A 70048-nucleotide genomic window follows, 5' to 3' on the forward strand; every position below is an offset into this window, starting at 1 on the left:
CTCTGTCTTGCTCTCTTCTCCGTTTCCTGAGAATTTTCACCACGAGAAACATTGAAAAACATTGAGTTCTCGAGTTTAGTCAGAACTATTTCTCTTGAAATAGGCAGAAATCCAATTCAGTTAGATAAATAAATCACATTACAATGGGAAGGTGGATTCAGTCACGCATGTAATGGAAAAGTAGAGATAAAGAATGGCTGAACTGAGACCTCAAATAAATTCTTTCTCTGTTTCTCCCTCTCTCTGCTCTTTTCTGTGTTTGACTTCACATTCAGCCATACCCTCCAGCAACTTCAGATTTGTCTTTTCAATTAGCAACTGCAGCAGAGAAAGAGGGCTTCTTTAACCTGAGCTTCTGGTCATGCGCCCATGCTTGAACCCATCACTGGTCTGTGGGAGGTGGCAGGTGCTGAGTGGCAGGCGGGGTGTTACAGACCCAGCCTTGGGACTGGAGGATGAAGACATAGAGGTGGGGGGAAGGGCAGCAGCCTCTTTTAGACGAGGCTACAGTTCTTTGGCCAATACAGTTATCTCCACTTAACTCCCAAGAAAGATTCGTATTGACTATGTTCCTATGTGACCACGACTGCCCTGGGGAGAGTTCCCCATCATGGCACTAAACTGCCATAGGCTCCCACTTAACTAAAGTAGTTCAGTGGTGTGGAGTCCTTCTGTGCTCTAGACACTGGGCTGGGGGTTCTGTATTTTAAAGAAAGGGCTTAGGGTGGACTCACTTTCCAGTTTTCACCTCGATGACCCCCATTCTGACCTCTGCGTTGGGGCAATTTGAATCAGTAAACTGGGGTTGAGGAGGACAAACAGATTGGCCTCTGGATCCAAGGCTGTATCCTAGTGGATAGCTCTTTTAATTAGGGTGACCTGCTTTAGAGCCGTCACTCCAGTGCGATTATTAATAGCACCCCTACTCACTCAAAATTGTCCCATTTTGGATGATAAATTATACAGTTACCCTACTTAAAATGGGGTTAATTCTTCCTTTCCTTAGATAGGAATGGCACAGTAGGAGGAGTCTGCTGTAGACCCTGGAAACAGTCTTTCCATTATCAGTTTTTGTTTGTTTGTTGGGTTGGGTTTGGTTTTTTACTATCATGCCTTGGCTGTCACTCTGGAAAGAGCAGAGGATTTCAGTTTTCCAACCTGGCCTGGCTCCATACATCTGACTTGATCATTTGAGTTTGCTAGCTAGAGGTAGAAAGAGCAATTTTAGCCAGCCTGAAATTCCTTTCTCACTGCTTCTACCCAGGCCACTTTCAACATCAACAGGTCTCTTTCTTTAGAACATTTATAAAAACTGCAAGTAGCCCAAATCTTCTAAAATCCTGATGTGTGTCAACCAAGACTTCTAAAACTCCACCCTAGAAATGCCGCTTGGGTCTGAGACTTTTCACTCAGTTTTTTGTTTGTTTGTTTTGTTTTTGCCTTTTTTTTGGGGGGGGGGGCTGCACCTGATGCATATGGAAGTTCCCAGGCTAGCGGTTGAATTGGGGCTACAGCTGCCAGCCTAGGCCACAGCCACAGCAACCCAGGATCTGAGCTGTGTCTGCTTCCTTCACCACAGTCCACAGCAACGCCAGATCTTAACCCACTGAGTGAGGCCAGGGATGAAACCCGCATCCTCATGGATACTAGTCAGGTTCATTACTTCTGAGCCACAATGGGAACACTTCACTCAGTTTTTTGATCACCACAAGTGTTTCCAATTCTATAGCCTGGTACAGAGGGATCCTTTCTGCTCTCACCCTTCCTCAGCTTAGCCAATCGTACATCTAAGGATCTGCACTGCAATACCCCATGGCCAGCCACATAGAGCTCTCTTGGCTGCAAGAGATAGAACTTAACTCAAAATAATTTAAGCTCAAAGGGAATGTTTTGGCTCATGTAACCATACAACTAAAAAGTCTAGGGGTATCTTGGCCTTTGGGCAAGATCAACAATAGTGTAAGGATTTGCTTGTGATTGTGTGTGTGTCTCTCTCTCTCTCTCACACACACACACACACACACACACACACACAGGCAGGTGTTGATCTTGTACCCACCACAATCTGCCACTCCCTAAACCACAAAGACTAAGTGTTGGGAAGGGAGTTATTTTCCCAAAGATGCTAAGAGGTGAGATGGATGCTTGTGGGGCTAAGAAAACCCCACTTTGTACTTGAAAGCTTAAAAAAGTAGGCAAAGCTATCCAGGCTCCCTTCCTGCTTTGAAAGGTGAGGATGAGAACAGTCATCTATTCTACCTCAAAGTGAAGTTGGGAAAAAAAAAAAAAAAGGGCAAGGGTAAAATATTTGCTTACTTTATTAACATAATAAAACCCAAACCCACAATCTTAAAAGTTTAGACGTTTCTGAAGTTGCTGTGTGCTTTTGGAACCCGTCGTCAAGTTGGAAAACTTGACATCCATCCTCTAACAGCCTGGGAGGCTCCTCTCCCTCCTTTTATCCGCTAGTCTATTACCTTCCCCTGAGGCCGGGGAGGGCGGGAGAGGGCCCATGACCAGGGAGAAAGGAATGTCATTTCTGTCTGGTCTCAGACTCTGCATATCTTTGCTGGGAATGTGCCATTTATTAATTTCAGCCTCCACATCTTCAGCAATGATCTGTAACAGGAATTAGTTAATTCAACAAATATTTGTTGAATGCCTAGTCCTTTATCCTTTCTCTCTCCTCTGTCTTCACCCTAGATCTGCCTCTCTCCTAAATCTGTCTCAGCAGCATTTAAACATCCCCAAGGAGCTCTCATCTTAAAAAAAAAACAAATAAAGCCCCCACCGACAGAGAATTCTCCTTAGACCCCACTTCCTTCCCAGCTACCCCACCCCTCACAACCAAATTTCACACACTGTGTCCCTAATGTATTATCTGCATTTTCTTATCTCCAGTTCCCTCCTCTAGCCACTCGGTCCAAGTTCTGCTCTCACTGGCACAAAAAAAAAGTTTATGGAAAGAGCACCACATTCTGGGAACGCAGACCTCTGCATATGACTTTGTTAAATACTGTGTGGTAACTGTGTGAGGCTCATTGGAGTCTGACCTTCTTGGGGGTAAAACGTAGCTTATAGTTACTCAGGAGGTATCTTACTTTTCAATGTCCACTCCAGGCATAGTGACTACCATGTAGTAAGTGTTAAATAAATCTTTGTTAAAGTAACGAATTAACGTGGTTTGGCAAAATAAAAGGAGGGGCAGGTTTGGTAAGGGATGGAGGTAGTGAATGAAGTTTTAGATGTCCCGAGCTGAAGATAAAAATGGAGGAGGAGGAGGAGAGGGTACCCTGTTAGAAGCAAAGCAGAAAATAGCTTCAGCCAGGGCATAGTAAACAAAATTAAATGCTACGGGTAAGCACATCTTTTTTTTTTTTTTTTTTCTTTTCCCCAAGCAAAACCCTAAGGAAGGTCACTAGATTTGCCAAACAACCATTATCCATTATCTTTTGGAGGGGCACACTTTCACTGGAATGTTGCCGGATTGCAAACCATTACGGAGTAGTCATTGGCAGGGTCTGGAAAAGTGAGGATCACAGCCCAATTCCTTTAGGTAGAGGGTCAACAGAGTGACATGCCACAGGAACCTCTGGGAGGGAGCTGATCCGATCTGCCTGCTCCTCATCAATCCTACCGCTTAGATTAATCCAGCCCATTTTAGGTCCGTGGTTAAGGAGCGCCAAAGAAAGAGAACTACAGCAGAAACGGACAGTGGATATGCTTTTCTTAAATGTAACCGAAACCCTCCCTCAGCCAAATGTTCTGATCCATGTGCCTTTGAAATGTGAGAGGCCAAATGGATATGATAGGTAATTATGACCTTCTCCCTGAGGACTTTTCAAACACATTTTAGAGCATCCTAGAATTCTTCCTTTCCTTTTTCCATTCCCTAGTCTTCGATCGCTCTCCTTGTGAGAGAACACAGCTTTTAGGCATTTAGCCTCGATGTGGCCCTTTCTTGATTTTCCCACGAGCGTCCTGGGAATTGGACAGGAATCTGTGGACCATGTACAGACTTGATAGTCTGGAAGCCCAGTTCCTTTCTTGCGGCCAGTGGGCTCCTTCCCTCACCACACCCCCTAACCCCACCACGCGCTCACTATACAGCGGCCATCACATCTGTTTTGTAGAACCGAGGAAACTGAATCCTAAAGGTGAAAGGGGAAGATAAGCACAAAGTCCAGCACGTTCCTCACTCAGCAGCCCAGGGGTTTTTACATGTCCTATAGTTAATTCGCGTTAATTTGTTCTCAATCTCTTAGTTTAATTACTTTTCTTGAAAAGATGCCTGGGACAAGGCCAACTTCGGAGGATGGAATGTCCCCAAGTCAGGATCTGGAAACAATCAGCTCTTTTGGTTTTAAGGCTAGAGCGCCAAGATCTTATGGAACCTGAATTCCTGGTGAGCAGTCAAGTTCTTTCATCCGCCCCCAGCAGGATTCCGGTGGCTCAAAACAGAAAAAGAAAAAAGAAAAAAAAATCTATTAAAAACAAAAAACAAAACAAAACAACAAAACCCGAGTCAAGCCAAAGCGAAGCCACCCCCAACTTCCTCATTTCTAAAGGAAAGCCCTCGTCCACCGCAGTCCTCCCGCACACTGCGACAGCTCAGAGGCAGCACCGCAGTTAGGGACCCCGGGCGCAGGACTAGCGCCCTCGGGAGCTACTGGCTGGGCGCGCGCCGCGGGGCGGGGCCCAGGGCGCGATCCACCCGCTGCTCGGTTCCCCCGAGCGCTTAGGAAAGGAGCGAGCGCCTCTCTTCCAGGCCCGGGGTCCTAGTCCGGCCGGAGGAACCTCCAGGGCGCCCGCTGCTGTGGTGGCAGGAAGTCTCCGGGAACTACAAATCGAGGCATGCTGGGAACATTCCCCTGCTCCTCCCAGGAAATGTCCTTTGTCCAGCCCTACAGGAAGCCCCAGTGAGGAGCCAGCCGGGCAAGCAGCCAGTCTGCCTGCCAGCCAGCGGCCGCTGCAGCTGCCGCCGCCGCCGCACAAGGGCAGACGCGCCGCGGCGCGGGGCTCGGGCCGGGGCGCGCGGTGCCCTAGCTCCTGGCCGCGCCCGCCGCCGCGCAGGTAGGAGCGTGGCTGCCGCTGGGCTCCCCCGCCGCCTGGGGATCCGGCTGATAGGGACCCGACCGGAACATTGCGGGGATGGGGTGTGCGCCCATGATCGGGTGGCGGAACCGCTGGGCGAACTTGTGCCTCGTAGACTGGACCGTTGTCCGCTTCCCCGGGGCGCAGGGACTCCGGGCGCAGGGGGCTGCTTTTGCGGCCCCCGAGACCGGACAGAGCTCCCTCCGGGGTCTGTGCCGAGGGGTGGGTAGGAAGCGGCTGAGAAGCGAGGGAAGAGGCAGCTCTGCGAGAGGCAGTCGGACCGTCCCGCCGACCACCGAAGGGGGCATCCGAGACCCTCGGAAAAACGTAGCCCAGGGAGGAGCTTGGGAGGCTAGAAGAAGGTGAAGGGCTTTGTGTGCAGCTGCGGACGGGGACCGACTGCGCTCCCTCCCCTCGCCTTCTCTCCGTGCCCGCAGCCCCGGTTGGGGCTGGGAGATTCCGAGGAGGACCAGCGGCTCATCTTGAGTCCTGGTGAAATGTTTTCTCCCTTTTCCTCTCCGCTCCATTCTAGGTTGACTTAAAGCAGCGGCTTGGGCTGCCATAGACTGGGCAAATGGCACAATAAGGATGGGTGGGTGGGGAGATGGGCAGCAGCTCGCCGTCCTAGAGGGGTCGCCGTTTAGCTCCGCTAGGCTTCCCAACCCCAGATGTCCATGTCCGCCGGTGGCTGGGTGGTGGGGCAAAGCTGATACTTTCACCCAGGGAGAATGCCGCGGCTAAGGACTGTGAGTGGAGCCACGGGGTGAAGCGCGTGTTGGGAGGACCGGGAGAGTAAGAGATGGGGGCAGGGGGAGCCAGTGACAACGGGGCCGCTGACTGTACCTTATGGCCAGTGTACGTTAAGGTCAGGCTTCGAGGAGAATCAGATTACCACTTCCTCTGGGACTTTCCACGATTTTCCTTTTTCCTAACCCCCACCCCCCCACCCCCAGTAATGAATCACCCACTCATTGCTAAGTGAGCATGAGGCTGCATTCAGTCGGTGATGTATCCCTGCCCTGATATCTGGCCTATGTGTCCTTTACCTGGAGGGTGACAAGAATACCCCGCATCCCCTAAGGCGTTATCCTCCTCCTTTGGGACTAAGGGATGGTAAAGGCGGTTGGATAATGGCTAGCTAGCAGGTTAATAGCCTTTGAGGAGCCGTGATGGATGAGTGGGCAACTCTGACCACCCTCGGGGTGTTACTGCTGTAACTGAACTCACTCCCCTCAGGGGCCTCTGTTTCTCCTCTCTCCCCTCGCCTGTTTATTTTACAGCTCTACTCAAGTGTCTACCTTCTCTTCAGGAGCCAGCATGGGGACACTATTTAAAGTGCAATACATTTTAAGAGCCAAGTGGACCTTAAAGATGCCACTTGGGTGGTGAGGCAGAAGTACCAGAGGTTCATGATGGTGTGGTAGGCACAGAGCCCTGCATCCTATTTAAATAGCTCGGAGGGGGAAACAAAATATTTCCCACTGCCTTCTCTAGGAGACATGAATCAACTGAAGTGATATAAAAATGGAGTGGGGAAACACCCAGTTGTTGAGGCTGAGGCCATGAAGATGGTGAAATAAGGAGAAAAGGCTCTGAATTTAAAAGGTGATTTCTAGTTGGAACACATTGGCTGTGTGTGTGTGTGTGTGTGTGTGTGCGTGTGTGCGCGCGCGCTGGAGGCGGAGGTTGTCGTCAGGTGGAAATTTGATGTTAGAAGTTTAGCTGGGTGCCAAAGAGAACACAATGGCACCATAGTGAACAAAAGTCATAAACAGGATGGGATGTCAGGCTACTTTTTACTTTACCGAAAAGACAACACAGATAGCCTTCAAAAGCGAGTGGGATGCAAGGGGGGAATGGAAACAAATCAGAGTGAGAAGAAGGGACTGATGTAGCTGAATTGGATGGGAAGAGTGACCTCCTTGGAGGTTGTATGACTAAGGCTGATGGGGTTGCATCACATTTCCTCTCCCTCCCCCTCAAAGCTCTTTGGATTTCCTCTGAATCTGCATGTTTGCCTAACTTCTCATGTCCCCAGTTAAGGCGAGGGGTGAAAACTGGTTAAAGAGGGTAAATCAAGGCAAGAAAGTAGAGTGGGGGCGGGGGTGGGGGAGAAACTGCAATATCATTAAGAGGTCTGGAACCTCAACTGACACTCATGCCAGTGGGGATTTTCCTTTTATCTAAGATCCTACTTATCCTTTCTTTTCCTTCATTTTTTTCCTCCTCTCCTAAGAAGTTTCTTAGTAGTCTTTCTTATGCAGTGTTAATGTAATCAACAGAGGTAACGCCTAAGTTTGGCATTCAAAATCCTTTACAATTCAATGCTTACCAACCTCCATCCTCCACTGCATCTGGTCCACCTCATATTACCTACCCAACCCATTCTTGCAGCCAAGAGCTCCCTATTCTGAGGTGCAACAGACCTTCTTCCACCTGTGTGTCTCTATGCCTATTGGGCATCCCTGATTGTTTTCTTTAAATCCTAGCCCAGCTGATGCGGAAGTCTTAGGAAATCTTCCCAGACCTCTTAGTCAGAATTAATCGCATCCCCATGGTACTTTGCATCCTGTGGTTGACAGCCATCTCTGGTCCACTTTGTGATGGTTAGATGTTCGCTTTCTCCCCTTCAAAATGTAAAACCCTGGAGGGCAATGGCTCTCTCTACCCTGTGCTTTATAGCTAGGCAGGTGCACAAATGATATTACTTGAAAAATATGAAGAAGCAAAGGAATGAGTGAAGAAATGGAAATAATGAACACATCTTAATTGACTTCTTTCCTTTTCTATAAAAAAAGGGGATGAAGCCTTTCTCATAGACTTGTAAGGAGTTATTGCAATTGTGACTCTAAAGCATCTAGAGTTTTTCCTTTTGCTTCTGGATTAGGAGACCCTAAATGGATTTATCCCAATGTCTAATACAAAGACATTCATTAAGAGTTTGTTGAATAGGTTCTTTGCCGGCCTCAATTTTCTAACATTATATAGGCAGGGTATGAAATGGATTAATCCCAAGGGGGTGACCAATGACGTTTGTCATATTCCTGGACTGAAGAAAGTGATGCTGGTTTCTACTCAATTGTGAAGGCTCTGTGTGCTTTCTGGAAAGTAGCCCTGCAAAGGGCATCCTGCTATTTGTAACCAAGCCACTGACTCCCATCCTGTCGCTTTGAGTTTCATAACCCAAGCAGTCTCCTAGGATTAACATGTAGCATATAGAAGTGCAAGACAGATTGGACTTTCAGACACTCAATAAAGACATTGCAGTTTTGTAGTCCCTCATTTATCTCCAACTGGACAACTTTTTACGCTTCTTTTTTTACATGATGCCAACAGTTACTGTTTATTGAACATCTGTAATTTCTAGGCATTGCCTCAATCCCATGATTTACATATTATTATCTCTGTTCTAAAAATGAGGAAACTGGGGCTCAGAGAGAAGTTAAGAATCTTGCTTGGAGTCCCAGATTCTGGAGATAGATTGGAATTTAGTTCCTTTGATTCCCGAGCCTGTTTAGAATGGGTGTGTCTTTCCTTTCCCTGGAGAAAACTGCTAGATCTCTGTTCTTGCTTCCTCTGAGGTCTTTCATTTTCCAGATTTCCTACCAGGTATATTGGGTCCCAAATGCATTGTAATGGATCTCATTCTGAAAGCACTGGGTTTTTCATAAGTTTATTATTTTTTGCCCCTAAAATCCCATGGCCATCAGTTGGAAAGACTAGGTTCAGAATCCCTAAGACCAGCATGCTCCAGTGGCGCAATCGGTTAGCATGCGGTACTTATACAGAATCCCTAAGACCTTTGGGCACAGAACTGTTTACCTGGAATTCTTTCCCCTTTTCTCCCAGCCTATCTGAATTCTTTCTGTTCCTCCCTCCAGCCAAGTCTCACCACTCTTGGTAGCCTTTCTTGTCCACTCCAGGCCACATGCACCCCCTCCTCTAATCTTTTGCATTGTCTGAAATACCTGAGGTTCAGCCTCTTGATGAAAGTAAACTTGAGTGAGCCCCTGGAGCAGTGTGCTGGAATGTTTGGATTTTCTCTGCACGTGGCAGGGACTTCATGTTCAGAACACAAACCAGCATATGGTGGGCTTTCAGAAACCGTGAGTTGATGATGAATTGGTAATGACTCAAAATGCAAAAATGTAGGCACGAAACGTTATTTGCATGTTAGCATGTAGGAGAGGGATCAGAAGATCATTCTCTTAGATAACTTTCATTCTTCACCTGACTGCCCCCAGGAGTGAGAACCTTCTGGAAATATGTGAGAGCAGATCTGTGTATTGCTGAGTTTTATAAGCTTGACCTCCAGCGGTGCTAGATAATTATGGTCCTGTATTGATACTGAGTGGCATGGGCAGGGCCATTGCTGTCATGCACGCCTTATACCATATCTTCCAGAAAGGACCTCTTTGCTGCGCATCTGAGAAAACTGGAGGGGTTTCCCTGCCTTCTGCAGATATGGTGCGGGGCGGGGGCAGGGGGAATGCTGGGATGAGGAAGGAAGATAGTGCCTGCTGTTTTTACCTCTGAAAAGTGTAGCATGATCTGCGTGGGTACGGAATTGGGTTTTACTGCATTGTGTATTAATGACGATGCTGAAAAGATCAGCAGCTTCTCCCCTGAGTGGAAAAGACTTTGAGTTGCCACAGGTGGAACCCACCTCTTGAGGCTAAGCCCTCTTTCCCTGAGTTCAAAGCCCCACAGTGTTTTGGAAGCTGCAGGATAAATGCAGTGTTCCTGTGTTGTCATAAGCGCATTTGTCATTTTATATGAGAACGGGGACATTTCTTGGGGTCCCTGCACTTGTTCAGCAAGTCAGGCACGCTGCATCCAGAGCTTAGCAGTGTTCCAGCCAGGTGTGCAGAGGACTACCTTAGTTCTCCAGGCTCCCCTTCCTGCACAGGGTCAAGTCTGGGTCATGTGCATGCATCTCTAATTTGCTAAAATGGGTGTGGTTATGGGAAAAGGGTCTGCATTCATTCCAAGAGGCACTTTAGATCTATTTTCTTCTGAGTGTTTTGTCAAAATCTTACAAAACTTAAAAACCAGGAACCATCCTTTCTGGATTTCATTAATAAGAAACACATTGCTTTGGGCTCAGTGTCATGCATTTTCGTGTGGTTAGCGCATCTTTGATGTTTGATGACACTTAGAGGGGAACTCTGGGAAGAACACCTTTCCAGTTGTTGACCTTTTATCCCCACACATAGGAACCTTGGTGAAACGAATCACTTAAAAAAAAAAAAATCCCTTAAGCAGGTATTAACAATGATTTCTGGTAACAGAAGGTGGTTTTGAAAGCAATAGATTTTAAAAATTATTTCATTAGAATATAATCCTGGCTCGGTGGTTTAAGGATACAGCATTGTTCCTGATCTATCTTGGGTTACTCCGGTGGCACAGGTTTGCTCCCTGGCCTGGGAACTTCTGCATGCCGCAGGTGCAAAGCACAAAATAAATAAATTAATTAAAAATAAAAAGAATGTAATCTCCATAAGGTAGAACATGAGCATAATAGGCGACACGTAGTGAGTGTTCACAAAATTTTGTTGAATAAATGATTATGTTATATTTTCGGATGTTTCGCTTTGACTCTTTCCTAATATGAGGGGCACTGCCAAATTTTTTATAATAAGGTGTGTCAGAGGAGGTATGCTTCTATGTGGTATAAGGTGGGGAAAGGATTTTTTGTATGTACATATATGATTTTTTAAAAATAGGGTTTTTTTTTAAAGCAGTTTTAGGCTTACAGCAATATGGAACAAGAAGTACAGAGAATTTCCATATGCACCCTGTGGCTCCCCCCCACCCTCATCCCATGCACAGCCTCCCCCACTGTCAGCATCCCCCACCATAGCGGTATGTTTGTTAAAATCAACAAATCTATATTGACACATCATAATCACCCAAAGTCCACAGTTTACTTTAGCATTTACTCTTGGTGTTATACATTCTGTGAGTTTGGACAAACGTATAATGCCATGTATTCTGTAGCATCATACAGCATATTGTCACTGTCCTAAAATTCCTCCATGCTCCACCTAGTCATCCCTCACTTCATTCCTAACCCCTGGCAACTACCAGTCTTTTTACTGTCTTCACAGTTTTGCCTTTTCTTGGACATCCTGTAGTTGGAATCCTACAATTCATAGCCTTTTCAGCTTGTCATCTTTGACTTAGTAATATGCACTCTGGGTTCCTCCATATCTTTTCATGACTCGATAGGTCATTTCTTTTCAGCTCTGAATAATCTTATTTGGATGTACCACAGCTCATCCAGTCACCTACTAAAGGACATCTTGGTTGCTTCCAAGTTTTCCTAATTATGAATAAAGTGCCTCTAAACTTCCCTGTACATGTTCTTGTGTGGAGACATAAGTTTTCAACTCATTTGCCTAAATAACCAGCCATACAATTGCTGGATCTTAGAGTGTGAGTATGCTTCATTTTGTAAGAAACTGCCAAACTATATTTCAGAGTGATTATTCATCTTGCATTCTTATCAGCAGTGAACCAGGGTTCCTGTTCCTCTACATCTTCGCCAGCATTTCGTATTTTGTTTTTTGGATGTTTTGTCATTCTAACAGGTGTGGAGTAATGTCTCACTGTTTTCATTTGTAGTTTCCTAGTGTCATATGATGCTGAGCATCTTCTCCTATTCTTTTTTGTTATCTCGGCGAGGTGTCTGTTTAGATCTTTCGCCCATTTTAAAATCAGATTGTTCATTTTCTCATTATTGAATTTTAAGGGTTCTTTGTATATTTTGAATAACAGTCCTTTATCAGATATGTGCACGGGTTTGTTTGTTTTGTTATTTTATGGCTGTACCTGCAGCATGTGGAAGTTCCTGGGGCCAGGGATTGCATCCCAACCACAACTGTGACCTATGTCACAGTTGCACCAACACCAGGTCCTTCAACCCACTGCACTGGGTTGCGGATCAAACCCATACCTCTGCAGCAACCTGAGTTGTTGTAGTCGTATCTTAGCCCACTGTACCACAGCAGGAACTCCATCAGATACATGTTTTGCAAATATTTTCTCCTGGTCTATGCCATAACTTCTCATTCTCTGGATATATTCTCATATATTTAAATTTTTTCTATCTTTTTCTTTTTGGGATGTGTTAGTGTGCCAGATCTATTTTAATATAAAGCCAGCTTACCCCCAAAAATGAGAAACCAAAGTATGAAATAAACTTGAAGAAACCCTTGCTTACTTAAAAAAAAATAAGGTAAATGTGAATTAAATTTAGCCAGACTATCGGCACAGCCTGAACTAACTTGGGGGCAGTTACAAAGGAACTCCGTTATTTCTGTTTCCCTGGTGGGTACTTGCATTTGTTGACTGAATTAGTGGTTTGGTAAATATTTCTGGTCACCTACTTCGTATATGGCATATACCCTTTTAAAAAGAAGCTCTTTGGAATTCCTATTGTGGCTCAGTGGGTTAATAACCCAACTAGTATCCCTATCTTAGAATTTCCATCATGACTTAGCTGTTAACGAATCTGACTAGCATTCATGAGGACACAGGTTCGATCCCTGGTCTTGTTCAGTGGGTTAAGATCTGGCGTTGCCATGACCTGTGGTGTAGGTTGTAGACACGGCTTGGATCTTGGCATTGCTGTGCCTGTGATGTAGGCCTGCAGCTTCAGCTCTGATTCAGCTCCTAGCCTGAGAACTTCCATATGCCACAGATGTGGCCCTAAAAAAAAAAAGCAAAGTAAAAAAAAAAAATAAATTTTAAAAGGCTCTTTAATCATAAATAAATAAATAAGCTTGAGCTCTTAAAGAGAGCCTACGTATGTCTCACAGGTTAATTATGGGCCCTTAGGAAAAGGGTTTTGTAGGCTGATGATTGTGAGAAGAGAAATCAAGACACGCAGGCCTTTCCTGTCAGAGAAAGAAAACAAACACAAAGCCCTTGGAAACTGCTAGAGAATAAACTCTGGTCTGAGCAGACATGCTAATGAGAAATACAGATTCCTCCTGTGTTTGAGTGTGCTCCCCGCTGCCTCTCCTCCCAAGCAACTTCTTCCTTAGTCTCTAACACTTTGTAAAAGTTGAATGTTGGTCTTTTTTCATCCACATTTGATTTCTGTCGGTTCCAGTCCTGTCTTTGCTCCAGGGGTGGGAGGGCAGCTGCCATCGTGGCCGATTAGGAGAGCCTACTGGCCTTTCCCACTGTGAATCCAAACACAGCTCTGGGCCACCTCTGTTCTCTGCAAATTGAGTTGCGTGTTAAAGGCCTGGAGAGGAGGGAGGACACACCCAGGACTCGCTGAGGCAAAGGAGAGGTGCTGACATTTGGCCATGGGATGAGAATTCTTTTTCGAGAATGTTCTGTCTAGCTTTTGAAGCTAATCACCACTTTCTATCACATCTACCTATTTAGCAGGGTAATTAAGCTTGCTTGGCTCCTGGTGCTGACAGGTTATTGGATCCAGTTAGAAAAGCTAGGTGGTTTCCATGGCTCTGCCTTACCTGATGTGACCTTGGGCACATCAGTAGATTTCCTGGTCTCGTTAGTTGTTCATTTTGAGACGGAGGGAGAGAAATTATTAGCCGTAACTGTATCCATGTAAAGAATTATTTGACAATTAGTTTGGGATTAGCACATGCAAACTATTACATGTAGGATGGATTGGAATTCCCATTGTGGCTCAGTCAGTTAAGAACCCCACTAGCATCCATGAGGATGCAGGATCAATCCCTGGCCTTGCTCAGTGGGTTAAAGATTTGGGATTGCTGTAAGCTAGGTGTAGGTCACAGTTGCGGCTCGGATCCCGTGTTGCTGTGGCTGTGGTATAGGCCAGCAGCTGCAGCTCCAATTCAACCCCTAGCCTGGAAATTTCCATATGCCACAAGTGCAGCCATAAAAAAGAAAAACCAAACCAACCAAACAAACAAACATATAGGATGGATAATCCACAAAGCCCGACTGTATGGCACAGGGACATATAGTCCTGTAGCACGGGGACATGTTATCCTGCAATAAACCGTAATGAAAAGGAATATGGAAAAGAATATATATATTATATATATAACTGAATCACCTTGCTGTACACTAGAAACTGATACGACATTGTAAACCAACTATACTTCAGTAAGATAAAATTAAAAAAAAAAAAAACTATTTGAGGACTTATTTTACAGGGAATCATGAAAGTGCCAGAAAACAGTGTGTTCCTACCAGGAGCTCATAGTTGGGAGGTGGTTGGGAGGGAGCAAACAATAAGATACAAGTTACTATAACCGTAATTATATTTTAAAAACTAATATTGGGCAGAATGAGATAAGGAAAAGTTCCTTAAAGAATCATACAGAGTGAAATAATAATAATTCTTATGGAGCACTTAACACTAATCCTAGGAAGTAGGTCCAGTTGTTTTCTCCATTTTTAAATGAATAAAGCCAGGCTCCCAGAGCTTGAGAAGCTTACAGAGCTGGAGACAGGATTCACACGGGGGTCTGGCTTCAGAATCGGAGCTTTTAACCACCGTGGAGTATTCCTTCCCTCCAGGGAAACAGAGACAGCATCAAGCTGCTTCTTGAGAAGGAATGGCAGGGCAAGAGGGGTGAAACACAGGGTGACTTCTGGGAGGTTTAGAGCATCCCTTTTTGGCTGGGGTTAGGGTCAGAATTAGGTAAAGGTAAGAGAGCCTTGGGCTACGCTGTTGAAGGCTTGGAGTTTGTGCATCTCTAGAGACTATGGGACAGTCAGTTCCAGGTTTCTGAGCAGCAGGATAAGTGGAGTGGCAACTGCGTTTTAAGATTGATCCAGCAGTGACATGTGGGTGCTGTCTAACTGGTAAGAGTGCCGACAGCAGCAATGATAGAAAATAGAGGACAGAAGTAAAAGGAAGGACTTGGCAGCAGATTTGATTGAAAGGGGTGAGGAGAGGGGTCAAAGTTGACTCTAAGGTTTTGAGGCTGATGAATAAGAACAGAGAGACGGGCTGGCAGGAGTTGCTGATTTGTAGCAAAGATTTGGGACGAGAACGTATGTTTTTCAATATGACTGGGGCCAGCTCCATTACAAGTGGAAATTCATTTAGTGTTTACGACCACCTTTCAAGGTAACTTGTTTTGATCAATGAGGAAACTAGGGCTCAAATCAGTGAATAACTGCCCTAGAAGCGTACAGTGTGTCCATGGCAAACTTCTGTTTGAAACCAGGTCTGTTTTTGCCTCCTGCCATGTGTCCCATGTGACATACCGGGCAGCACTTCGGGATGGAAAGGGCATTAAACTCCTCCGTGGCGATGCTTGGTACATCCTTAGAAATGTGGACCTGGAGTGCAGCTTGGGGGTCAGGGGGGGGGAGTGTCATATTTGTGGGGGTCTCCGGACAGAGGAGATGCTTATTGAAAACTAGGAGAGGGGATGGAACGATTGACGGGAGAGGGAGAAGAAAATGGAAACGAACACCTGGAAGGTTGACCTGTTTTAGGAGATAAGAAGAGGAGCGGGGTGATGAGGGACCTAGGGAGGGTCTGGATCGTGCAGCATCTTGGATGCTAAGAAGAACTAGGAAGGACTGGATCTCAGGAGGGTTTCTGTAGTCATTTACTGAGACGCAATTATACGTGCCACGCACTTGACAGTGTTGATGGTGAGATCCAAGAAGAAGAGGCCAACCACCGGATCAGAAGATGGAAAATGATAGCTGATATTGATGTGAGCCGGACTAAATGTTAGCAGTTGCTACCTTCTGCTAAGATGGCTCAAGCCTGGGAAGCCTGTGGTTCACCAGGAAACTAATACAGGTGGTGATGATGTTAGGAATTGATCAGGGCTCCCTGACACCAAGCCCTCCTTTGGCCAATAGCCTGTAAGACCTCGTTGGCCAAAAAGTGGCACTGTGGACAGAAATGTGATATGTTTGATAATTGGCTTTCGGCATTTAAAATGAAAAAGACGAAAAGTTTCTGCAGGAGAAAAAAAAAAATCTCTCCTTTCAATGAGAGCGTCTTTATCATTTGAGTTTTTTTTAAAAAGTCCTTAAAAATTCTTTTAAAATGACACACAAGACTAATTCTTCACGTCGATGCGCTATAGGCTTTCTTTTCTGTCTCTTTTTTATGATGACTTCATTTTCAAATGCCGTACCAAGGACATGGGAATGATTAAATGTGTACCGTAACACTCCATCAAGTCAAAGTGGAGGCTCATTCAAGCGACTGCACTTTTTCTGGCCACGATGTCTGTTTTCTTTACGAAAAACAGTAGATCACCTAAAACCTGTTAGTCATTTCTGAGGGTCAAGTGAAGTGAAGTTTGAAGAACACCTTTTATGTTTTTTAAGAGGAAAAATTATTCAAATCAAAATGGGGGGGGCGGGGAATAGCAGGAGTCGGGAAGAGAACAAGAAAAGCAGGAAGAAGGAAAGTACCATCAGCAAAAGGCTCAGTAAAGCCAGAGCCTTAAGCCCATGCATAGGGCAGTGCTGGCCAGGCGAGTCTGGGGCAGGGAGATTGTACTCCAGAGGAACCGGGCAGCCTGAACGGGGGTCCCAGTTCTGCCTCCAACACACTACCTTTGTGAATTCAAACAAGGCACTTACCTTCTCTGCCCCTTATTATCCGTGGCTGGAGTCCCTTCATCTCGCTTGTGGTCGGCTTGCTCCTGCCACCTGGCCCACCTCGGCAGCCCCTCCCACACACAGGGGGCAAAGCTATTAAAACAGGACCAAAAAGATAGGATAGAAAAGAAGGTGCGTCTGAAACACTGTATTTGTTGTCACAGGTCACGTTGGACAAGTATGGGTGGTGCCCTTCAATCGTCCTTCAGTGTGACCTTGGTACCGGAGAGTTTTGTGCGACTCCCAAAATCCCCTTCTTCACCTGGGTATTTCCATGTTATTACGTATTTGCAGGCAGGATGACTCTGCTAACCCTCTGAAGACTGGTTAGGAAGGAGGTGGCGGCTTTGGTCAGATTTTAATTCTTTTTTCTTTTGAGAAAAGGCGGATTAATTAACAAAGCATTTTGTGTCCTGGTAGGTTACGGCTTGATCAATGTGCTTTGACTCACTGCCCAAAGAAGCTGCCGATGGGAGCCATAAACCCAGGGTCAAACTGGTATAAATTTGCTCCATCCCAGAAAGGCCGTGCGTTAGAGGCTGGAAGAGCAATTTAATATCCTCTCAGTGTACCTGCCACAGAACAAGCGATTTAGGGAGTGAAACCCTGACGGAATACTTACTCTGCTGGGAAGCCCAAGGCACCAGCGTGAGTGTTTCGGCCAAGCACCGTAGGCTATGTTACGTTGAGTCAAAAGGGGGTTGGAACAAGAGTTGAGAGCCAGTGAGTTAGGCCCTTGTCCGTCCTTGACTCATGTGTTCATGGGTAACTCACTTAACCTTTGTGGGTCTCTGTTGCCTGACTATAAAACAAGGTGCTAGACTAAATCAGCAGACTGGATCAGGCAGGTCGCATTGACCAGGTCCTTCGTTCTGCTCCGTCCCCTTTGAGACTTACAGACTTGTTTTTGTCTGTGCTTCTGCCTGAGCTGGGGTACACTATCCTCTCCGCTCCCCTGGCCCATCAAAAGATCTCTTGGCATGTAGTGGTGCCATTGCTCTTGTCCCCCCTTCCGCAGACCCACTCTGGATGATTTCTGAAGCGCTAAGGTGTGTCTTGTGAGTCCTCTGAAGTGGTGGTTTATGGCAGGCATCTTGTTGGGTTTCTGTGCCGTGAATCCTTCCAGAGCCCAAGCGAAAGCTCTGGGCCTTCTCAGCAGAAGAAAGCTTCTGCAGGCACATTCACACAAGGTATCAGGGAGTTCATGACCCCTGAAGGCCCTCGGGCTAAGAGTCCCGGGCTTAAGATAAATACTGTTATTCTGTTTGCAAGCTTGTATAGGACTGCTGCTCTCTCCAGGAAACGCCAGGAACTGGAGGTAAAAGGAGGGAAGGAGCCCAAAGAGCCGGAGCCTGACGACTGACTCAGGGATTGGAATGTTCAAGGCATGAGTGAGCCCTGGACACTCCAGCTTCGCTCTGGAGACCAATGCCTCCCTGCCTGAATGGACGCTGTGTCCTGTGACTGCTTCTGTGCGCCACGGACTTGCCGTGCGCTCTTGGCTAAAATGGAAACTATCTGCCAGCTTTGGGTTTCCAACCTAAAGTGGGAACGTGATCTCTTCTAGCTGTCCTCTTTATAATGTGGCATGAGTATATTTGGATGGCATCTCTAGTATTTCTCTGAGAAGGATGCTAATTTAAGAGTTCTCAGTTTGGGCTAATAAAGTAATTCTGTCCCTGGCAGGGTTCATCTCACAGAGATCACATTTTCATAAATCACTAGTACATGATCTTCCTTTTCCTCTCTGTGTATACATATATATATATATATGTTTTTTTAATCCTCCTAGAAGAGAATTTTAGAGACCAATTATCAGTGTACTTAATCTGGTGGCCCCTCGCATCATTTTGTCAGCTTGGGCTTCCTGGGGATGTCACGACCAGGGCCCCCAGCCAGGTTTATATCCTCTCCCTCTTGAGTGTAGAGTTGCTGAACTAGTGATGGAAATAAACAAGCACTGGTGGTGGCCGCATCCTTCTTTGAGTTCTTGGGAAACATGCAAGTAGATGAGAGCGGAAATAGTTTTCTGATTCTATTTTGTATATAACAGCCGTTCCTCTATCACATAAAAAGAAAAAAAAGAGAGACTTAAAAGCATCAGACTTAAATTTCTTTCATCTTTTTTCCCCACAGCCTCTCTCCCCTCTGCATACCCATGAGCTCTCTTCAATATTAAGCATCATAATCACTCCTGATTCGGCATATTTTGTCAAAAGCAGACTAATCCTCTTGTGGAAGTCACTGACATTTTAGTAGGGTCTGCTCAGAATGTAAACAAATATAATCAACTTTAAATTTCAGAAAACAATTTTATGTTTTCTATTTTTAAACTTTATTAGTAAGTTTTCTAGCAAAGACAAAAGTCAAGCCATATGTACCAGCACCCAGCTTCAACAGTGATCAATACATGCCCATCATGTTTTGTCTGCATCTGTGCCTACTCCCCTTTATCCTGGAATTCCAGACATATCATTTTAAATGAAGCAAATTCCAGACATAGCATTTCACCTGCAAGTTTTTTCCTATGTGTCTCTTAAAAACATAAGACTGATTCCTTAATACCAAATATCTAATCAGCATTCACAATTCTACAACTGTCTTATAATTTGTCTTTGTAGCGTGTTTACTTGGGATTCAGATAAGGTCTCCACCTCAAGGTTGGTTGCTACATCTTAAGTGTTTTGACTTGTACGTTTCCTTCCCTTTTTTTTTCCCCCCTGGCCATTTTTGTTATCATTGTTGAAGAAACTGGATCATGTATTCTTATATTTTCCTATGATCTTGGTTTGGCTGATAATGCTATTTTTAAGGAAATGAGAGTAATACAAGTATGTAATTTTAGAAAAGGTATACTTAAGTGTGTGTAAATGTTTCACTCGCTACTGAAAACAGTCTAGCTACAGAGTTTAAAATCTAATCAGGCAGGAAAATTGAAGCAGCAGGTGATGGCTGTTCAGTTTTGCCCGCTTTCTCTTTGTTGGAAGACACCTTGGCAGATTATATGCAGAGGTGTCACTTACACGCTGCTGAAATGAGCTGGGCTGGAACACGCCAGCCACTCTTCCTCAACGTCGCCAAGTGGTTATTTTAGATGGAGCATTGAAAGGGCGGTTTTTTTCCTGGTGAATTTGCAGTGGGAAACTGGGGCGTTTGAATGTATGCCTCCAACCCTCCGGGCCCAACATCTAGCTCCCTTTTTTCTGTGATGCACATTCTCTTGAGGGCTGTTCATTCCAGTGGAAACATGATCAGAGACTCATCAAGGTTGGAAAAACCTTCCTGAGGTTACCTGACCCCATCTGGTAACCTTAACCAGGGATTCCAGCATCAACTCTCCCAGGATAAAGCTGTTTGTTAACAACTCTCATATCCTACATGCACCCCCTGTGCATTCTAAATCTCTTTTCTCTTTTGTCCTTCAGGGAAATAGACAATTAAATTGCATCTCTTTCTGTTTTTTTTTGGGGGGGGGGGCGGTGCCTATATACACATATGTCTATAGATCTTTAATTAAGATTATTATTTTTGGTTCATTTTTTGTTTCTGTGTTTGTTTTGGCCACACCCACAGCATGTGGAAGTTCCTAGGTCAGGGATTGAAACTGCACCACAGTTGCAGCCTATGCAATAGCGGTGGCAACACGGGATCCTTAACGTGCTGCACCAAGAAAATTTCTAATTAAGATCAATTTTGATTCTTCCCTGCTGTCTTCTACAGTGCATATACCCTGAGACCCTAATCCATACATTCCACCCTCTGTGTATAATGTAATGGTTTTTATGAAAAATAAGGTGTTTTCAAGAGCAAATTTTGAAATAGGATCTGATCATTGCAGACTGTGTTTTTTAGGTGTGTATGATGGTTAATTTTATGCATCAACTTGACTGGGCCTATAGATACACAGCTGTGTGGTCAAACATTATTCTGGTTGTTTCGGTGACAGAGTGTTTGGATGCACATTGGTAGACTTTGAGGAAGGCAGACAGACCTCCATAATGTGGGTGGGCCTCATCCAATCAGTTGAAGGCCCGAAAAGAACACAAAGACTGATCCCCCTGAACAAGGAGGAATTCTCCAGCAAATGACCTTCAGACTGGTGCTGCAGCATCCTCAGTCTCCAGACGGCTGTTCCACCCAGCAGATTTGGGGCTTGCCAGCCTCCAGAATCACATGAGCCAATTATTTTTAACTTTCTTTCTCTATACACATCCTATTGGTTCTGTTCTTCTGGAAAACCCTGGCAAAGAGTATGAAAAAAATCCCTGAGGGGGAAAAAAAAAAAAAAAAGTTAATATATGCCCCCAAGTTTTTCTGGCTGTCTGTTTTTGAGGTGATGAAGTTTCGAAGTGATGTTTTATAAAGTGATGTTTAAAGAGATGGAATACTAGAGAAGCCATCAGAAAGCTGAGATTTTTAGCAAACTGTCATTCTGCTCTGGTTACTTTCCCTCTCTGGACCTCGGTTTCCTGTCTGTAGAAGGGTGTTTCAGAGAAGGGATTCCCAAGTCTGTGATTCTATGAAGTGCAAGTATTGAACATTTGAGCCAGCTGTTGAGGAGGTATCTGAAGATAAATCTTCTAAGGACTGCCTAGGTGCTAGAGAAGACACGAAGCTGAGGCTGCGTGCAGGTAATGGTGATAGACAATGCAAGGTGAGCAAAGAAGAAAAATCTTGAGGCGTTTCCCTCGTGGCGCAGTGGAAATAAATCCTACTTAGGAACCATGAGGTTGTGGGCTCGATCCCTGGCCTCGCTCAGTGGGTTAAGGATCTGGCGTTGCCGTGATGAGCTGTGGTGTGGTTCGCAGACACGGCTGGCATCTGGCGTTGCTGTGACTGGCGTAGGCTGGCAGCTATAGCTCAGATTAGACCCCTAGCCTGGGACCTCCATATGTCGCGGGTGTGGCCCTAAAAGGACAAAAGACAAAAAAAAAAAAAAAAAGAAAAGACAAAAAAAAACGAAAAACAAAAAACAAAAAAACCTTAAGCAGAAGGACTCTCTGTGCATCAGGTAGAATAATACTCTAGGTTAGTTAAATGTAAAATCTGGACGAGGAAGTGCCTACCTGAAAACCTTTAGCTTTTGCGCCTTTTCATTTCATTCTGAAGGCACTTACTTCAAATCTGTCTCTGCATTGCATTAATTCTTATTTTGTGCAGGAGGCGTGGCGTGGTGGTAGGGGCTGGGCAGCTGTGACAAGCTGAGGTCCTCAGGCCAAAATGAGGGGGCTCCAGCCCAACCAATAGACAGGAAATGCCTGACCCCAAGGACATATGTGCTATTCTTGACCATAAATACTGGAAAGGCTCTCAGAGCAGCTCTGACCAATGGGGTTGTAGACTGATTTCTCCGTCTGCTTGGTGTTGAGCCTTTCTTGTTGTTTCAACTCAGGCTTCCCTCTCCAGGTAAAACAGCAGTAACCACAAGGAAGAAACCATATTATTTTAAGCTGCTCCTGTCTGGAGAGCGGTCAATACTTAGCTGCAGTAATCTTTCGGCTCTGTCTGAAATTCGCGCGCACCTTGGGCGCTAGGCTGCCACTTGGGAGGTTGGCATTGGGGGTTGGACGGTCTGGTTCCGCGGAGGCATCCCCCGCAAATGTGATGCGGAGGAGCTCTTTGCCCTTTGCGTTCTTTCTGACCACAGGCTCAACCCACTTGGATGGCCGTGTCTCCTGACAGGCTGGTGAACTGTTTACGCAGTTGGGGCTTGAAGACTAACAAATGATTAACCCTCAGGAATCCCCGGTTAGACCCCAGTTATGGTCATGCGATCAGCCTTTGGAACCACAGTCTTAAATTGTTTTTCCAGCATTCTACCCGGCCGGGCGTCCCTGCCTGGACTCTGCGCTATGGAAACCCTCCCTTGGGAGAGAGGGGTGCGCAGAGGGCGTGGGAAGTGAGGGGAGGAAGGCTCGCAGGGGTGCGGGGGAGGCTGGAGTCTGAACCGCCGAGGTAAGGAAAGGACTCGCAGACTAGAAGGGGACAGGAAAGGAGCTGCCGCCTGGAGGAGGCCGACTGGGAGCCGCTTCTGGCCTGCCGCCTGGCCGCTTCCTTCCCCTGACATGACAGCCCCGCCGGCCTGGCTCCCGGCCACCTGGCAGCGGCGGTGGCACATGACTCCCCGCCCTGCTGGGTGGGGGCGGGGCGAGGGCTGCTCTCCGGCTGACAACACCTAGGAGCCCTGTCACCTGGAGCTCAACTGGCTGAGCCTTAGTTCTCTTCACTTGGAAAGCAGGGCGGGTGACCCTCCGCCCTCACCCTACGCAATTATTAGAGTCCAGTGAGAGGCATCCGTACAAGTTCAGGGTCAGCGGCTTTGGTCTTTCCAAAGGGAGACTCGCACCATCTCCATCCCTCCCAGCCGTGCCAGTAGGTGGCATAACACGAGGGTCCTGTGCAAAGTGCCCCAGAGAAAGGGCCAGGGGTTCATCTGCTCAGAAGGTGGTGGAGAGGGGTGTGCTTGTTGGCCCCAACCTCTGGGCCAGAACTGAGGTTGAATCCATAAAGTGGTGGGGCTTTAGCTGTTGGAAAGGGACTGGGTTTGCCTTTCCATAGGTCCCCAGGGCAGAAACTCAGGCAGGTGAAATTCTAATTCTGGCCCTGCTGCTGGCTGCACATCCCCTTCTCCCACCTCCTTTCCTGCCTCCCTACCTCCTGCCTCCCAGCATACTTGCCCTATTCACTGCCGCTCTTCAAGATGATCGGATTGGTCTTTCACTTGGGGTTGGGTTTGTGTAGAAGGCACTTGAGCATTTCCTAGTGACCTTACAGAGTGTAATAAGCATTACTTCTTTTTAAGTTGGGGGAGGGGGCGTGAGGTAGGAGGAAAGGAACACGAAAACAAGTTCTAAAAACTAGGATTTGAGTAGTCTTGGCAAAGTTGGCTGATCCCACCCTCAAGGGATGGGCATCCTAGAGAAGGGTGTTGTGGTGGTGCTGGGTGGCTGGGTGTTTGGTGGGGTGTGTGTGTGCTGGATGTGGTTAACAGTTTGCTCTTGGTCTCAACTAAACAAGCTAGAGTTGAAAATGATGAAACTGACAACAGTGCCTCCCTGGAGTCACTCTCCTGCTTGTCCTATGACCACGAGAAGAGGACTCAGGCACATTTAAACCTATCATCCTCATTGAACAGCCCAGAGAGGCAAATACTCCAAGTCACAAAGCAGTCTGTGGTGACCTAAAACAGGACTCTTCCTTATTACTGCTAGTTCGGTGATTAGAACCAGATGCAGAATTGATCTTATTTGTCCGACTCCTCCCACCATGACCTCTCTTTGGTACCCCCACCCTTTAACCTGTATCTCCTCTTATTGGGGGACAAGAGCTCCCTTACAGATGGTTTAAGTCAGGCTTTGTTGGACCACACATACTTTAGACTTAAACTTTCTGTATGTAGGATGGATTATCAACATCTTCAAACCAACATGGAACTGAAACTTCTTCTCTTGCCCCAGCTCCCCTAAGCAGCTAGCTCTTCCCTGGTTCTTGTCTCTATGTGGTAGGCTATTCATTATAGAGCCTTTAGTGGCCAGGCCAGAGGGAGTTCTGCTTGTACTTGCCAAAGGCTATTCTCAGTGAATAAAGTTGTGAAAAAATGACACCCCCCCCCCCATTTGAGAAGTGTGGGTGTGATTTTTTTTTTAAATCAAGACATTGCCATATGTTTCATAATATTGTAACAGCCCTCTATTGTGTCTCTGCAAGGTTCTGGCAGCTTTTACAAACATTAATCTTATAGGTGGCAGCATCCTTGTTTTGAATCTGAACTCAGCAAGGTTGAGTCACTTGCACAAGGTGAAACAGCTGACAAAGAGCTGAGGATTTGAACCCAGGTCAGTCTAGCCACAAAGCTGTTACAGTGCCCTGCCACCTACTAATTATCCAATGCTGGCCTTGCCTAAGAAAACATGTTGCTAGTTCTTATTTGGAGAAGGAACGGGAAAGCAGTTGGAACAAAATGTGCCTTTTGATAACTAGTGAATGACACTGCGGTTATACCAGGGTCTAGATAACATTTCTGAAAACTACCTTCTAGATTGAGGTAATCACAATTCCTGTCCTTTTCTTCCTTTTTGTTGCTTCCAGCATAATTACGGGTTTTCCTTTAATGGATTTTTATCACTTTGAAAACAAAGTTGGCTTTGTTGCTGATAAACATACATCTTTATTGTAGAAAATACAGATGTCCACAAAAAGGAAAAGTTGTCCCAAACGACACAGCAGCTTCTGGTCAAGAATGCGGGTCCTGGAGCTGGACTGCAAGCAGTTACTCCCTGCTCTGCCACTTATGGTCTGTGTGACCTTAAGCGAGTCACTTGGGTACCTAGTTTCTCATCTCTGAGACTGAAAATAATACACTGCTTCTTTGGGCTGTTGTTAAGATTAAATGATGTGAAGTCCCTAGAAGTGACCAAGAGATGTTTAACATGTTAATGAATAATCTGGTTTTCCTTTCTGAACCTGTGTAGACATGTGTAATTATATATGCTTGTCTGCATACACAAATAAACAAAATGAGATTATTTTTAAACCGGCTGGTTTTCATCTAATAATATATTGTGACTGCCTTTCCTTACCTCGAAATAGCCTTCTCTGTTACTTGATAGCTGCCTAGAACCCCATGATGCGATGGAGAGGAATCCATATCATGGGGTGTGCCGATTTCCAGTGTTGCATGAAAGCTGTGTTCTTTAACAGATCTGAGAAGATGCTGGGCCATGAATCTGTCTCTCTGGGTGACAGGAGCTTCCCACTCTTTTCACAGCGTACCCGATCCTCCTCCTCTGCTGTGAATTAAGATCTGGACACGCTGCCTCAGGAATGCAGATCCTCCTTAGTTCTGAGGGGGGCAGTGCTGTGAACTTTATACACCAGCCCTAAATGTTTACGTAACAGCTCTGGTATGAACTATCTCTTGGTTCCCAAGAAATCACAAATCAGAAAGTCCTCTTGTTCCATTTTGCTACGAAGGCACTCGCTCTGTTCTCCTTAAAAAGGCTTAGAGGTAAAACCCTAAGCATCCCTGCTTCCCAGGGTGGACTCCTAAACCTTACCTTTGGGCTGTTGTTAAGATTAAATGATGTGAAGTCCCTAGAAGTGACCAAGAGATGTTTAACATGTTAATGAATAATCTGGTGGAGAGCTGTACCATTCTGGGCACCACCACATCCTGCCGTTTTAGTCTTATGAGTTTCTGGTGACACACTTATTTGATTCCTTTACTTTATAGACCCCCCCCCCCCCAAAAAAAAAATCCTGCTGGTCTTAGATTGGCAGAAACCATTGATTAGGTCCCCTTTAAGTTCTCCCCACTTCTCTACTGCTTTTGGCCTCTTGCCAACCAATAGGTCACATGTTTTAAAACCCTACTCTTACCCCCCACACACACTTTCAGAGTGTGTTATATATGCTGATTCAAGGGGTGTGCTTGACTACAGAGCCTGAGCTCCAGGAGATAAGAGCGTGCTGGGTAGAAGTGAGTTGGGGTCAAGAGTCACTTGTGGGGAGTTCCTGTTGTGGCTCGGTGGGTTAGCAACCTGACTAGTATCCATGAGGATGTGGGTTCGATCCCTGACCTCACTCAGTGAGTTAAGGATCTGGTGTTGCCAGGAGCTGCTTCGGCATATGTCACAGATGTAGCTCAGATCTGGCATTGCTGTGGCTGTGGTGTAGACCTGCAGCTACAGCTCCGATTGGATCTCTAGCCTGGGAACTTCCATATGCCGCAAGTACAGCCCTAAAAAGCAAAAAAAAAAAAAAAAAAAAAAATTGTGGGATAGACCCCTTAAAAGGTTTATGGCTTTAAAGAGATCTCCTCCTACAGCCTAATCATGAGTGTTTGAGACCTGGCATTTTATTTACTTATTTTACTTTTTTAGGGCCACACCTGCAGCATATGGAAGTTCCCAGGCTAGGGGTCAAATCAGAGCTACAGCTGCTGGCCTACACCATAGCCAAACCAGATCTGTGCCAGTGTGCGAACTATATCACAGCTCACGGCAATGCCAGATCCCCAACCCACTGAGTGAGGCCAGGGATCAAACCTGCATCCTCATGGATACTAGTCAGATTCATTTCCACTGAGCCACAACAGAAACTCCTGAGACCTGGCATTTTAAAAGGTATACATTCTAAAGGAAACTCAGCTGCCAATGGACCAACCTCACAGCCATTTTTCCTGTGATGTTTAAGGGAAAGCTTGGTTTTTCACTCTAATCTAGGGAGCATATCAACAGCTCTGAGAAAGGAGATAATACACCGTTGAGGGCCACAAGTCTGCCAAAATGAGAGAAGGGCTGGTGTGTCTTTGAGGTGTGCTGGAATGGCATCAGGACTTAGAGGGATCCTGTGAACTCCGCGTTTGGAATACCCCGAGTATCAAGTGAGCGCCACAGCATCTTCCAAAGTGCTCTGGAATGTTTCCCTCTGTCACCCTCCCTGTGAGAAAGGTTAAGGAGCTTTCTCCTCCTTGCCTGATGAGGAGGCTGAAACAATGAGAGGTTAATGGACTTGCCCTGGGCTCTGGAGAAAGGCTGGCCCCACCTGGATGGCCCCACCAGTCTTCTGCTTTCTGCGAGGACTGGCAGGGCAGAGGCTGCCTCTGGGAAGCCCTCACGTGGAGGCAGGCAGCAAAAGCCGAGGTAGGGGCACCTTGCTCAGCTACGTTTTTGCAAGTCCTCTTTGGGGGCTGCCGAGGGCTGAGAGAGAGCTGGATGCTTCCAAGTCAGTCCAAGATGACTTAGAAACCATTTTGCTGCTTTGAGCTGAGCTGTAAGAGGGGTAGATACTAGCTGAAAACAATTACTTGGGGCTCAGCCGCTCAGTCTTGGCAGGGGGCCCTATAAATTTGAAATATAAACCTGACATCTACAAAAGGTTTAGGAACTGGATGTCATTTTCTCCCTACTAGTTGCAAGTTGGCCTGTTCTGGAGAGGGGGGTTACCGATTGTGCCAGGTGCCTGTCCCTGTTGAGGGGTCGCCACAATTAAAGTATGTAAGGCAGGACTTCTGTGGCTCACAGCATAGCTCCTCGGCGTTGTTTCTGCAATGGCTCTGATTCGATCCCTGCCCTGGGAACTTCCATATGCTGCGGGTGTGGCTACATGTTTAAATAAATAAATAGGTAGATAAAATTAAATATAAGGCAACAAATAGATAATATTAAATATAACATAAGGCAAAATATGTAATGAGGCTCTAGAAATGGCTTGTAATAGAGAGGGTCCCCCCATCTCTTACACCACCCCCAACAGACCTTGAATTAGCCGGCTTTCTGCTCCTCTTGTGTCTGGAATGTACTTTTCCTCTGGTTCCTTTGAGGCCTCCTCATAATTTGCTGAAAATTCTCACAAGATATCTGTGGGTTTGAGGAAGGCAAGCTGCCCGTGGTCCCCCCACCCCCCACCCCTTGCACCCTCAGCTTTCCTAAGGTATAATTGACAAATAAAAATAAAAATTGGATATATTTAGAGGAGGGCAAGTTTTAGCAAGAGTAAGGAACACATGGAACGTTGAGGCAGCATGATTGGTTCAATCCCCACTTTACTGTTTAACAGGTTAGCCTTAGGCTAACAGGGTCCTCTTTTTAAGCTTCAGGTCTTCTCAGCTGGAAAGGGGGACTGCCACTGTGACCCCACTGTTGAAGCTATAGAGCTGTGTTCGTGGAATAATGTGCTTCGTAGATCGAAGCAGGTGGAATGGCAGTGCAGTGAGAGTTGGCATGGGGCCACATGAGTTGCCACTGTTCCTCTGCCACCCAGACCAGCTTCCTTTTCACTCAGTCCTATTTACTGCAAAGCACGAGGTGGAGCAAAGCGCTGCCATCCGGGGCTGGGAAGTCCACACGTTGTACTGACTGGGACATGGACTTTCACGGACATCAACACCAGATGCGGTGAGGGGATGAGGCCAGACTCATGTGACCTTTGTGTGTTTTGTCTGCAGCAGGGATCCCTGGTCCCCTCCCTGGTCCTGTGCTTCCTGGATGGAACAAGAAGATAAGCAGGGCGTGTGCGGAGCCCAGGACTCAGGAGACAACGGGATGGGCTCTGATTTTGAGAACTCTGAAGATGGGGAAGGGGACTCGGAAGAAAGAGGAATGGGCTCCAACCCACATGACGCAGCCAAGACAGAAGGCCGCCCAGAGCAGGAGATGGGCTCCAACCCACGGGAGGAAGCTCTAAGAGGGCACTCGGAGGAGAAGGAAGTAGCGCCTGACATCTGCACAGGTGAGGAGAAAGCTGGGGAGTTCCGGTGGAAGTCGCCCCATTCACATGTATTTCTAGTCCCTCCGGAGTGAGAACTGGGGCAGCATTCTTTGTGAGGGAAGCTCCCTAGAGGAGACCATTAAGCAGATTAAGCATCTTAAGCCTACGGAACATCCTTTTCTTCTGTGCGGGCTGAGGTGGCCTGTGCGGGTAAACAGGGCTGAAGAGGACACCTCGCTGGCCTGTACGTTACTGTCTCCAGAACACTGCTGTCATGTAACACTTGTAAGAGCACAGGAGGGAACACGGGTAATACTGGGACCTCCCTCATGGGGCTGATGGAGAGTTAGATGAGTCGCTTAGCACAGTGGTGAGCAAACCGTATCCAGATGTTTGCGGTTCTGGTCATCATCCCCCTTTGCAGATAAATAAACTCGGTGGGAAGGGACCTGTCCAGGTTCCCGTGGCTAATACCCGCAGTGCCCCAGGCCTCTGTCAAATCTCTTGTTATTCCTGATCTGGCAAGAGTAAATGGGCCTCCATCCCCTTCCTTGGTTCCGTCTTTGGGCTTTCATTGCTTTATCCTGCTCTGAGCATGCCCAGGGGACAAAAATGAGCTGAAATACCTTAAGGACAGGGCCATGATCTTACATCCCTTCCCCATGACAGCTTTCAGATCCCCTGCTGCTCTTCCCTGCTGTGCCCAGAGCACATGGTCTTTCATATCTCAGGAACTTTCAGGGGTGTCTTCTGCTTGGGGATAAGCAGCCAGGCAGACAGGTGTGTGTTCTGGATTAGTCTCTAAGCCGGACCTTTTTCCCTCCCCCCCTTCACTCCTCTTCCATAGGAAAGCCCTTAACTCGAGGTGTGTTCGGTTTGTGTTCCACCTTAAGCTATTGCAGACTCACCAATCATAGTTAAAAACTCAGTCCAGCACCTGGTTAGGCCAGGTGGGCTTTTCTTGGGGTTAGCTGGGGAGGCCTTGTCTTTTGAGGCTAGGGCCTTGAAAGGCATTGGTGGCTCTTAGAGGGGGCAAGTCTTTTCCAAGAACCCAGGGAGTCCCACCTGGTCCAGATCTGACCACGGAAAGCAGACTGTCAGGACTTTAGGTGGCTCTGCTGAGCAGAGCCTCGTGTACAGTGGGCGGGGCCTGGGCCCAGAGACAGCTGCCTCAAGAACTAGAGGCCCAAGGGGGCAGGTGAGTGGACTTTTCCCCGGTTTCAGAGCTCACCCTCCTTTAGGCTCCCCAGGAGTCACCAAGCCGGAAGGAGTCTGGAGTTGGTGGAGGGGGGGGCGTACCTTGGAAAGAGAGGTTGAGAGTCCTCAGGATCCTGGGGCCCACACTCTTATTGAGACATTCCTCTGGGTTTGCCTCTTAAGCGCCAAGTCTAGTCACCCCACTGCTGCCTTTTCTGTTGCAGCAGGGCTGCTGAGTGAGGAAGAAGGGGTTGCTCTCCGGGAGGAAGAAGATGACCCTTCTGGAGTAGCTGAGATGGCGATGTTCCCGGGACTGTCTGAATCAGACAGCATTTCCCGGAGCTTCCGGGAAGAGGAGGAGGAGGAGGAGAGTGCAGGGGAGAACCGGCTGGAGGACGAAGAGGAGCAGCCGACCCCTCCCGTGCTTCCCTGGAGGCGGCACCTCTCCCTGGGGAGTCGGCACCGGGGCGACAAGCCTGCCCACCGTCGCTTCCGCCGGCTCCACCACCCCATGGCCATGGACCTCGGAGAGCTCGACAGCCTGATGGCCAGCATCATGGACGCGCCCACCATCTGCCCCGACTGCGGGGAGAGCTTCAGCCCCGGCGCCGCCTTCCTGCAGCACCAGCGCATTCACCGCCTGGCGGAGGCCGCCGCGGCCGCCAGCCTGGAACCTTTCGGCTTTGCGGGCGAGTGCGGCGCGGTGGTGGGGATGATGGGCGTGGGCGTGGCCGGGGGCTTCGGGGCGGGGCCCGCGCTGGCCCGGCCCCCCCGCGAGAAGCCCTTCCGCTGCGGGGAGTGTGGCAAGGGTTTCAGCCGCAACACCTACCTGACCAACCACCTGCGGCTGCACACGGGCGAGCGGCCCAACCTCTGCGCCGACTGCGGCAAGAGCTTCAGCTGGCGCGCCGACCTGCTCAAGCACCGGCGCCTGCACACGGGCGAGAAGCCCTACCCGTGCCCCGAGTGCGGCGAGGCCTTCAGCCTCAGCTCGCACCTGCTGAGCCACCGACGCGCGCACGCGGCGGCCAGCGGCGCGGGGCCGGCGGCGCTTCGGCCCTTCGCCTGCGGCGAGTGCGGCAAGGGCTTCGTGCGCCGTTCGCACCTGGCCAACCACCAGCGCATCCACACGGGCGAGAAGCCGCACGGCTGTGGCGAGTGCGGCAAGCGCTTCAGCTGGCGCTCGGACCTGGTGAAGCATCAGCGCGTGCACACGGGCGAGAAGCCGTACATGTGCTCCGAGTGCGGGGAGACCTTCAGCGTCAGCTCGCACCTCTTCACGCACAAGCGCACGCACTCGGGCGAGCGGCCTTACGTGTGCCGCGAATGTGGCAAGGGCTTCGGGCGCAACTCGCACCTGGTGAACCACCTGCGCGTGCACACGGGCGAGAAGCCCTTCCGCTGCGGCCAGTGCGAGAAGCGCTTCAGCGACTTCTCCACGCTCACGCAGCACCAGCGCACGCACACGGGTGAGAAGCCCTACACCTGCATCGAGTGCGGCAAGAGCTTCATCCAGAGCTCGCACCTGATCCGCCACCGCCGCATCCACACCGGCAACAAGCCGCACAAGTGCGCGGGCTGTGGCAAGGGCTTCCGCTACAAAACGCACCTCGCGCAGCACCAGAAGCTGCACCTGTGCTAGGGCTGCGCCCCTGGGGAGGCTGCCTCTGGGGAGTACGTGGGGACTAGATGTCCTGGGACAGACTCTGTAGAAAAAGATGGGGAAGGGGAGGGAGGGACAATCTGAGAATGACTGGGGAGCTTTTAAGGGTTAGGGCCCGGAAGGGGAGGGCTGCGTAAGGGTTGTTCTTTTTGGAGTGCTGTATTTTACCTGCTTCCCCCAGACGAAGAAAAGTTTGGAAGATGTGCCTGAGCGTGGTGACGTCATCAAATAAATACCCGATGTAGGGGGTGCAGGGCGAGGAGGAGCAGGCGCCTGAGGATCTTGAGGAAGGGGAGTTAGCGGGGAGGGGGAGGGTACGGGGTGGTTGACAATAGAGTAGGTTGGGCTGTAATGGCCCATGGGAAGCGGGGAGAGCGTGTGGTTGGTGTGAGGTTTATGGGGTAAAATAAAAGGGGGGCATGAGTAATCCTATCCTGGTTTCACCAGGTGTTAAGCCACTGTTTGCCCTGTCTCTCCACATCAGCTAGAGTCCCAGGAAGCGGAGGAACTTGGTTAGTCCTGTAGGAGTGGATAGTTTGTGTACCTTTCCCTTCCTTTCTCTGAGCCACAGTGAGCTGCTATTTTGAGGCATCCAGGGGAAACTGGGCAGAAAAGCTACACACCCTCACTTCAAGTGTGGAATCTCTGACATAGAAGTTCATTCAGAGCTGGTTTTCTGATCTGGGAAATCATGGTCCTGCTCCTGGTTCTTTACTACTTCCTTTAACATGGTCATGCTTCACGCTGGGTCAGGGTGGTCTCTGTGGATGACCAGGCCTCTGCCCCTGTGTGTCAGGTGTGTTCCAGGCCCAGCATGTCTTTCGGATCTCACCTGTGATCTCTTAAGTGCTGGGAACTGGAACAATCCCAGCTATGTGTGACTTTTCCCTTCTCAGATCAGCTTGATGCTTGTTTCGGGTGAACCTCAGGCCATCAACAGTTGCTCTGGTGACCTGCTACAAAAGTCAACTGGCTCAGAACTTTGCAGGTCCTGTGGGAGAAATCAGGGAAGCAAATGTTCTCATGCCGGGGTGTAAGGCTTCTTCCTCTCACTTGCCTTCACTTCGTATCTGTGTACCCCTCCCCCTCTGCAGTAAGGGGGGTGATAGTCCAACTGCCACCTCCATGCGTATTGATATGGGCTCTGGTCTAAGTAGAAATGTCTATTTCCTACACAGTGAGGCACAGTTGAAGCTCAAGACTCTATACAAGGAGGGCGCAGGCAGGGAGAGGTATCGATGTATAGTTGCCAAATAGCACAAGCAATGAATGTTTTCTGGTGGTTATATAGATGCCAAAATAGCACTTTTGTCTTTGTAAAGTGCTTTATGCTTTTTGATGATTGTTAGTTGTTTCTCATGTCTTTGTGAGGTAGAACAGTATTAAGTCCCCTGTCTTAGGGAAGACGTGGGGACAGGAGTGCGACAGACGTTTCTCTCTTTAGAGGCCAATGACCGTGTGGATAGGTGTGGTCTGACCTTTTGTGCTCTCCAACGCAGCTGCTAGGAAGACTTACCCTGTCGTGATTTATATAATAAGGACACTGAAAATTCTTACACTTGGCGGACAACGTTAAGGCTAGCCTAGTAGGGCCAAAGATGTCCTTGTTGACAAAGCTGGTCTTTGTCATGTAATTAGAGTGTCCTAGATATGTCCCATTTCTAGTCGGGGCTATAGTTAGATGACTCTTGTATAGACTTCAGTTACCCATGCTGAAAATCCCTTCCGTAGGTTAGCCTTTAGAAGGTAGAATTGTGGAAAGCAGTTTTGTTTTCCTTACTAGCGACTGTTCCCCTGTTTTTCATGGAAGAATCTTCATGAACTGTTGGACACGCTTGAAGGAGAAAAAAAAAAAAAAAAACCCACAAGGTTGTTTTTACAGTTTTCTGGAGTTTTTATGGATACTGGCAATGTATACTTGATCCGTTGTGTTCTAGCAAAGAACCTTTTTGGGGGACTGTAGGAAAGCATGTTTTTGCCATTATGAAAACACTTTAAAAAATCCTGAGACTTCTGGGCTTGTGTAAAGCCTGTTGATCTTGCCCTCCTAATCAGTTTCTTGTTATTTGCAAACGCAAATAGATTTTCAAAATATAGATAGTTTTGGGAGAGACTAATTCCTTTTGAATTTAGTCGAGAGTAATCTGAGCAAAGCAAGTGTCCATTATTAATTCTGACTCCTGTGATCTGAATACTAAGTATATAAGACTCACATGAAAATAACATAGCCCATTGGTAGGTAATCATTCCTTTGCATGTGTGGTTTTTTTTTTGTTTTTTTTTTTTCATGCACATCTACCTCTTCCAGCTGTTTTGAGTTCTCTTGAGTCTGTGCCTGTGAAATCTCATCCAACTTTTGATTATTCATGAATTGATGATCCACTGAATGGGTCACTCGGTCTTTTGCTGACATTTTCATCCTGGTGCACAGTCTCGTCTGCATCCACTGTGTTCCCCAGCAGTAGCTTTTGAGAATGGGTTCGGTGGGGAGAGGAGACTGAAGTTAGGGTAAAGTAATTTACTGGCAGTGGGAATCTTTGAGTTTCATTGATTTCCTCTGTTCTTTCTGTTGCCATAGAGAAGAAAGCCAGCTACTCCTTCAGTGTCCCTTCTGTGAGTATCTCCCTTAGCAGAAGAAAACAACCCAACCAGCAACACCCCACTCTCATGGTGCATCTGAAATGTGATTCCATTGTTCTTATAACTCTTCAGGGAACATATCCACATTAAGTGAGGTGAAATGCATTCAGGAGGCTCTTTCTTGTATTTAAAAAAATAGCTTTTTTTTTTTTTTTTTGCTTTTTAGAGCCACACCCATAGAAATGGAAGTCCCCAGGCTAGGGGTTGAATCCAAGCTGCAGCTGCCAGCCTACGCCACAGCCATGGCAATGCCAGATCTGAGCCTTGTCTGCAACTTACACCACAGCTCATGGCAACGCTGGATCCTTAACCCACTGAGCAAGGCCAGGGATCAAACCCGCATCCTCATGGATGCTAGTTGGGTTTGTTACCGCTGAGTCACAATGGGAACTCTGAAAAGCAGCATTTCTAAAGCAAACCCTGATAACTGTGGTTCACCCTTAAAAATGTTAATCTGAAGGCTCCTTCCACCAGCTCACAAATGTTGGTGGGGCAAGGGTATCATCTGTTTCCTGGAAGTTCAGTCAAGTGCAGGCTGCATGTTACTGAGCAAAACCTGGAGCAGTTTTAAATAGGTTAAAAACACTGAGCTCTGAGTTGGAAGGAGAAGAGGAGACGGTAACCCCTTGAGCCATGTGGCCTCTTCCAGGTCAGGAGGCTGTACATATGTGAAAAGTTCAAATTAAGAACCTGTGTTCACAGACAATCTGAACTGTGCTTCTGAAGTTTGTGCACATTTTCTTTCACTGTAATGTTATTTTACAGCTGTTTGTTATGATAATGAATAATTTAATAATGCTAAAAGTACCAGGTTTGGCGTGAGTGTGTGCTTGTGTATGTGAGAATTGCCTTATTTTCAGGTTGTTTTATTTAATGATGGTTCCTTGGACAGCATTCTGGTGTTCAACCCCCCAATACGGAATATATGTCATTAAATCCGTATCAGTCTTTTACCATGTCCCTCTTTCCTTTTTACTTGTCACCTGTTAAATGTCACTCAGTTCAGTCTATGGAAGCTACATCCTGGTAGAACAGGAGCTAGCAGACTGTCACATCCAGGCTGTCCCTTTGTGTAAATAAAATTTTCTTGGACTATAGTTCTACCCACACAGCCTTACTCACAAAGTGTCTTCAGCTGCTTTTGCACTAATACAACAAGGTCAAGTACTTGGGACAGAGGCTGCATGACCCACCATCCTAAGATATTTGCTGTCTGGGTCTTTAATGAAAAAGTTTGCTGACTCCTGATTTAGATTGTTTGGATGGAGCCTAGATCATTCTGGAATTGGCCAGTGTCTACATAGTCTGTCCATTCTAACCAGTAATTCAGTGCAACACTTTGGCACTGATGTGGCTTTGGGGAGTTCCCTGGTGGCGTAGCTGTTAAGGATTCAGTGTTGTCACTGCTGTGGCATAGGTTTGATCCCTGGCCCAGGAATTTTTGTATGCCCTGGGTGCATCCAAAAAAAAAAAAAAAAAAAAAAAACAGGGAGTTCCCGTTGTGGCTCAGCAGAAATGAACCCGACTAGTAACATGAGGATATGGGTTTGACCTCTGACCTCACTCAGTGGGTTAAGAATCCAGCATTGCCATGAACTGTGGTGTAGGTCACAGGCGTGGTTTGGATGTGGTGTAGGTCACAGGTGTGGTTTGGATGTGGCATTGCTGTGGCTGTAGCTCCAATTCGACCCCTAGCCTGGGAGCTTCCCTATGCTGCAGGTGTGGCCCTAAAAAGGGGGGAAAAAGAAAGTGGCTTTGGGATGCTAGAAATGTGCTACTGTTTTACTGTTTCATTGACTGATTTCCAAAGGTCTGTGTCTTCATTCCTTGTCAGAAGCAATCTGTGGGGAATTTTGGCAGTGGACAGGTGAAAGGGAGTCATGGGGTGGGGGTGGGGGGGCTCCGGTCCCATCTTTCCTCTATACAGAATGGATTCCTGAATCACATAACAAAGTATCTTCTTCCCCCCAGTTCTCAGAAATGTAGCTTAATGGCTACTGGTAATACTGAAAGGAACTTACCCGCAAGACTGAACTTTTGCTCAAAATATTGTCTCGGCTCATGGAAGCAATGAGACAGCAGTTTGTAAGGAAGGGCTTCACAAGAAATAGAAAAAGCACGAAAAGCACCTTCGTTTCTTTTGCTGATCACAGCTACCTCCTTCAGTGAATGTCCGTGGCCCTTCTGCCGAGCAGGGCCAGCAAATGCTGGGTCCTGGGCCTGCAGCATTACTGCCCAGGCCTGCTATTCTGACCCGAAGCAGCCACCAGGCTGACTCCTGGTCCCTGGGAAACTACACTAAACCATGCATTTGAAGTCCCCATTCCGTGTCCTGTGGGGACACAGCAGAAAACCCAGCCTTCCATGAGGCAATGCTTAACCCAAACTTCCAATTAGAGCAGCCTCTGTCCACGTTCCAGGTAGAGAAGCTGTATCAGGTCCACTTGTCTTAGTTCAGACCAAGATTTTTCTTAGTTTAATGTGAACTGTACAATAGAATTACCTGGGAAGCTTTAAAACAAACAACCCCCCCGCCAAAAAAAAAAAAAAAAAAAAAACCACCAAAAGAAAAACCAAAAAAACCAACTTGTTCAAAGCATTGATGAATTGGTCTGGGGTGATGCCCAAGTACCAGGGCTTTAGAAGGTCTTCCCAGGCGATTTTAATGGGGATTGAATGGGAATCTCACCCAGGGTTGAGAAGTCCTAGGACCAACTAGGTACCTGCCTTCTTGCTTTGGGATTATGGCAGGTAAAACTCGTAAACTTCAAATCCTTCCCTCCACTAAGTGGTACCGAGAGCATCTGTCAGATGCAAAGGGTGTGGGCAGATGCAGCGGGCTCTGCTGCCTATTTGTAGGCCCGCGTCTCACACGTGCCTTCCCCAAATAGTTAAAGATGATAAGCAAGGCCAGGGAGAGTACCCATCTTTGCTGTTCACCAGATAATGCCCCCAGGGCCTCTCCGGCTGCCGCTGGCCCTTCTCAGTATTTGCCAACCGCAGACTTGTCTGCCTTCCCTTATTTCTGATCTCCATTCCCTATCTCTGTTCACCTAACAAAGCAAAATTCCATGCGTTTCTGTTTTTCTCAGCTGCCCTTGGCAGTTGAGTCCTTTCCTAAATTTTTGTCCCTGGAGGGAAAGGGGAGGAGGTCCCAGTTTGAACAGACTAGCGACCTGCTCTTGTCCGTCCCCACCAGAGCTCAAGTGTCTGCAGTTCTCTGCTGCCTGCCTGTGTTTCAAGGTCACCTCTGCTAACTCAAAGCACATTCCAATGGTTTTCAGTTTCCAACGGCCCCATGGGATCCAGGCCACTGATCACAGACCTCCCCTGCATCCTTCTGTGATGCAGTGACCTGCCTCATCACAGCAGCCGGGATGCTTGGCTTTGGAAACCAAAGAGGTAGGTGGCAAGGTGTCCCTGTACCGAGCTGCCCTGTGCTTAAGAAGGCTGGGGAAAGGGGGCAGTGTGCCTGCCATGCTCAAGCTGGCATCCCTGCATATATATTTGGAGGCACTTCATCCTGAGTGAAAGCATTGCTAGGCTCCAAGCCCCACCACTGCTGGAGACTAGAGGCTCAATGCAAGCAGTGTGGCACTGCCATTCATTCACGGAAGATACCCCTCTGAGATGCTGTCGCTGACCTATGAGGGCTGACATGGTTCTTCTGCAGAGAGGTTCCCAGAATATCCTGTACACATTCCTGGAGATGCGTGGCCTCCCTGGTGCCCAGGGCTGTGGCTTGTTTGGAGCAGAGACCCTGAGAGGTTCACCCCAGTGCATGCCGGGTGCACACGTGCCGTGGTACGGGTGTGAGAGGGAGAAGCTCCCACTTTCTAACCCTCCACAAGCGGGAAGGGGGCACTGATTTTTTTCCCTGCCTGACATCAAGCCAAGCTTCCTTGTGAATTGTTTTGCAAACTGTTAAGTATTACTTTGGGGATTTGGCCTCTGGTGCAGGAGGGGAGGGATAGAGGGAGTAGAAAGAGGAATGTCTTAACATTGAGGCTTCAGATGTTATTCCTGGGCTAGATGGTACCTCCAGCAAAGGCTCAGGCTGAAGCAGGTTCTCTGTGGAGGGCCCATGCCTGTCAACTGGGGACACCACTGCTGTATCCACTCTAGCTGGCTGTGTGGGTGGGGTCTAGGGGCTGTGTGTGACCTTGGAGAGGTTCATGAATCAACAGGCAGCTAAGGGATCTGGCTGGACATTTCTCTCATCAGGTCTGCTATCAGGAGGTGTTGGAATAAAGTTGAACTTGGATAGACAAGGACCACCAAGAGCTTGGGCTGAGGTGGGCCTACAGCTCCCTGTATTGACACTAATGGACACAGTAGAGGTCCTGGACCTGACATCACAGCCACAAAGCCTCTGGACTGAGGGAGACACTGTCTAAACTTGCTGCAACCTAGGCCAGGCTTGCTGGGTGCACTTGATCTTGGCCTTGTCTACCCAGTGGAAGGATATGGATGTGAGGTGTGGGGAAAAGACCAAACAAAAAAACACACGTGAAGGTTCTTAAAAGGTTTAGGAGCTTGTAGCATAGCTGCCTGGAGCCGAGGAGGAGAGAGGCAGTTGCTTGCAGGTGGACTGTTTCCTTGCATTTCCAGCCCCTGAAGCAAGGAGGCGGGCGAGGCCATTGACTTCACTTACAAGGACAGAGGAAGACAGGAGGGATCAGTCCTTCTGTCCCTTTGAGGGCAGGGGAGCGGGCAGGACAGAGCTCTGGCGGTGTTCACAGCTGTGGTCACGAGCAAGGCTCAGATTTTTCTGTTTCCCCTTCAGGAGGCACTAAACCTGTTGACTCTAGTGTCTAGTAATTGTCCAAGACCTTCACACCTACTTGGAGGACACCCACAGCCCCAAGTGCAAATGCCTCAGTCAGCATAGGTCCTGCAGCCCAGCTCGTGGGAGGGAGCTCAGAGGTGGGGGAGGGGTGGTCCTGCTCAGCCCCTGGCTGCAACTTGACCTCTGCAACTTGGAGCTCCCTACTAGAAGGCCTCCTGTCCCTTTACAGATAAGGAGCCAGGGGCCACAGGAACTGGGGAAGGGCTTGAAACTACGCTCTCAGCCTTGGCTTGGCACAAAGACACACGCAAGGCGGGGAGTGTTGTGGCCAAGGTTAGCTGCAGCGGTGGGTGCCAGAGACACCCAGCCCGCTTACAGCTGCCCGGCATCCTGGGGATGGACCTGAGAAATGAGCTACCACCTCCGTTTTGCAGGTCAGGAAGCAGACCCAGGAAAGTCCAGGGATTTGCCTACCTGTGACGGCAACATTGAAAGAGAACCCAGAGTTTTCACTTTTATTTGAGAGAACCGTTCACTTCTCAAATAAGAGAATCCTTTCTTCCCTTTGCCCTTCACTACCCCCACCCCGCATCGTGTACCGGAAGCGCCTGCCTGTCTCCCTTCCCGAAGGACCCACGTTCCACGCACCTGTGCTGCGGAGGAAGGGTCAGCTGTGTGGGCTCCATAGGAGGCTCAGGCCTGCCCTCTGCCCTCTTCCCAAATATTCGCTCTTGTCCTCCACCCCGCTTCCTTTCCTTTAACAAATATGTTGTGGGCATAGCCTCCGGGGGGCTGGACCCCTGCCTCCTGCTCCACACTGAGTGCTCAGGCCAAGCTCAGGGCAGCGAACTATCGGCGCCACTACAGGTGGGTGTGGAGTCCAAGTCTGTCTTGCTCAGGGAATGCTCAGATTGGGACAGCCTCACTCTGCTCCCTAAGGTCCTGTTTATCCTGGTAGGTTCCCTCCTTCCCTCCTTCCATCTCTTTCTTTCTTTCTTTTTCTCTCTCTCTTTCCTTTCTTTCCTTCCTTCCTTCCTTCCTTCCTCCCTCCCTCCCGCCCTCCCTCCCTCCCTCCCTCCTTTCTTTCTTTCTCTCTCTCTCTCTCTCTCTTTCTTTCTTTCTTTCTTTCTTTCTTTCTTTCTTCTGTCTTTCCTCCTTCCTTCCTTCCTTTTTAGGGCCACACTCACAGCATATGGAGGCTCCCAGGCTACGAGTTGAATCGGAGCTGCAGCCGTCAGCTTACACCACAGCTATAGCAACTCAGCATCCCAGCTGCATCTGCGACCTACACCACGGCTTACAGCAATGCTGGACCCTTAACCTAACTGAATGAAGCCAGGGATTGAACCCGAGTCCTCATGGATGCTAGTTGGGCTCGTTACTGCTGAGCCACATGGGGAACTCGCTGGTCCCTTTCTTTAGGAACGTTGTCTCCCTCCCTCCCTCCTTAACTAACTCCAGGTCCAGTGCTCCCTCAGGGCCAGGTATGGGGGATTGGGCTGTGCACAGGGGTCAGTGCAGGGTCCCCATGGTACCTCCCAGAGTCCCCCGTGTAGGTGGGGAGACCAGTTAATAAGCAACCACAATGGGCTGTGACAGATGATTGGAGGGTCACTCCCCCACTCCCTGGAAGGCTGGAGACTTTCTGCGGAGGTGCAGCCTGAAGCATGAGGAGGAGTTGGCCCAAGGAAGAATGCCAGGGGACAGGGAATGCGCTGCAGGCAGGGGCGACCGTGGTGGAATGTGTCCGGTGATGGTCAGAGAGGTGGTGGAAGCTGCAAAACAACCCCTGCCCTGGATACACTGATTCTCTGCCAAATCTGTGTGTCTCCTGGCCCCAGGACCCTGCTACAAACTTGCTTCTTCTCCCTACCATGGAGATTCCAGTGTGTTCTTGAGCGATACTGTGGGGAGATCTGGGTTCTAGCCCAGCTCTGCCACTGATTGGTTGGGTGACCTTGGGAAAGTGATTCACTTCTTGAGCCTCAGTTCTCTTATCTGTGAAATGGGAGAAGGGACGGAGCCCACAGTTAAAAGCCAGAGCCTGTGGGGCCTTTTTTTTTTTTTTTTTTTTTTTTGTCTTCTTGCTATTTCTTTGGACCGCTCCTGTGGCATATGGAGGTTCCCAGGCTAGGGGTCGAATCGGAGCCGCAGCCACTGGCCTACGCCAGAGCCACAGCAACGCGGGATCCGAGCCGCGTCTGCAGCCTACACCACAGCTCACGGCAACGCCGGATTGTTAACCCACTGAGCAAGGGCAGGAACCGAACCTGCAACCTCATGGTTCCTAGTTGGATTCGTTAACCACTGCGCCACGACGGGAACTCCTGTGGAGCCTTTTTTAAGCTCAAAAATGTGAATGCCGCCAGCACACTGATCTCCCCTGCAGGAGACAGAGAGCCTCCCCCGACAGTGAAGCAAGAGCTGTTTCACCCACTCTGGAGAGAAATGCTCTGAATCAGAACTGGCTGCATAATTTGCAAGGCTTAGTGCAAAGTCAAGGGAGCTCTGCAGAACACGAAGCCAAGCACTGGCCCCAGGTCATGGAGGCAGCACTGGCCCCAAGCGGCTAGTAGGAGGAGGAATTTAGGTCCCAGCCTTCGAGAAGGCTATTCCTACCTGATGGGCCAGGGTCCGTGCCAGGGGGACAGGGCCAGCAGCGCACCTTGTGCCCACCCCCTGTCGCCAGCACCTGCTTTGGAAGAAGGGCTGACTTTCCCAGTGCAGGGTCTTCTGTTTCTGATGCAGAGATGGCACCCTTAACTAGTGGGAGTTTCAAGTTTCTAGAACGGGCTGTTGGCTGTTCCAGAGTTTGCAACTGACCCCAGGGCCCCCTGCCCTTGGGAACAGAGTGGCCAATCCACTTTTTGTGGGTTCTCCTCCCCCCTCCCTTCTGTCATAATGAGTCTCTTTCATGCCTCCAAGCACCGAGTCCATTCCCTGCTCAAGACCCCTGGGATCCTGGGCCATGACAAGAGAAAAGGACTCCCAGAAACTTTCCCTTGAAGCTCTTGATGCTTTAAGAAGCACTTACTGTAGCCAGAGGGATTGAGCTGTCCTCACCTTGAGCCGCTCAAAGGAGTGGGCAATTTTCCTCTGAATGCAGTTTTGTTTTGTTTTGTTTTTTAATTAGAATTTCCTGGAGTTCTCATTGTGGTTCAGCAGGTTAAGAACACTACATAGTGTCCATGAGGATTCGGGTTCAATCCCTGGCCTCGCTCAGTGGGCTAAGGATCTAGTGTTGCTGTGGCCTCACTCAATGGGCTAAGGATCCAGTGTTGCTGTGGGCTAAGGATCCAGCGTTGCTGTGAGTATAGGCCAGCAGCTGCAGCTCTGATTTGACCCTAACCTGGAACCTCTGTATGCAGTGGGTGTGGCCGTAAACTAATAAAGAAATACTATGCTTAAAAAATAAATAAATAAAAATAGGATTTCCTTATTTTCTGTAGTACTGAAGCTCTCTGGAATCAACATTGTTTCAGGTTGTATATCTAATTTCCGGCCCCCTTAAACTTTTAGCAGTTAGGTTTTGCCTTCATAAAAGCTTTTTCCCTCTCATAGTCACTCACTCACTCATCATACATTGCAGATGAATTCATCTTTCTACCCCTTCCCCCGAGTGTTGCTTCCCTTCTTCCCAATTTTCATAATGAAGATCCAACTTCTTCAGGTTCATTGATACCTTGAAGTTATCTCTGAATTCTTTCTCACTCCATCGTTCCTTCTGCCTCCCTGACTCCCTTCTCTCCCCAGCTCAGCAATTCAGTTGTTTCTTCGTATTTTGTCTGTCTATTCATCCACCCATCCGTCTGTCCATCTGTGTGTCTACTTTGTGAAGAGCAGGCACTGGGGACTTAGAGGTGACATGGTGAGTTTCTGTCCTCAAGGACACAACAGTATAGTGAGGGAGGTGGAATATATGAATAGCAATGAGATAGGCACAAGGCAGGCTGGGTGGTAAAAGGAGAGGCTTTGGTATTAAATATGGAGCTGAGAAAGGTGTGGTGGCAGGAGAGATGGGAGAGCTCGAAGCAGCAGGATCACCTGGGTTGGCCTGGGAGCGTGTGAACGCAGGACTGGCTGGTTATTGGAGCATAAGCCTGGAGAATCTGGAAATAGGGGTTGGCAGGAATTTGGTCTAGAGCAGTAGGCAGGGGCTAGATCTTGAGAGGCTTTGTATGTTGTCCTGAGACACGCAGGGTTATCCTCAGGGTCCTGGGGCTCTGCTGAGTGGTTTTACGGAAGAGAGTGACACGGTCAGATTCCGCGTTGGGTGGACAACTCTGGCAACACTACTGAGAAGGAATTTCCTGGGCAACTCGCTGGGGCAGAGAAGCAGGGCGGGAGGTGCTAGGGGCCTGAAGCAGGTATGTTACCAGGGAGGGAGGGGACACATCAGGTGAAACTGACAGGCTAAATGATAGGCTGGAGGGATCGTGGGGAAAGACATCCAGATTTCTGGCTTCGGAAAGTGGGTATACAGTGGGTGCATGGGGTGCTGTGGTCGCACTCAGGTGTTGCCTAAAGTGGCGTCCACTCTGCCCCAGGCAGGCCTCAGCCACCCCCGTGTCCCCTTTGTTAATGCTACATAAGTCAAGCCTTTCGTTTCTGCCCAGACTTTTGAGGTAGCATCTTAATCTCTTCCAATCCAGCCTACATGTTGTTGCCAAAGTAATCTTTCAGGGACAGCTGAACAAGACTCTTCAGTGGTTTCCCATTGCACATCGAATCATCTCCAAGTTCTTTCGTATGACTGTCAATATTTGCTGATGGCGGGGTATGCATGGAGACAAGCTCCTTGCTCTTAAGGAGTCTAAGCTTCCAGAAAAGGTGAGGCAGGATGCATGCAAAGCCATTAAATGTCAGGTGGTCTTGGAAGGGGAAAGAAGAAAGAAGGCAGAGTGTCTCCTAGAGGTGACCCAAGGTGACCCTGGTTTTTTCCCATCGTGTCTCTCCAGGTATGTCTTCTGCTCTATCCTCTACCTGTGCTCTCTGGTCTGTCCACTCTGATTGCATAGTTGCCTGAAAATGACACCCTTTCCCCACCTCTGTCTTTCCTGATTCCACTGCCTCTGCCTGGAATACATTCCCTCGCATTTCTGCCTGTCGAAGTCCTACTCATCTTCAATACCTGCTCCAAGGCAAGGGCTCTACTGAGTCCCTTACCCAGACGGGACCCTCCAGACGCACTTTACTGGCCGTGCATGTGGTATATGGAAGTTCCTGGGCTAGGGGTTGAATTGGAGCTGCAGCTACCAGCCTATGCCACAGCCATGGCAATGCCTGATCTGAGCTGCACCAGCAACCTAGGCCTACACTGCAGCTTGCAGCAACGCTGGATCCCTAACTCACAGAGTAAGGTCAGGGATCAAACCCTTATCCTCATGGACACTATGTTGGGTTCTTAACCTGCTGAGCCACAACAGGAACTCCCACCATGCCTCATATTTTATTGCTCCCACTAGATTGGGAGCAGAGACGGAAAAATGGAAGTCTTCAGTGTCAGTACAGCCCACAGATATGTTTTGTTAGTTTGAACGCTTCTTTAAAAATTAATTATTAAAAATTACAACCAACATCAAACATACAGTAAAGCACAGAGTATAATATGTACACGCAGAACCCATTATCAAGAATGAATAGGTTCCCATTATGGCACAGTGGAAACAAATCCGACAAGGAACTATGAGGTTGTGGGTTCAATCCCAGGCCTCGCTCAGTGGCTTAAGGATTTGGCATTGCCGTGAGCTGTGGTGTAGGTCGAAGACATGGCTCAGATCCCATGTTGCTGTGGCTGTGGTGTAGGCCAGCAGCTACAGTTCCAATTCTACCCCTAGCCTGGGAATCTCCATATGCCATGGGTGTGGCCCTAAAAAGACAAAAAAAAAAAAAAAAAAAAAAATAGTAGGAAGTTTTGTTTCCCTCGAAGAGTCAGAAGACCTGGTAACTTGGAGTATATCCCCACATGAATCAGCAGGGGCTCTGCAGCTGCTGCCTCCCCGAGGTGAGGTATATGCTCTCCAGCATGCCACACTCCCCACCGCTCCCTAAGGCCTCTTAGCTCTAGCCTGTCTAACTTATATATGGTGTCTGGCTCCTGCAGGCATGTGAATTTGCCATCTTCATGTAAAATCTTTGAAGCCAAAAAGCATTTTTATTACTGGAATGGAACTGCTAACTAGCTGGATGACCTTGAGCAAGTTATTGACCTCTCTGTGCTCTATTTCCTCACGTGACAGACTAGGATAATAAGAGTACCTACTTTTTGAAGGTTGATTGAGCACACTATGCAAAGTGTTTAGAGCAATACCTGGTCCATAATTCTGCTGCTAGAGGTCCACAGTCTTTTATCCAAACCCTTGGGGCTAGATGTATTTTGAAATTCAGATTCCATTTGGACTGTAACAGGAGAATAAGTGTATGTATCACCTATTACAGAACACCCCACCAGGATCCAGGTTGCTACCTTGTAATTAAACACACTGAGATTCCCATAGAGAAAAGCAAGAATATTCACATGAAGCGTGATACAGATTTAAATTGCTTCATCCATTTTGGGGTGAGCCAGGCTGCCTAGAAGCATCCAGGCCTGCCAGGAAAAGGCCTGTCCCAGTCCCAGAGCTGCCCTGCCCCTTCTCTCAGCTTGGACTTTTTCTTGGATATTTGGGTTTTCCTTGGGAGAAATTGTGAGGTTGGTTTTGTCATTGTTCTCTGTCCGCGTGTTAATAAAGTAATGGAAAATTTTGTAGTTGCCCTGAGATTTCTACCACAGTGGGTCTGGCCCGGCCTTTCTGGTCTCCCCGATCCCCCCACCCTCCCCCACTTCTGTGAGGCCTGCCTGGTTAAGCCCATAGCCTCGGCCTGCAGCCTAAGCTACCCCATCTCCCGCGGGCCTCCTCTCCCGGATTTGCTCCTGCCGTGGTCCAGCTCCACACAAGTCCTGCCGTGGTCTAGCTCCACACTTCGAGCAGTCCTCTGTCCCACTGCTCAGCCTCCGCCTTTTGCCTGGACCACCTCACTCTCCAACCCAAGTCCCACCCCTGCTCCTTGAGGTTTTCCCCATTCACTTCAGCTCAGCTCCATTCTCCGGACTCAACATACACTTAACCGGGTGGCCGAGCAACACCTGCGCTTTCACTCACCTGCACTCCCTGCAGTCACCTGGTGGTGCGGGAGGACCAGGCAGGGAGGGTTCAGATCCCTAAAGGGGCGGCTTCCTTTTTCCCTCCAAACCTCTGCTGCCCCCTTCCGGTGCTTCCCTGCAGTGCACCTCGGGCTCCTGCGCAGGAGCTTGGATTCCCCAGAGCTTTATTCTGCTCTCAGGGTCAGTTAGGACGAGGTTTCATGGACCAAAACATTCCCAGGTCTTTATGCTTATTCAGTAGAGGGTCAGATTCCCTCTCCTCTTTCTCCACTCGCACCAATCCTCGCTTGCCCCTTTGGCGACAATGCCACTTTCCTTCCCTGTGAGAACTGCTCTGGTGGGTTTACAGGTGTGGGATTTCATTAGGTTAAAAAGGTGGCTGAGACTCCACCCCCCTGTCCCAGACTCCACCCCCTCCTTTCCTCCCTCCCTTCCGTCCCCATTGGCATAAACATAACAGGATGTACACACCTTAGCAGGCTAGGCATAGGCTGGCTCCTGTGTTTGTCCCACCCCTTGGGGCCGGTCCTCCCTGATCCCTGGGGTGCTGACGCTCTGTCCCGTGGGGTTTTGAAGGTGGTGGAAACTTGTTCCTCTGTTCTTTCTTTATTTTTTTTCTTTCTCCTTAGGAATGAATGCTGAGGAGTTCCCTTGTGGCGCAGCAGTTAAGGATCCGGCACTGTCACTGCAGTGGCTTGGGTCGCTGCTGTGGGACAGGTTCATCCCTGGCCTGGCGACATCCACATGCTGCGGGTACAAGCATACAAATAAAAGAACGAACAAACGCTGAAACAGTCTCCTCTGTGGTCATCCAGTTCAACCGGATTTATAATGTACCAATTCCCTGAATAAGGGCCACCTTGAAGTGGGGTGTGACTCTTGTTGTGGCTGCAGTTCACAAAGGCAGGTGACACTGTGGTCTAAAGGGAGACGGCTCCCACCTCCCCACACTCTGACCCCCACAGCCACCTCCTCATCTGCTCCAGGTCTCACTGTCCTCGTTGGCCTGATAGGATTTCTTTTGACTGTTGGCCCTGTGCTCAGTTAGTACGTGTGTCATCATTTAAGTCCCCAAACATGGTCTTGATTGGGCCTCCCTTCCTCGGGGGATTGAGAAGGCCAGTGATGAAGGGAAGATGGAGGGAGGGGACCGGGGCTCAGGAGGCAGTGGAGGAAGGGAAGAGAGCCTGCAGTGGAGGGGAGATGGGGAAGGAAGGAGGAGGTCTGCTCTTAGGGCTGCAGAGGAGATAAACTTTCATGGGGATTCGCATCTGCTCCCTTCACTTTCCTAGGACCCCGAGGTGTGGCTTCACCGTGTGAGTTGAAATATAACTGGGTTATGAATTGCCACCAACGCACATACATCCATGTGTGTTCCAGGGACGTCACGGACACCGGCATTGGTGGTGACGTCTGGCTGCATCTCTGTTTCTCCCTCCCCTGCCCAGCTGACAAGGGCATGAAAACCTGCCAGATTCCCTCCCCAAGGGTTCTCTTGGGTCCTAGGGAGTCTCCTGCACAGGACCAGGCAGGAAGTAGGTGACCCAAGGGAGCTGGGCTCTCCTGAGGATCAGTCCCCCAAGTCCACTGCACCCCCACAAACCCACCCACCATCCCCTCCCCATTTTGCTGTAAATTTGGGGGCCGCTCAGGCTACATGGTGCAGTGGAAAGATAAGGGCTTTCAAGCCACTCTATCTGGGTTAAGCATCCTGGTCTCTTCCCAGTTACTGTGGCTGAGAACAAGTTTCCTTATTCATAAGAGGGAACAGTCACCCCTACCTCGTGGGCTTCCGGTGAGGATTAAAGCAAACACATCAGTCACCTAGCACAGGCCTGAAACAGAGTGGGTGCTTGGTTGATCCTGGCTCCCCTTCCAGACACTGCCGCCCACCCTGTTCTGTGCAATTTTTCTAAACAGAGATGGTGAGACCTAGAAATGGAGGGAAAGGAAAAGTCCCCTGTGTGCCCAGACATCACCACTTCCTCCAGATGAGTCATTAAAACGTTTATTATTTTCATGGAGCTGCGTGAAGGGATACATACTTTTAAAAGAAAGGCTTTTGCATTTAACAAAGGAAAGGGAATGAAGAGGCAAAACTCAAAGTTCAAAGAAGCCCCCAAAAGGCTCAGAATCAGCAACTGAGACTTGGGTGCCAGCGGCCACGCCCAGTCCCCTTGTCCTTCCCCGGAAGGGCGGGGAGGGCAGACAGCATCTCCTGCGCCAGTGACAGGGGAGGGTTCCGGTGGCGAGAAGCAGACAAGAAGGTGACCACCTCGGAAAGCGAGGCTGGAGGACCTGGCTTCGTGCCTGTGCTACTTTCTGTATGAAGCCAGTGGCGGTGGGGGGCGGGGGGGCAGCGGCGGGGGAACAGCTCGACGGAGTTCCCCTCACACCCACATCCACGTGGTCGTCAGCCCAGGTCAGTGAGTCTTGGTTTTCAGCGCCTCCTTGTGCTGCTTCACCAGGGAGCCAACCCACGCCTTGGTTTTCTGCTTGGCTTCCTCCCAGGTGAAGAGCGGCTCGTAGCCCAGATCTCGCTGCGCCTTCTTGTAGGAGACGGTGAACACGCTGTTGCACAGGGTCACGAAGTGGCGATTGAAGGGGGGCTGATAATTGTAAATTGGACTCAGCAGGAAGCTCACTATTTCCAGCAGGAAGGCCAGCCAGTACCTCAGAGAGGGCGGAAGGCTCCTTCTGGAATCAAGGCAGAAGCCCCATTCCTTGCCCAACGTGTAATTGAGGTTATCGTAGCTTTGGGGAGGTGTGTCGTCTGCGACGTAGTAGAACTGTCCCTGGACGCTGAGGGCCTTTCTGGGGTCCCGAAGGGCTCTCAAGGCCAGAATGTGGGCCCAGGCCACGTTGCCGACGTAGACGGGGTTGACTCTGGAGAACTTGGAGTTGTGTGTCAGGACGCCATTGTTCTCCAGGGCCTTGTTCATGTGGGCAAAGATGAATGGGCTCCCCTCCCCGTAGATATACATGGGCCTCAGAGCACACGTGTGCAGGGTACCACCGTTCTGAAGAGCCCAGCCGTTAGCCTCCAGCACAGCCTTCTCAGCCAGCTTTTTGCTCAAGGGGTATGGCTCGGACCAGGCCGTCTCGAGACGGTCTTCTTCGCAGGCGTTCTGGATGACCTCCCTGTAGGAGTTGGGTCCAGCCACCTCTATGCTGCTGGTGTGGATGAAGACCGGCACGCTGGCCTGGACACAGGCCTCCAGCAGGAGCTGGGTACCTGCCCACGGAGAGCACACACCGTCACTGTCAGGAAAGAGCCTGGAGCCAGCCAGGCCAGAGACCGTGTCTGCACCCCCTGCCCTGCCCCACCGGCCAGGTGGGTCTTGCACCTCAGGAGTGTATCTTGTATGTCTCTGGCTGAGATCTGACCGTGCTTCAGCCAGAGGGAAAAAAGCACAAATGAAAAGAGACCAAGGCTTGGGTTCTGGAGGGTGAGCATTTCTAAGCTTTTGGAGTTCATGGATCTGTGCCTGTGCCTTCAATTTTGGAAAAGGACAAGAGGCCACTTTATATTTGGCAGAGTAAGGAGATTTTAAAATTATCATTTATCCTCTCTACTACCTCATTAAAGACAGGCTATTTGTTTGTTTGTTGTCTTTTTAGGTCCCTTTCTTTTTCTTTTTCTCCCACCCTTCCTTTCTTCCTTCCTGTCTCTCTCTCTTTTTCTTTTTTTGTCTTTTTAGGGCCACACTCCCCGGCATATGGAAGTTCTCAGGCTAGGAGTCAAATTGGAGATACAGCTGAGTCACAGCAACGCATCCCCAACCTACACCACAGCTCATGACAGCGCCAGATACTTAACCCACTGAGCAAGGCCAGGGATCAAACCCGCACTCTCATGGATACTAGTCATGTTTGTTACTGCTGAGCCACAGTGGGAACTCCCAAAGACAGGCTATTTGCACTTAAAAAGTGAGGAGGGGAGTTCCCATCATGGTACAGTGGTTAACGAATCCGACTAGGAACCATGAGGTTGTAGGTTCGGTCCCTGCCCTTGCTCAGTGGGTTAAGGATCTGGCGTTGCCGTGAGCTGTGGTGTAGGTTGCAGACGCAGCTCGGATCCAGCGTTGCTGTGGCTCTGGCGCAGGCCAGTGGCTACAGCTCCGATTCAACCCCTAGCCTGGGAACCTCCATATGCCGCGGGAGTGGCCCAAGAAATAGCAAAAAAAGAAAAGACAAAAAAAAAAAAAAAAAAAAAAAGTGAGGAGACCATACTCTTAGAATATGGAAAGCGCTAGTCCTTAGGCAAAAGAGGACAGTTGAAGGACTCACATCACATACACTCACATGCACAGAGAGTTGTATATAGATCCCCTATACTTTGTTTTTCCTCTCGACGGCCGCACCTGCAGCATGTGGAAGGTCCCAGGCTAGGAGTCGAATCAGAGCTGCAGCTGCTGGTCTATGCCACAGCCACAGAAACACGGGATCCAAGCTGCATCTGTGACTTATGCCACAGCTTGCCACAGCCAGATCCTTAACCCGCTGAGGAGGGCCAGGGATCAAACCCACTTCTTCGCAGATACTTTGTCAGGCTCTTAACCCACTGAGCCATAACGGGAACTCTGTGGTTATATATATATATATTCTTAAATATACATTGAAGTGTTTGTATTTTTCTCATTTCTTTGAAGATCTATAAAAACTTGTCACAAGGAATTTTTTTGAGTCAGTGAGCACCTGATTGTGGGTTCTGGGGAGAAGCTGGAGATCCAGACTCTGTTCCTGGTGTTTTCTCTACAAAGGCACTTCCTAAATCTGGCTGTGACTCCGTTTACCCGGATATGAAAAGCAGAGGCGATAAAAAATCTTTTATCTATAATTGTGGAGCCCTGCCCTGGGGCCTTGTATGTTGAGCCTGGCGAAGAACAGGAAGAGTCCGCCCTCTGCTGGTAAAATCTGCAATGGGTGGGATTTGAATTTTACCTCTTGAAGATAATCCAGAGCGCCTTCCTTATCGAAGAAAGGATTTTCCTGGGTAAAGCATCATTTTTTGTGGGTGGTATTTTTAAAACATGCTTTGTAAGTGTTTTGTGCAATTTGATTTTTAGGAGAGACGCCTTCATTTTTTAAAAAAAAAACTAAATGTAGAAGCAGAGAGAATTCAGAACTAATTCACCTGCAGAGGGAGCAATGACTATCACTGCCAGGTCTTCTCTAAACCTGACACTGATACTAGTTTTACTCAACAGAGACCTCTAACACATCTCAGGGATTTCAAAGGCTCAGGTGCTGGGAGCTGAGGAGAGTAGAAATGATGAGAGAGGGACCGAAAACTACAAACTGGTTAATCTCTGCAGTGGTGGGGAGGGGGGGATCTTGGGGGTTGGGGGGCTAAGCCGAATAGAGAAAGGGTTTCTTTTGAGACTTTGCTACTTTAGGCCGTGGTGGGGAGGGGGGGATCTTGGGGGTTGGGGGGCTAAGCCGAATAGAGAAAGGGTTTCTTTTGAGACTTTGCTACTTTAGGCCAGAGATGCAAAAACAGCGAATTGCTTTGGGAAGGGGCGTCTGTGCAAAGACTAACTCTGGTGGGCAGGGCATGGAAGGCAGATGGGCTAGGGGGTTGGGGTGCTGTGGTCCTAGAGGGATTGGCCTCCAGGGGTCAGAGGGATAATACTACAGAGCAGGCTAATAAAGGATTTAAGCTAATCCCTTGAGCGAAGGCATCTAGATTCAAAGGAAGTTGGAAAGCCACGATTCAGGAAGAGCTACCAAGCATCCAGGTGATAGGGACCTAAGGAGGGTGTCCTTGGGTACCAGGCTAGGACCCACGCTTCAGTGATAGACCTGGTAGTGAGCTGAGGAGGCGGTCATGTGGATAACGGGGAAACTATTCTTATTAAGACAGTATTATGAGAAGATCCATGCTGGATAATTCTGTCCTGCCAGATCACCGGGAACGAGTTTTGCTAGTGTTCTGGGTGAGGGGGTCCCTCTGGAAGGTGAGTGGGCAGGGGCTAGGCAATCTCTTAACCCTTGGAGATCCTGTGCAGGAAGTCTGGCCCGAAGGAGACCAGCCCAGAGCTGGGGCCTGTTGTTCCCAAATGACTCGGGGGCACCTCATGTCATAAAGATTTTCATTCTGGGAGGTGGTGTGGCCACCACCTTAGAGCCACGCAGAAGGTTAACGTGATGACCAAGGAAGCACTGGTAAGGTCTCATTCCAGCCGCAGGGAGGCAGGAGGCAGGTGGAGAGCAAGAGTTGGAGGTTGGCATTTAGTCAGCACTTGACTAAAAGTGCACTTGACAGCAGCAAAAGAAAGAGCTTCCATGGCCTTTGGAGCCACCCGGGAGGTGGGTTTCAATCCCAGCCATTTCATTCCCCCCATCTGGACAAGACACTTAACTTTTCTCAGCCCTAGTTTCCTCACCTGAAAAACTGAGGCTGATAGCTTGAAAGGCAAGTCCAAAATTTGACTTCTCTCTTTGTGGTGACAAGCAAAAACCCTTGGCACCCACCCAGCAGGTGTTCCCCAGGCTCCTCCTCCTTCCTTAGCCTGGCTTCTGGTCCTCACATGCCCCTCCCTCCCGCTCCCCCAGGATCCTGTACCTTTCACATTGACCTTCATGACGGTCTCTCGCCCAACGGCGTTGACCACGTCGATGATAGAGGCAGTGTGGATGACCACGGAGGCCCCCTGGCAGGCTCCCTTCAGGCACTGCTCATCCAGGATGTCCCCCTCCAGCATGGTCAGCTTGATCTTGCTCTGGAGCTCTGCGTGAACAGGACTCAGGTCACTGCAAGGCTTCTGGGTCTTGAAGTTTCCTGATAAAGGTGGCCTTTGACCCAGGTCTTCAAAGACAGGTGGATGGGGGGGGGAGGTTGGCAGGGAGGGAGGTATATTCCATGGAAGGAACAAGTAAACAAAGGCACAGAAATCAGAATGTGTGGCATTTGTTGGGATCAGAATGTGTGGCATTTACTGGGAAAGAGCAAAATATCTCTTCCCATCCCATCTGATGCCAAAAAAGAGTTTGAGCACTGAGGAGTCAAGAGTGCCTGGGGAGCTCCCCTTGTGGTTCAGCAGTAATGAACCCAACCAGTAACCATGAGAACACAGGTTCCATCCTTGGCCTCACTCGGTGGGTTAAGGATCCCGTGTTACTGTGAGCTGTGGTGTAGGTCGCAGACATAGCTCGGATCTGGCGTCACTGTGGCTGTGTTGTAGGCCGGCAGCTGCAGCTCCGATTCAACCCTTAGCCTGGGAACCTCCACATGCCCGCGGGTGCAGGCCCCTCCCCCCAAAAAGGGCCTGAAACGCAAAATTGATAGAGACTCATGGGACGTTTATAAAGTGCATCAAGGAGCAGATTTGAATGTGATGCTGTAGGGAATGAGGAATCGTGAACGGGTGTGGAATTAAAGGAGGAAGGCAACAGAGCTGTGGCGTAGGAAGTTAACCCTAGCCGTGCTGTTATAAAGGAGATGGAAGCAGGGGATATAAGAGAAAGCAAGGAGATGGAGGGGTTGTTCACACTGTCTACATCACCTTTCACACGAGGAGGATGCAACCAGGGATCCAGCACTGGGAGCCCAGGAGAGCAGAGGAATGCAAGGTTCGACTTTCAGACCTTACCTTGGCAGGTTCTGTTCTTACTTGAGCCGGGCTGAGAGGGAGAGTCAAAGACAGCCCTCCGTATTCCCCTGGAGTGATCAGGAGGATGCTGGTGCTTGCCAACAGGAATTTAGGATGGGCCCGAATGATGGATGGACTTGAAAGGACTCTTATTAGAGACCATCAAAAGCAGGTGTCAGTGCTGGAAAGGAGCCAGCCACCGAGGGACTGGCAATCTGGCCGTCTTGCCACTGGCCGTGGATACAACATCAGGGTCTCTGAAGCCCACTGGGAGTAACACCACCAGTAATGTTATCACCTCCAATCAGCCAGGGAAATAAATGCCACACTCCTACCATTTGGATAAATATCCTGCGCTTATTTTGGGCTTTTGGCTTTGCACACAACTTTTAGTTTTCCTTTCACAGCTCTCTCGTGAGAGGGGGATTCTGATTTCCACCTTAGAGGTGAGGAGATTGAGGCTCAGAGAGGGTAAGGGGCAGTATAAGATGCCCTTCTAACAGAGACTCCAGGCTGTCCCCCTGCCTTCTAGCCTTGCTCCCTTTCCCATCACCCACGCCCTAGGGCTGGCTCTTTTCGGAGGCAGAGTAAGGATACAGCAGTATAAGTGAAATTGGCAGTGGAGGCCAGAGAACAGTGGAGAGAAATCCACAGTGAAATATTCGGGGCTGGAGAACGTCCTTCCTGGGTTGCAACTTGGAAAAACCATCTAAGCCTCTGCCAAAATTAGCTCAGCCCCAGTCTCTTTCTTTCACTCTGAAAAGGCCAGGAAGTGGAGAAAAGGCAGAGGAGTTAGCCTGAGAGAAGAATTTTCTGATCATGTTCCCACCTCTGCCCTCCCTTTCCCTTCCTGTGCCTCTCTCTCCACGCTAACTGCAGCAGAGGGGCTCAAAGGAACTGCTCTGCCCTGAAGCCCAGAGCCAAGGGAGGAAATTGCTTACCCATTAGTCTGCAGGGATGCAGAGACACCAGCAGAGGGCGCTGTGGGTGCCTCCCCTGTGGAGCCATAGCTCCCTCCTCCAAGGCTCTGTGGATGTGGCAAGTGTTCTACATGGACTGAGTATACAGTTGCTTACGTGGTGTGAGCGAGGTTGGAAGGAGGCCTGGAGAGAAGCCTTCAGGCAACCTAGTGCTTAAGAGCACAGACACTGCAGCCGGACTGCCTGGGTGGGTTCAAATCCAGCTTTGCTCTTCTCCAGATGGAGGACCTTGACTAGTTCATTAACCTCAGCTATGTCTGTGTGTTTGTGTCCCCTCAAATCCACTTCTTTGAAATCCTAATGCCAGTGTGATGGCGTAGGAGCTGGAGGCCTTGGGGAGGTGATTAGGTCATGAGGGTAGAGCCCACATGAATGGCATTAGTGTTCTTATAAAAGAACCCAGAGAGGAGTTCCCACTGTGGCACAGCGGGTTAGGGATCCTGCATTGTCTTTGCTGTGGATCAGGTTCGATCCCCTGCCCAGCACAGCGGGTTATAGGTCACAGCTGTGGCACAGGTCACAGCTGCAGTTCAGATTCAACTTGTATATGCTGCAGGTGTGGGAAGAAAAAAAAAAAACAAAAACACCCCAGGGATCTCTAGCCTCTTCCACCATCTGAGGCAATGCAAGAAAGGTGATCCTGCTTTGATTTTGGACTTCTAGACTCTAGAACTGTGAGAAATGAATTTCTTGTCATAAGCTACCCAGCCTGCTTTTCTTTTCGTTGCAGCAGCCTGCATGGGCTGTACTCCCCTGTGCCTGTATTCTCATCTTTAAAACGGGAGGATACTCTTACCCATCCCAGAGGGCTGTGATGAGGGGCAAATGAGGGGACAAACGAAAAAACACCTAGCCCACTGCCTGGCACAGAAAGAACTCCATGAGCATTCTCTATTATTTTCCTTCCAGAAGCCTCTGCATCCAGCACGGCACCTGTCCACAGGAGGTGTGTCTGTTGTCTGCTGCCTCTCATTCTGTTTCGGGCTCCCTCGCTGCACGCCCAGGCCCCCCTTCCACTCCCCTCTCTCTCCTACTCCCTCTCTTCCTCCCTCCCTACCTCTCTCTGTCTCTCTATCTGTCTCTCCCTCTCTCTCTCTCTCTCTCTCTCTCTCTCTCTCTCTCTCTCTCTCGCTCTCTCTTTCTCTCTCACTCTCTCTCTCGCTCTCTCTCTCTCACTCTCTCTCTCTCAGTCACTCACTTCACTCCCTTCTGGTTCACCGGCAATGTTAAGTGAAGCCACAAAGAGACCCATTAGTCTGCAGGGACAATCAAGAGGGGCAGGGACCCAGGGGTTAATGGCACTTGCTTGCCCTTTGCAGATGGTGCAAAGCAAGTGACAAGTCAAAAAAATCTTCAGAATGTTAAAGACTTGTTGACAAAAGAGAAAACTGATATGTGATTTTCCAGATGAAAAGAAAAGACGCCTAGAAGCAGAAGTGGCCGGGGCTGCGGCTCCCTCTCTAGTTCTTGGTCAGGACCGGACTCATCTCCAGACACCCAGCTCGGTGTCTTTCTATTACCCCATCTGTGATTGCCTTTGCAAAGACATAGGATTAGCCTTGATTGGATTACAGTTTTCCTGAAACTGCTAGACAAGAACCCCCTCCCCACACCAATGCAGGGTTTAAAATGGAGCTACACACCCATAACTAGAGTTCACTTACTAGAAAATTCCTCCCGAACTTCTGGTTTGAAGACTTTGTCTAGTACCCGGATCTCCTGCAGATCCTTCTCCTCCAGCAACAAGTGGACGATCCTCTGACCCAGAAACCCTCCTCCTCCTGTCACAAGGCAGCTCCATCCAGCCATTGCTAAACCTGGGCACCGAGAAATACTTGCCAGGAACCAGAAAACACTGGGGAGCAGACTGGATGAGCGGGCGAACCTGGAGAGGGTGGCCCTGGAAAGGGCCCAAAAGAGAGGTCAGGTGATTCAGTGGAAACTCATTTTGTTCCTTCCACTCCATTTTTGCAAAAATCCCATGTGCCCCCTCCCAGGAGTAGCTGAAAGCAAATGAAAAAAGCTCTAACCTGTAAGATTGTTGCAAGTCAGAAGAGAGAGCCTGGGTTCTGGTCTCCTGATGGCCCAAGGGCAGGAATGGATGGAGCTTTATGTGCCCTTGCCTCTGACTCAGCCCACTTCTCCTTGAACTCTTACTCCACACTCATAGCTCACGCCTCCTTACTTCCTGTCTAAAAAGTGAGTGGCAACCTTTAACTTGTATCTGTGCCATTCCTCCAAGGTACAGGAAGAGACCGCAGGCTTCCAACCACAGCAGGAGAAAGATTATTTGTTTTATCCTCACCAGGACACCTGGCAGTCAGTGCCAGCTGTCTGGGCTCCCCAGTCTGTAAATTTAAACTAGATCAGGAGGAGTCCCTGTCATGGCACAGGGGTTAACGAATCCGACTAGTATCCATGAGGACTTGGGTTCGATCTCTGGTCTCGCCCAGTGGATTAAGGATCAGGCGTTGCTCTGAGCTGTGGTGCAGGTCGCAGACGTGACTCACATCCCCTGTAGCTGTGGCTGTGGCATGGGCCAGCAGCTACAGCTCTGATTCAACCCCTAGCCTGGGAACCTCCATGGGCCAAAGGTGGCCTAAAAAGACATAAATAAATAAATAAATAAATAAATAAATAAATAAGCAAACTAGATCAGGAGAAAACTCCCAGCACCGTGTGACTTGTGGCCTTATGCAATAAATACATCTGGGGGAAAATGCACTGTCGCCCATTGTGGGCTCTCTTAGAGTATCATTTGAAACATTGTTGCTGTCTTGCAAAGTTTAGAAATTTGCAGGGGCGGCAGCTCTGATTGCGGCCAAAGTCTCAGGTGCCTCTGTACACTGATGCCAAACAGAAACAGAAATGTGGAGAGACAGCTGGAGAAAACAGAAAGGGTTGCTTTAATTGCCAGGCAGAGGGGAACACAGAAGGCTAGTGCTTCAAGGACTGTGTCCCCCTGCCTTGGCCACAGGAAGAGATCCTAGGGCTTGTGGTCTGTGGTAGATGATTAGATCAAAGTTGTGTCAGCCTTGCAATACTTCTTCCTTTGTAAAGCTTCCAAATAGTCACAGCCGGCCTTGAGCAGCTGGGCAACTGATTCTGGTTCTCTCAGGGCTTATCAGCCTGCAACCTCTGAAGAGGAAGAATCCCACAAGGGACTGAAAGTAGAAAGGAATGCCAGGTGCAAGATGCAGTTTACACAGAGTCAGAGAGTGGTTAAGAAGCGAGCTGGGAGTTCCCATCGTGGCTTGGAGGAAAGGAATGTGACTAGTATCCATGAGTTCACAGGTTGGAACTTGCTCAGTGAGCTGTGGTGTAGGTTGCAGACAGGGCTTGGATCTGGTGTTGCTGTGGTGTAGGCCAGGGCCTACAGCTCCTATTTGACCCCTAACCTGGGAGTCTCCATATGCCGTGGGCACAGCCCTAAAAAGAGAAAAAAAAAAAAAAAAAAAAAAAAAGGAAGAAAAAAAGAGTGAGCTGGAGCACGGTGAAGGACACTTTTTTACGTGGACTACAGATTGGCAGTAAAGGAAAAAGGGTAAAATAAAATAGAACCGAGGTGCTGAATTCTTTACGGCAAGAATATTTTTGTGAGGCCGTTTGTTTTGCTCTCGTAGGAAAATTTCCTTTGTTGTTTTGTGACAACACGATTGGTAAGTTCTGTGGAAGGTGACTTTCTTTTCTGCCCAATATATCTGGAACCTCCATGTGGCTTTCTCCCTGGAGAGTCTCTGGGTTTCGGAGGAAGAGCACTACGGAAGGGAGGCCATCCCTGATGTAGTGATAACCGGCTGGTTCTAGGACCTGTATGGCGAGAGGAGGTGTATGGCTGAGAGCAGAACTGACACTGTCTTGGCTCATGCAGTTTCTCCCATCCTGTCACCGACTCTGCCCAGGACTGAACTATGCTGTGAATGCGTCTCTGTCCTCAAGGGCTTTGCAGTTAAGAGATACTGCTTCATAATCATTAGGACCTGTGGACTCTACGCTCTGTGAGTCCCCACACGATGATGAAAACCTGTGCCGATGTATTCTCAGAACTCATGCGACCAGCTTACCCCTTCACAAATATTATCTTAGGAATGCATGTCCCGTTTCCAAACACCTCTCCTCATACTTGATGTTAATTATAAAATTGTCCCAATAGCCCCTCCGCAGTGCAGCTGTGAATGCTTCTGGATCATTGTCCATCAAATCTTACCCTGTGAGTTACACTCTAATAAACGGATCCACTGACAACAGGGATCTGCCTGTTCATTTTTCGTTCTCAAGATGTCCTCTCAATTTGATGGGCACTTTCCATTCCCTCTGTCCCCCCACAGTAGGGATCTGCAGTTGGAGACGACAGTGGCTTTTATCACAGATGTTTGCACTCACCCCACATTGTAGTTGCGAGACTACTCTCAGTGGATTCCTGAAGATGCTGTCGATGTTTGGAAGCCTGTGTCCCAGAGATGCCTGAATGCCACCACCAGAAAATTCTCCAGATGCTGTCAAAAAATTGAGGTATAATTTACATGCATAAAAATGTCCATCCATCTTCAGCGTTAGTTCAGTCAGCCTTGACAATTAGGTACACCAGTGTAACCCCCCCAAAAGATCTTCTAGAACATTTCCTTCACTGTAGAAAATTCTTTCCTGCCTCTCTCCAGTCAATCACCCTTCCAATCTACCCCAGAAACAATTACAGTCTGATTTTTAGTGGATAGATACTCTCCTAATTTTTCTTCTAAAGTCTTTATGATTCTGGATATATATTTAAATATAGAAGCCAGGAAGTTCCTGTTGCGGCTCAGTGGTAATGAGCCTGACTCGTATCCACGAGGACGGGAGTTCAATCCCTGGCCTCGCTCAGTGGGTTAAGGATTCAGCATTTCCATGAACTGTGGTGTAGGTCGAAGACATGCCTTGAATCCCCTGCTGCTGCGGCTGTGGCATAGGCTGGCAGCTGTAGCTCGGATCAATCCCAAGCCTGGAAACTTCATGTACTGTGGGTGTGCCCCTAAAAAACAAAATAAATAAATAAATAAATAAATAAATAAATAAATAAATAATCAGGATCCATCTAAAATTAAGTTTAGTGGAGTTCCCATCGTGGCGCAGTGGTTAACGAATCCGACTAGGAACCATGAGGTCGCGGGTTCGGTCCCTGCCCTTGCTCAGTGGGTTAAGGATCCAGCGTTGCCGTGAACTGTGGTGTAGGTTGCAGACACAGCTCGGATCCCGTGTTGCTGTGGTTCTGGCGTAGGCCGGTAGCTACAGCTCCAATTCGACCCCTAGCCTGGGAACCTCCATATGCCACGGGAGCAGCCCAAGAAATAGCAAAAAGACAAAAAAAATAAATAAATAAAATAAAATAAAATAAAATAAAATAAAATAAAGTTTAGTACCCTGAATACAGAAAAACTGTTATTGTCTGTCCGTTTTCTATTTCATCAACTTCTTTTAATTATTTACTTGCTTTTATTTATTTTGGTTTTCATTTACTCTTCTTTTTCAAGTGGTCAAAGATTAGATATTGATTTCTTCTTTTTGACTGTGTATTTTCACTTAAGGCTGCAAATTTCTCTCTAAACACTGTATGAGCTGTATCCAACAGTTCTGATGTATTGGATTTTGGTGATATTTAAGTAGAAATCTTTTCTAACTTACCTGTGATTTCTTCTTTAACACATGAGTTATTCAGAAGCATGTTGTTTAAGTTCTCAAACTGGGGATTTTCTAGATCTTCTAGCTATTGATTTCTCATTTAATAGTATTGTGGTCAGAGGATATGCTCAGTAGAATTTTAGATTCTTCGATACTTAATGAAACTTTTTTCGTGGTCCAGCACAAATGGTCCATCTTGGCGAAATGCCACATGCATTTGAAAGGAATTTTTCAAGGTTCCTCCAGCTGTCGGGAGTAATGCTTTCCAAAGAGTGTGCTTGACACTCTACTCCAGATCTCTCCCTCTCCCCGTGTTGTAGACATTCTCCTCCCACTTGGGACCTGATGCCCAGAGCCTCAAGCACACTTGATAAGGAAAAGTTGACCCTAAGTTGTAGCATCCTGTTTTCTGAAGATTTCTGCACCAACTAAAGACCCTTGGTCTTGCCGAGACCCACAGAACCCTAACCGAGGCCACCAAAGTGCATCTTACACCTTTGCCTGACATAGTGAGCCAGGCGAGAGTTAGAATACTTCCCCTTTTTGCTCTATTACCGATAAAGCTGTTATGAATATTCACATACAAGTGTTTGTGCAGACATGTTTTCACTTCTCTTAGGTAGACAGCTAGGATTGAAATTGTTGGGGGATACGTCTTTAACTTAAGAAGCTGCCAAACCGTTTTCCAAAGTGGTTGCATTTCCTACCAGCAATGAGTGAAAAGTGTCAGTTTTTCCACATCATTCTTTCTTCGTATTCTCAAGTTGACACTGTCTATCTTTTTTATTATAGCCACCCTAGTGGGTAAGACGTGGTGTCTCATCACGGTTTTGACTTGTATTTCTCTAATGACAGGATACAGAGCATCTTTTCATATGCTTACTAAACATCCCGATACCTTTTAGGTGAAATATCCATGGGAATCCTTTGCCTATTTTTAAGTTATTTATCTTCTTGTTGTTGAGGTTTATTTTATATTCTAGATGTAAGTACTTTAATGAATATGTTATTTGAAAATATTTTTCTATTTTGTAACTTATTAATAATATCTTTTATTTTTTTTTGGCCACACCTGTGGCATGTGGAAGTTCCTGGGCCAAGGATCAAATCCATGCCACCATTTCGACCTGTACCACAGCTTTGGCAATGCCAGATCCGTAACCTGCTGCGCCACAGGGGAACTTGCAAGAATGTCTTCTGAAGAACAAATATTTTTATTTTTGATGCAGTACCATTTTTCAACTTTTTTTCTTTTACCACTCATGTCTTTGTCTAACCTAAGGTCAGGAGGATTTTAGCCTGTGTTTTCTTCTAAGAAGTGTATAGTTTTAGCTTTTACGTTTAGTTCCATGATCCATTTTGTGGGAATTTTTTGCATGTGGTGTGAATTAATGGTCTAAATTCAGATGGTCAGTTTATTTTGACAAAGATGACAGAGTAAAATCAATGGGGAAAAGCGTAGTCTTTAAACAAATGGCACTGGGACAACTGGATTGTCTGTATTTTCAGGGAAGGTCAGGGCACGTGTATGTAAGGTGGAGCCCACTGGGGTCACCACCTGCTGGCATCAGAACTTGGGAAGTACTCCCCAGTATGACACAGCATGGGTTGAATAATACGCTGTATTAGGAAAGCTCACAAAGGCCAGGGGTTGGCAAAGGAACAGAAGGCATGATTTCCCATCCTTCTATCCTTGAGGCACTGATACATAAATGGTCAGCAAGCTGCTGGGCCCAGTGTGCATCTGCCTTCCACTGTAGGGGCACTAGTTTTCTTTATTCTATTTTCTTTTTTCTTTTCTTTTTTTTTTTTCTTTTTTTTTTTGTATCATGTTAGCACAAGGAAGCAGCTTTCAACAATAGAGGAACACACATGCTGTTGGTGCCAGGCAGTTTGGATTTGGAATGTCAGCTGCTGTAAGAGTCGTACGGGAAAGTCACTTGCCAGCACCAGGACTCGAAGGGGCTCATGGGAAGTGTTTCCCTCTCCCTGGGGGAGAAAGCCACCGGTTCCAACAGGAGCAATGCAGGGTACAGCCCCTCATGCTGGGAAAAGGGAATCCTGCTACTTAGATGCCTTGTTAAGCTCCTGGGTCACTTCAGGACAGGTATATTTCTTGTGCCGCAGCCCTAGAGAGACAAATTTGGGAAGAGGAGGCATATGATAATTTTTTAAGCCACAGGATTAGGTGAAACACTATAGGGAAAGAAGAGTCATGGATAAAAGGAAAAGCCTTAGAATGGAAAACCAGGACAAACATAACACTTAGAGGGTCAACAAAGGAAAATGAGCTCAGGAGACTGAGCAGGAGTGATGAGAGGCAGGCAAGGGATGGGGGCCAGTATGGCGTCATGAAAGTCACGTGAGGGAGGAGGTATTTAGAGAAGGAAAGTGCGGTCAGCTGTGCTGGATGTTGCTGAGGCATCAAATGCAATGAAGAAAAGAACTGACCATTGGTTTTGGCCACATGGAATTCATAAGTAACTCGGTAAGAGTGATTTCCCATGGACAATTTCGTCGAAGACAACTGGAGTGTGTTGAGGAGCAGATGAAATGTGAATACAGTGACTACAAACAAACAAAAACCAAAAATCAAAAAAAAAAACAAACCTGGTTCGAGAAATTGTGCCAGGCAGATTTAGCAAAACGATGTTAAAGTTGTGGGGCTAAGAGTTTGTTGTTATGGTTGGTATATTGGCTTTTTTTTTTTTTTTTTTTGATTTTCATTTTTGGGTGCCCCAATGCATATGGAGTTCCCGGGCCAAGGATCAGATCCGAGCCACAGCCATGAACTGAGCCGCAGCTGTAGCAGCACTGGATCCCCAACTCACTGTGCCAGGCCAGGGATTGAACCCAAGTCCCAGCACTCTCAAGACGCTGCCGATCTCATTGCACCACAGCAGGAGCTCCTCCATCCTTTTACTTTTAATCTATATGTGTCTTTATGTTTAAAGTGGGTTTCTTATAGATAATATTTAGGTGAGTCATTTTTTGATCCATTCTGACAGTCTCTGTTCTTCAATTGGTATATTTAGACCACTGCTGTTTAAAGGAATTACTGATATAGTTGTGTTGATATCTATATTATAAGAAACAACAAGTGTTGGCAAGGATGTGGAGCACAGGGGAACCCTCCCTTGCGCATTGTTGGTGAGAATGAAAATTGGTACTATGGAAAACAGTACAGAGTTTTCCACAAGAAATTAAAAATACAACTACTATATGATTAATCAATTCCTTTTTTTTTTTTTTTTTGTCTTTCTGCCATTTCTTGGGCTGCTCCCGTGGCATATGGAGGTTCCCAGGCTAGGGGTCCAATTGAAGCTGTAGCTGCCAGCCTACACCAGAGCCACAGCAACTCGGGATCCGAGCCTCGTCTTCGACATACACCACAGCTCTTGGCAATGCTGGATTGTTAACCCACTGAGCAAGGGCAGGGATCGAACCTGAAACCTCATGGTTCCTAAGCGGATTCGTTAACCCCTGCGCTACGACAGGAACTCCAAAACTTTATTGGTTTTTTTTGTTGTTGTTGTTTTTGTGTGTGTGTGTCTTTTTTGCCTTTTCTAGGGCCGCACCCACAGCATATGGAGGTTCCCAGGCTAGGGGTCCAACCGGAGCTGTAGCTGACAGCCTACACCAGAGCCACAGCAACGTGGGATCCGAGCCACGTCTGCAACCTACATCACAGCTCACAGCAATGCCGGATCCTTAACCCACTGAGCAAGCCCAGGGATCAAACCCGCAACCTCATGGTTCCTAGTTGGATTCGTTAACCACTGAGCCACGACGGACACTCTCCCAATTCCATTTTTGAGTATTTATTCAAAGAAAATGAAAATACTAACTTGAAAAGATATACACATCCCTACTTTAATTGCAGTGTTATTTACAATAACCAAGGTATGGAAACAATCTAAATGTCTACCAACAGATGAATGGGTAAAGAAATTGTAGTATATGTATACAATGGAATATTATTTAGCCATAAAAAAGAATGGAATCATGTCATTTAGAACTACATGGATGGATCTTGAGGGAATTAATGCTAAATGAAATAAGTCAGACAGAGAAAGAAATACTGTATGATCTCTCTTATATGCAGAATAAAAAAAAACGAGCTCATAGACAGATTGGTGCTTGACAAGAGGTGGCAGGTGGGGTTGGATAAATGAGTGAATGGAATCAAAAGGTTTAAAAAAAGATTAAGAACTCAAAACTATAAAGTGACGCCCAATAGGACAATAGAATGTGTGAAGGGAGCCAGTATGGAGAGTTAGTTCAAGGAATTACACAACACAAGTGTGACTGAAACACAAGAACTTTGGAGAGGGTGGATTTAGATGAGGCTGCCAAGGTGAGCTGGGGCCAGAGCATGCATAGTCTTCAGAGGCAGTTGTGATAACGATTTTAGCTTTCTCCTAAGAGTAGTGTGAAGTCAAAAAGAGAAATTTAAGTCATGCAGTGGGCATGATGAGAATTGCATGTTTAAAAGTTAGCTCTGGCTGCTGCGTGGAGAACAGATTAGTGTGAGGTAAAAAGACTCAGAAAAACCCATCACAAAAGGCTCTTGAAAGTCTAAGACAAAAGATGGTAGCTCACTCTATAGTGGTGATGTGGAAATGGTGAGAAGACAATGGGCTCATGAGAAATAAAAGGGAACACTGCAGGCTTCCAGACCACATGCCAGGCACACATATCATGGTCCATCTGAGCATAACCACTGGCTGGTGTGTGATACCCCTGGAAGTCCATGGTCATTAGCTCTAAGTAGAACTTGCTAGTTCAGGCTCCCACCTCGCGTTCCATGCTGTGCTCAGTTGATTTTGGAAGAGGCAGCACATGGACACTTTTTGTTTGTTTGTTTGTTGTCTTTTTGCCTTTTCTAGGGCCACTCCTGTGGCATATGGAGATTCCCAGGCTAGGGGTCCAATTGGAGCTGTAGCCACCAGCCTACGCCAGAGCCACAGCAACGCGGGATCTGAGCCATGTCTGCAACCTACACCACAGCTCACGGCAGCGCTGGATCCTTAACCCACTGAGCAAGGCCAGGGACCGAACCCGCAACCTCATGGTTCCTAGTCGGATTCGTTAACCACTGCACCATGACGAGAACTCCAGGTGGACAGTTTTTGATGTGTGCACTCTGCCTCCTTGAGCTTGCAGATGGTAGAGTGTGGGAGGAGTGTTGACAGCCAGCAGGTCCAAAGTGCAAGGATAAAGGCTCACCCACTCCCCATGAGTCCACTGATTTAAAAGGTTAAGTCTGCTAAACTGTAGCCTCATCTAGCCTAACTGAGCAGCCCTTTCTTTCACCTGACAGAAGGACTGTTAACAGTCAATGAATAGGTGTGATCCCTCCAAAGTTTCCTATAAACAGTCCCACGAAATGCACATGTTCTTGAAAGAATGCATTAACCTTTCTAATACCAATAGCTCATCACGAAGCCCATGTAAATTAAACTCTGAGTAAATGATAATAAGGAGGGCTGGTGGGGGTTGTCTCCTATTAGAGGGTAGGCAGGAGGAGAAAGAGTATGAGAACCAACGTTTGGTGAGTTATGTTTAATGCTTGGCATCCACTGAGCGGGGCCAGGAAACAAACCTGTGTCCTCAGGGATTCTGGTCAGAATTGTTTCTGCTGCGCCATGACAGGAACTCCCGTTTACTTATTGATCTGAACGGGATTGGCAAACCACAATCTGCACACTGAGTCCAATTCACCACTTGTTTTTGTTTTTGTTTTTGTCTTTTTGCCATTTCTTGGGCTGCTCCCGAGGCATATGGAGTTTCCCAGGCTAGGGGTCTAATCAGAGCTGTAGCCACTGGCCTACACCAGAGCCACAACAACGCGGGATCTGAGCCTCATCTGCGACCTACACCACAGCTCACGGCAATGCCGGATCCTTTACCCACCGAGCCAGGTCAGTGATCAAACCCGCAACCTCATGGTTCTTAGTCGGATTCGTTAACCCCTGAGCCACGACGGGAACTCCACCACTTGCTTTTATAAGTAAACTCTTATTGGGACACAGCCACACTCACTTGTTTTTGTTTTGTCTCTGGCTGCTTTCATGCTACAACAACACACCTGAGTAGATTCAACAGACCGTAGGGTCCCCAGAGCCTAAAATTTGACTATCCGGCTCTTGAGAGAGAAGGATGGTCTTTTTTTAAACAGAACCTATTTAAGAAAGTAGTAAGCTTCTTTTAGGCAATTTTTACTCCGAGTTATTGATGTCTATGCATACATATAGTTACTGCTCTTACAGAAACCTTTGAATACAAGTTCCATTTGGCACTAGCAACAGATGGAAATGGAATTGTTGATTGTTGTAGAAGTCCAAAAATTAAACCAGGGTAGGTTTTGTGTATGTATGTGTTTGAAGAGAGCAGGTTTTCATTTAAAAGAATAGTTTTTTTGGGTTTTTTTTTTTTTTACAAATTATGAAGCTTTTATTTTTACTTGCGGTAAAATGGAGATAACACTTCTCATCTTAAAAGAATAGATTTTAAATGAAGCCCTCTTTGAAATAATAACAAATTTCTGAGGAGAAAAAGCATTTTTTAAACTCAGAAAAGCCTTCTTTAAACTAACACTTGATGAAGCAAAGCTCTCAAATTTTCAAGCTCCATCCAACTGCTCTTAGCTCCCCCCAATTCACAGTCCTCTAAGAGAAATACATTAAACAGTAAGAAGCCCGTAGTGGACCGCACTATTTCAAGTGACTCTGTAACATCTGTTTAACACAAAAAACTCAGTTGCAATAATCCTATTGCTTGAGGAAAACTGTAAGTCCAATCCTATTCGCCTGTTCTGTGTAAAACTAGCCATGTCAATCTCTCTCTCTCTATATATATATATTTAGATGTAGATGATACACATCTACTGTATTTGTTACTCCTTTCTATTGTTGCCTTTGTCCCTTCTCCCTTTTTTTTTTCAGGGCTGGAGGGTGGCCCTTTTAGAACAGAAGGCATTGGCGTACCTCAAAATGGTTACTCTCCCTTCCCCCTGCTGGAAGTCCTGGGGGATTCTTCTCCAATATTCACTGTGAGAACTGAGCAATTTCTGTAAGTAAAACAAAAGTATGGCGGGGGGGGGGGGGGTCCTGTGACTGGGTCGCCCTGGAATTTTTAACTCTCAGACTTGTCAATACTGAGCCTCCTGCAATTTGTCAGTTATAATTCAGGTTTACCAATGCTAATGCTGGTTTTCATAGAGTTTTTGCTCATAGATTTGTGCTCAGATAAATTGTGATTCTCCACATAAGCCAGTCTTTCCAACTTTGGGGGCAGTGGTATGCCCTGTGACCTCACTTTTCCGAAGAATCTAGAAGAGTTGTTGATTTTTTTGTTTGTTTGTTCAAATTGTTAGGATGGACTGGCAATTTCTCAGCTCCTTAGATCCTTCATCAGGCATCAGAAGTCCCTCATATGGTTTAATTTTCAGTGAGAATCCAAGAAGATTAGTATTATTATTTAGTGGAGGAAGCAAAAGATGTTTTGAGTCTTGCCAAACATGCTGAGGACAGTGGAGTCAGGATGTGAGTCTAGACACCCGGACCCTGGGGTAACTCCAAAGCTGATCCTCTTTATCAGAACATAGTATTTATCCTTTAGATACACAGTGTTGTTAAGTTTTGTTTGTTTTTGTCTTTTTAAAGCTGCATCTGAGGCATATGGAAGTTTCCAGGCTAGGGATTGAAGTAGAGCTGCAGCTGCTGGCCTACACCACAGCCACAGCAATATCAGATCCTCAACCCACTGAACGAGGCCAGGAATCACACCTGTGTCCTCATGGATACTGGGGGGTCCTCATGGATACCAGTTGGGTTTGTTACCACTGAGCCACAGTGGGAACTCCTCTTTTTGCTGTTGTTGTTTTTCTGTGTTTTTTGCACAGTGTACTGTTCAGTTGTTGAAATGTCCCAGAGGGAAAGATTCCTCTACTTTCTTTTACCCATGCATTCTAATGCAGGACATTTTTAGGGGCCAAGAAGTCCCTTCTGAGGTTTCCTATGCATCTCTTCATGTGACCATGGACATTCCTATGTCCACACTTCTGACACAATGAGAGTAGCTTTTTGGCGCTATTTTATAACATCCTTGCTCATCTCCCCTGGAGTCTAGGATCTATCCCACTCAGTCTGGATGGAAAAGCAACTTAAAAAATAATACACATATGTCCAAGACCAAAAAAAGAGTATAGTTATCACCAAGGGAGAGCTATACAAGGAGAACGCATATGAGAGTCTCTTGTAAAGTAAGCTAACTCCCTTATCGGCATACCAACTTGCCTCTGTGCCATATGCTATTGTTTCTCTGTTTCTCTCTCATCCTAAAGCAATCCAGAAGGACTCAATCAAGCCCCCAGCTGGGGAGTTCAGGACTAAAAGAGACTGTCTGACCATCATGCCTACTTAGAAGCCCCTATAATAAGTACAGTTATTGCAGACAAACTTGGAGAATTTTACTGCAGGTTCATCAGCTGGTAAAATAATCTAAGCATGAAAAAAAAAAAAACAACCAGGTTATGAGATTGTGGTAGGGAGGTTAGAGGAGTGGATGTTCTCCTACCAATGATTTCTCTGATTTCCAACCTTATTTTCAAGGCTGTTTATTAGTTCTTTTGCACCACAAAGGACGATGCGGTACTGAGACAGTCTCCTCTTATTTCTGATGTAAGAGAATAATGAGACCAAAGTTATGAACTTAACACAAACTGAAAGTGGCTTCAATACGTGGTATCTCTGACATAGATCTGTGATCTAGAAGTGAAACTCCAGGAGTTCCCATTGTGGCTCAGTGGTAACGAACTGGACTAGTATCCACAAGGATGCGGTTTCAATCCCTGGCCTCGCTCCGTGGGTCAAAGATCTGGTGTTACTGTGGCTGTGGTGTAGGCCGGCAGCTGCAGCTCAGATTCAACCCCTAGCCTGGCAACCTCATATACTAAGGGTGCGACCCTAAAAAGAAAAAAAAAAATCCAGAGGGCGAATTTCTAGAAAGTGCACCAAGCCCCAGTGGATGTGAGGCTGAGTCCTAATGGGCAACAGAGGTGTGAGGGCTGAGGACCGGGGCAGAGGACAGCAAAATCTCCCTAGATGTAGTCACATGCCACGTGAAGTGGCCGGGTTGTCCAGTTCTCTCATAAGTCTGCCCAAAGTCTGCGCACTGTCAGAGTTCATGTTCTTGGGGCCCCCTGGGTAGGAGAACACTTTTAAGTATTCACTTGGCTGAGTTCTTTAGTTCTTTATTGAGAAAACCTCCATTTATCTAGGAAAACTATCCAATGTGACTGAAATAAAGATCTCTCCTTTCTCATTTATTGGTTAAGGACTGATATAATTTATTTTAAATTTGATTCCAGAATCCCTGAACCTCTTGTCTCAAAATTCTCTTTTGGCTGCCTCTCCTGGCAGGTCAGTGCGCTACACAGACTAGACATACTCAATGGGCCATAAGATCCTATAGCACCTAGGTCAC

At 47.8% G+C, this 70048-nt stretch overlaps 2 protein-coding genes across 6 annotated transcripts; one reads left to right on the top strand and one right to left on the bottom strand.

Moving 5' to 3' along the window:
- The first annotated feature begins 4918 nt into the window (after nt 1-4918).
- ZNF697 (zinc finger protein 697) lies at nt 4919-35493 on the top strand. Of its 4 annotated transcripts, none has more exons than XM_003355228.5 (3): nt 4919-5073; nt 28634-28917; nt 30318-35493. In XM_003355228.5, the coding sequence occupies exons 2-3, from the start codon at nt 28674-28676 to the stop codon at nt 31733-31735; spliced, it is 1662 nt and encodes a 553-aa protein (XP_003355276.2). In that variant the 5' UTR covers nt 4919-5073; nt 28634-28673; the 3' UTR covers nt 31736-35493. The 4 variants fall into 4 exon arrangements, with proteins under 4 accessions (XP_003355276.2, XP_013843558.2, XP_013843557.2 ...); XM_013988104.3 differs by having other exon boundaries at nt 30321-35493; XM_013988103.3 differs by having other exon boundaries at nt 28637-28917.
- A 12828-nt stretch (nt 35494-48321) lies between these two features.
- Nucleotides 48322-56991, bottom strand: HSD3B1 (hydroxy-delta-5-steroid dehydrogenase, 3 beta- and steroid delta-isomerase 1). 2 transcript variants are annotated; one of them, XM_021088745.2, is made up of 4 exons: nt 56935-56991; nt 56569-56804; nt 52898-53140; nt 48322-49564 (listed from the first exon to the last, which is right to left on the bottom strand). In XM_021088745.2, the coding sequence occupies exons 2-4, from the start codon at nt 56711-56713 to the stop codon at nt 48753-48755; spliced, it is 1200 nt and encodes a 399-aa protein (XP_020944404.2). In that variant the 5' UTR covers nt 56714-56804; nt 56935-56991; the 3' UTR covers nt 48322-48752.
- Between the last annotated feature and the right edge of the window lie 13057 nt (nt 56992-70048).

Source organism: Sus scrofa, chromosome 4 (genome assembly GCF_054392235.1).
Source record: "Sus scrofa isolate SSC_HxYL_T2T_F1_AM1 chromosome 4, Sscrofa_HxYL_maternal_Yorkshire_Landrace_v2.0, whole genome shotgun sequence".
Classification (NCBI taxonomy): Eukaryota; Metazoa; Chordata; class Mammalia; order Artiodactyla; family Suidae; genus Sus; species Sus scrofa.

Coding starts and splice junctions, on each gene's coding strand:
- ZNF697 (XM_003355228.5), top strand. CDS start 28,674: ATGGAACAAGAAGATAAGCAGGGCGTGTGCGGAGCCCAGGACTCAGGA. Junction 28,918..30,317: donor AGCGCCTGACATCTGCACAG/GTGAGGAGAAAG, acceptor TTTCTGTTGCAG/CAGGGCTGCTGAGTGAGGAA.
- HSD3B1 (XM_021088745.2), bottom strand. CDS start 56,713: ATGGCTGGATGGAGCTGCCTTGTGACAGGAGGAGGAGGGTTTCTGGGT. Junction 53,141..56,568: donor AGTTCGGGAGGAATTTTCTA/GTAAGTGAACTC, acceptor CTGTCTTTGAAG/ACCTGGGTCAAAGGCCACCT. Junction 49,565..52,897: donor CATGAAGGTCAATGTGAAAG/GTACAGGATCCT, acceptor CTCCGTGGGCAG/GTACCCAGCTCCTGCTGGAG.